Source organism: Leguminivora glycinivorella, chromosome 23, assembly GCF_023078275.1.
Source record: "Leguminivora glycinivorella isolate SPB_JAAS2020 chromosome 23, LegGlyc_1.1, whole genome shotgun sequence".
Lineage (NCBI taxonomy): Eukaryota > Metazoa > Arthropoda > Insecta > Lepidoptera > Tortricidae > Leguminivora > Leguminivora glycinivorella.
The window spans coordinates 2,016,524-2,072,392 of NC_062993.1; the positions used below are offsets into that span (position 1 = coordinate 2,016,524).

At 37.0% G+C, this 55,869-nt stretch overlaps 4 protein-coding genes across 9 annotated transcripts; 2 read left to right on the forward strand and 2 right to left on the reverse strand.

The window, feature by feature from the left end:
* Nucleotides 1-13,062: 13,062 nt before the first annotated feature.
* On the reverse strand, nucleotides 13,063-19,777 carry LOC125238273 (translocator protein-like). 3 transcript variants are annotated; one of them, XM_048145553.1, is made up of 5 exons: nucleotides 19,620-19,777; nucleotides 15,706-15,953; nucleotides 14,921-15,015; nucleotides 14,384-14,586; nucleotides 13,063-13,999 (listed from the first exon to the last, which is right to left on the reverse strand). In XM_048145553.1, the coding sequence occupies exons 2-4, from the start codon at nucleotides 15,941-15,943 to the stop codon at nucleotides 14,386-14,388; spliced, it is 534 nt and encodes a 177-aa protein (XP_048001510.1). In that variant the 5' UTR covers nucleotides 15,944-15,953; nucleotides 19,620-19,777; the 3' UTR covers nucleotides 13,063-13,999; nucleotides 14,384-14,385. The 3 variants fall into 3 exon arrangements, with proteins under 3 accessions (XP_048001510.1, XP_048001511.1, XP_048001509.1); XM_048145554.1 differs by lacking the exon at nucleotides 19,620-19,777 and adding an exon at nucleotides 19,428-19,558; XM_048145552.1 differs by lacking the exon at nucleotides 19,620-19,777 and adding an exon at nucleotides 16,461-16,557.
* Nucleotides 19,458-23,678, forward strand: LOC125238274 (translocator protein-like). 4 transcript variants are annotated; one of them, XM_048145556.1, is made up of 5 exons: nucleotides 19,458-19,507; nucleotides 21,419-21,488; nucleotides 21,930-22,175; nucleotides 22,449-22,543; nucleotides 22,991-23,678. In XM_048145556.1, exons 3-5 carry the CDS (start codon nucleotides 21,941-21,943, stop codon nucleotides 23,165-23,167), a joined length of 507 nt encoding a protein of 168 aa, XP_048001513.1. In that variant the 5' UTR covers nucleotides 19,458-19,507; nucleotides 21,419-21,488; nucleotides 21,930-21,940; the 3' UTR covers nucleotides 23,168-23,678. The 4 variants fall into 4 exon arrangements, with proteins under 4 accessions (XP_048001513.1, XP_048001515.1, XP_048001512.1 ...); XM_048145555.1 differs by lacking the exon at nucleotides 19,458-19,507 and adding an exon at nucleotides 20,142-20,173 and having other exon boundaries at nucleotides 21,403-21,488; XM_048145558.1 differs by lacking the exon at nucleotides 21,419-21,488 and having other exon boundaries at nucleotides 19,477-19,507.
* LOC125238272 (nucleolar protein 14 homolog) lies at nucleotides 23,636-38,677 on the reverse strand. Its single transcript, XM_048145550.1, has 11 exons — nucleotides 38,388-38,677; nucleotides 37,993-38,186; nucleotides 35,561-35,643; nucleotides 32,137-32,347; nucleotides 31,534-31,645; nucleotides 28,439-28,578; nucleotides 27,497-27,612; nucleotides 26,400-27,211; nucleotides 24,991-25,985; nucleotides 24,344-24,499; nucleotides 23,636-23,766 (listed from the first exon to the last, which is right to left on the reverse strand). Exons 1-11 carry the CDS (start codon nucleotides 38,580-38,582, stop codon nucleotides 23,676-23,678), a joined length of 3,105 nt encoding a protein of 1,034 aa, XP_048001507.1. The 5' UTR covers nucleotides 38,583-38,677; the 3' UTR covers nucleotides 23,636-23,675.
* A 792-nt stretch (nucleotides 38,678-39,469) lies between these two features.
* Nucleotides 39,470-46,313, forward strand: LOC125238390 (upstream activation factor subunit spp27). Its single transcript, XM_048145703.1, has 6 exons — nucleotides 39,470-39,613; nucleotides 40,727-40,890; nucleotides 41,281-41,391; nucleotides 41,858-41,953; nucleotides 45,074-45,265; nucleotides 45,891-46,313. The coding sequence occupies exons 1-6, from the start codon at nucleotides 39,571-39,573 to the stop codon at nucleotides 45,960-45,962; spliced, it is 678 nt and encodes a 225-aa protein (XP_048001660.1). The 5' UTR covers nucleotides 39,470-39,570; the 3' UTR covers nucleotides 45,963-46,313.
* The last annotated feature ends 9,556 nt before the right edge of the window (nucleotides 46,314-55,869 follow it).

The following is a 55,869-nucleotide window of genomic DNA, read 5'->3' on the forward strand; positions in this document are numbered from 1 at the left end:
ATATTCCTAGATACAATAAATAAATACAAGCGCTGGTAGCCTAGCGGTAAGTGCGTTCGCGGGTTCGAACCCCGGCTCGCACCAATGAGTTTTCCGGAACTTATGTGCGAAATGTCATTTCATATTTGCCAGTCGCTTTTCGGTGAAGGAAAATATCGTGAGGAAACCGAACTAATTCCAAAGGTCTAGTTACCCTTCGGGTTCAAAGGTCAGATGGCAGTCGCTTTCGTAAAAACTAGTGCATAACCCAAATCTTGGGATTAGTTTTCAAAGCGGACCCCAGGCTCCCATGAGCGGGATAACGCAAGGAGGAGGATGATGACAATAAATAAATACAAATAAAAAGTTTGACCTACGTCCTCGTGGTTAGGCAAGGTGTCCAGAGGGCTGGCCTCATTGCTCCGCTGAATAGCAATGCTGATCCGCTGAGCGAAATATTGGCCAGCCCTCTGGTCACCAGAAGCATCTATTAAGGCTTCATCGCTTTGTCGGCTCCTCAGGCTAAGATAAGAGACGAAGGTACAGGGTATACGTAGCCGAATGACACAAACGCTCACGAAACGAAACGCTCGTAGATATTTATCTCTTTCGCTCTTGTTTATTGGCGCGACAGAGCCCGACTACCTTTCGCGGCATTTCGTTTTCGTTTCGCGTCGCAGAAATGCCATTCGGCTACGGCATCAGATCAGTTCCCTTACATAGGTACACAAATAAGAATCAAGTCGGACTTAAGTGTCGATGCCAGGAGCGCATTGAGCTGTGAGGGGGCGGGGAAGATAGGATCCTAGGGCTAACTAGAAGGATTAAACCTTCTATTTGATCGGGGTCCGGTTTGAACCCGGATTAGTGTCCGTCACGACGACATTTAAATGTTGCTTTAATCTCGATTCGAATGTTAGTTCGATTTGTTCCTGATAATTCAATGTCAAAAGTAATGTTTTTGGTTAAGGAAACACTTGACACTGATAGATTAGCATAATTATTAGAAACCAATGGAAAAACCAAAATTAGAATCGGGCATTTAGAAGCAAGCGCTGGTGGCCCAGCGGTAAGAGTGTGTGACTTTCAATCCGGAGGTCGCGGGTTCGAACCCCGGCTCGCACCAATGAGTTTTCCGGAACTTATGTGCGAAATGTCATTTCATATTTGCCAGTCGCTTTTCGGTGAAGGAAAATATCGTGAGGAAACCGAACTAATTCCAAAGGTCTAGTTACCCTTCGGGTTCAAAGGTCAGAAGCAGTCGCTTTCGTAAAAACTAGTGCATTACCCAAATCTTGGGATTCGTTTTCAAAGCGGACCCCAGGCATGAGCGGGATAACGCAAGGAGGAGGATGATGACAATAAATAAATACAAATAAAAAGTTTGACCTACGTCCTCGTGGTTAGGCAAGGTGTCCAGAGGGCTGGGCCTCATTGCTCCGCTGAATAGCAATGCTGATCCACTGAGCGAAATATTGGCCAGCCCTCTGGTCACCAGAAGCATCTATTAAGGCTTCATCGCTTTGTCGGCTCCTCAGGCTAAGATAAGAGACGAAGGTACAGGGTATACGTAGCCGAATGACACAAACGCTCACGAAACGAAACGCTCGTAGATATTTATCTCTTTAGCTCTTGTTTATTGGCGCGACAGAGCCCGACTACCTTTCGCGGCATTTCGTTTTCGTTTCGCGTCGCAGAAATGCCATTCGGCTACGGCATCAGATCAGTTCCCTTACATAGGTACACAAACAAGAAACAAGTCGGACTTAAGTGTCGATGCCAGGAGCGCATTGAGCTGTGAGGGAGCGGGGAAGATAGGATCCTAGGGCTAACTAGAAGGATTAAACCTTCTATTTGATCGGGGTCCGGTTTGAACCCGGATTAGTGTCCGTCACGACGACATTTAAATGTTGCTTTAATCTCGATTCGAATATTAGTTCGATTTGTTCCTGATAATTCAATGTCAAAAGTAATGTTTTTGGTTAAGGAAACACTTGACACTGATAGATTAGCATAATTATTAGAAACAAATGGAAAAACCAAAATTAGAATCGGGCATTTAGAAGCAAGCGCTGGTGGCCCAGCGGTAAGAGCGTGTGACTTTCAATCCGGAGGTCGCGGGTTCGAACCCCGGCTTGTACCAATGAGTTTTTTGAAACTTATGTGCGAAATGTCATTTGATATTTGCCAGTCGCTTTTCGGTGAAGGAAAACATCGTGAGGAAACCGGACAAATTCCAATAAGGCCTAGTTACCCTTCGGGTTGGAAGGTCAGGTGGCAGTCGCTTTCGTAAAACTAGTGCCTATGCCAAATCTTGGGATTAGTTGTCAAAGCGGACCCCAGGCTCCCATGAGCCGCGGCGAACGCCGGGATAACGCAAGGAGGATGAGAATCGGGCATTTAGAAACGAGGCGATGTCATGAGATCAGTTTTATATACAAAAGCCTATTTTCCTATCTGGATATAATATACGAGTATAATACATACTCGTACATACATACACTCATAATTTTATTGATGAACGTGTAATATTTATAATATTATTAATAAAATGTCTATGTCTATGTCTATGTCTCACGCATGTATCCCATAAAGTGGTAGGCAGAGCACATGAAACTACTAGTTTCAGTGCTACTCTTGGCAATTAAGGGGTTTTTTTAATGAAATAGGCAGCAAGCGAGCAATGCCGCCTGATGGGAAGCAGTCATCGCCGGCCATGGACATAACATAAGCAACATCAGGGGAGCCATTTATGCGTTACCGACCTTTGAGAACCCTAAATACCTAAAGAAAACAAAAGTATCACATTGCAGTAACAGGTTTTGCTATTAGCCTCTCGCCTACGCCATAATTTATCTCATATATCCCACAGCCGACTTCTACGACATCTCGGGAACAACGGGGATGGTGAAATTCTTAACTCGTGACCACACCGGAATAGTTATTTGTTATACAAGGGGGCAAAGTAGTTGTTTAACCGCACGTGCCAATATTGATACCCGAGCAAGCGAAAGATTCCAATATTGAACCGCGAACGTAGCGAGTGGTTCAAAAAATGGAATCTTGAGCGTTGCGAGGGTTTCAAGGCACGAAGGTTAAACAAACTTTGCCACCGAGTGAAACACAAAATTTTTCACCATAACCAACACAAACAAATTTCTGACTATAAAACATCAAACTAAATCAAATCCATCGATTTATTCAATATTTATGATTCAAAATCATCATTTATAGGTAAATTCTATCAGCTAGCTTAAGGCATCAAGTTAAAATTTGTATAAAATTACTTTTCTCAAACATGCAATGAAATATTGTCTTTACGTTCCTTAAATGGGCTGGGAAGTATCGCTTTTTGGGCGCAACAACTCGAGAGGACTGTAAAGGGATTTCATATTATTTTTTAGGCCTAGGCCTGCAAAGTAACTTTTTTTATAAAATATTGTCATTTAGAGCATTTTTTTTTTTCATTTCATTGTATGTTTGAGAAAAGCACTATACATGCCACGGCGTGAAAACGGATTCCCGGCCTCGTATCCCTATCCGGGGACCTAACCTCGTATATACCCACTTGGCCGGAAATCCTCATTTTCCCGGCCTCTGATGTAATGTACTATTGCACTCTGGTGGATAAAATGCAATTTTGCTATCTGTTTTCGAATAGCAAAGTAAGCCTTTACCCGTTGGTGTGGTGAAAAATATATATTTCAAAAATACACTCTTTCAACTTTTTAGATGCCTCTACGAAACCTCTTGGTCCAGTGATGTAATGCATAAAGCGTACACTAAATCTTCGAGCGGAACGCAATAGTAGTGCCCTTGGCCTTCCAAGGTCGATGGTCCTTCGATCCGGGTCAGGAATGGACAGATTGCAGCCTTCCTGAAGACTCATTGCTACTTGAACCTTGACTTCACTTGGGTGCAATGTAGGAAATCAGCCAGCACAGTTTTTTGGAACACCCTTGAGCTCAATTACAATAAAATAGTTATTTGTTATACAAGGGGGCAAAGTTGTATTTTAACGCCGAGTGTGGAATTGAAAAACGAGCAAGTGAAAGGATTCTATAGTTGAATAGTTGTGGTAAATCATCTTTATTATTAGATTCACTACTTTTAGCAATTTTAAAGCAGTTAATTTGACTTTATTCAAGGTCAAATTACTTTACCCGCTAGTGGATAAAATGCATTTTTACCTGCTGGTATTAAAGGACAAAACACCGACCGGTCTGGCGCAGTCGGTAGTGACCCTGCCTGCTACGCCGCGGTCCCGGGTTCGAATCCCGGTAAGGGCATTCATTTGTGTGATGAGCACAGATATATGTTCCTGAGTCATGGATGTCTTCTATGTATATAAGTATTTATATATTATATATATCGTTGTCTGAGTACCCACAACACAAGCCTTCTTGAGCTTACCGTGGGCCTCAGTCAATCTGTGTAAGAATGTCCTTATAATATTTATTTATTTATTTATTTATAAAACACGTGTTTCCGAGCTAGTGAGGGGAAAAAAATTAAAAAGCCTCATATTTTCTAGAAACTTCTGTGGTATCTATGAGACAAATGAAGCTAAGCATAATTAAAAATAACTTTGTTGCTCGCAATGCTGGCGGGTCATACCCAAACGCATGTTCGGACCAAAAAAAAAAAAGAATTGCGCACTGGATCTTGTTATATTTTTTTATGCATTGTACAGTATCTAGTGTACAATATTGATTACTCAGATATAAAACAAAACAAAATTAATACCTGAAAAAAAAAAACAAATTGGTGGTAAAAGTCCCATCTGTGGGCTGTTCAGATTCTTGGATAACAAGTTCAACGTATCACAGTTTTAAAATTTATAGCGTAACAAATTAGTGTGGTTTGTGTAATAATTATGTTCATTAACGAAATTGAATTTTCCGATTCATTTGCTCCAAAATTTGTAATACTCTTGACACGAGAGGCAATAAACGTAGGGTTATACGGTTGAACGACTACTCTGTGGACCTTAAAAATCCAACCAAAATCACTAAAATAATAAAAACTTCCATAAACAACGGAGTATTATACTGGCAACACCTTCAAGCTGTCAGTCGCCATTTTGAATGTCGTGAGTTACAGTGCGAGAATTGTGCTCCCGACCTTTTTGATAAATAGTTAGTCCAAATGTCAGATATCGGTGCATCTTTTCTGTGATTTGTGTATATCGGTAAGTAAATATTTCAATATTTATTAAATATGCCTTAAGAATAGCTCAGAAGGGCTATTTTGCATAACCGAATCGGCTTGGCTTCTAACCTCAAAACACATGCGTCAAATGATATTTTTTGTATTAAAAAAACCCTTCTGTGGAAATCTTTTCTGTGGTATGCTGAATTTGTCACTTCTGTGGACACGGATCTCTCGCGTGGAATTGGTCCACCCCAGAGACCTATGTCCACAGAACGGTTTTTTAATTTAAAATAACGGAAGTTATCTTTCCTGTGGTCAATACTTTACAGGGTGTGTGCATCACAACTGACGTTTTTATCTCACAATGACATAAAAAATAAGGCACCGTTCAATTTAAATATGAGTCCATTCGGAAAAATTAGTACTTAAAACACTTTATGCCCTTTGCTTTAGATATGTCCACAGGAGAGACACAAACCTATATCTGTGTATGACCTAAATATTTATTTCTAATATATTATGGCGTGGAAGTTTAATGAGAATGTTTGTGGATTCGAGTTATTGCTTTCGTTATCATGTTTTCGTTTTCGTGGTGCAAACATAAGTCCATTTTAATAATTAATAATATAAAAAATCACTTTATTATAACTTCTTCGTTCACGCTAATTTTGATAATAATCGTGCAAAATGGTGCTTGTTTGGGGCTTATTGGCATGAAGATATTGTTGTTTTTTCAGTTAGAATGCCAAGAAGCAGAAGAACTGTACAGTTGAGCGAAGAAGAGAAGAAAAAACGTAGGCGTGAACAAAAAAAAATGAGTATGCGCAGAAGCCGTGCGAAATTAGATACAGCCGCTATTGAAGACAGGCGTAGAAAGATAGGGAGAGATACCAAAAAAAAAAGAGGAAGGACTAGTGAAATCAATTAAGGACTTTACCCCAAGAGAACAGAGGAAGATTCGAAAAGTGTGGCGGGAAAAATCTAAGATAAGGCGTGAGAAGGCAAAATTAACAAAACGGACGGAGGAAATATTAAGAGAAGAAACACCTTCATCCAGTCCGAGTACATCGTTTTCACGAATAGCTGTAGGAAGGAAGGTCAGCGCACGAAATAGACGCCTATTAAAAGCTAAAAATATGCGTCTGTCAAAAAGATTGGATGGTCTTGAGAAAAAATTGGCTAAATATAGGATGCGTTTATTAAGACTAAAAAGGAAGAAAGATGATAAGACTGAAAATCGAAGGGAGGCAATACGAAAGCAAATTACAGAATTCTTACTTGACGATGAAAATAGTAGATTAACAGCTGGGAAAAAGGAAACCATTACGCGAAGACAAGTGAAAAAGCAAATACGACTTTTGAATGATTCACTCTTTAACCTTCATAAGACGTTTCTCAACAAAACGGGAGTAATCGTATCATATGAAACTTTTCGACGATGTCGTCCATTTTGGGTTGTTTTACCTAAAGCGGCTTCAAGAAACACTTGTTTGTGTGCTCTTCACGCGAATAATGATTTTATTGCACAAGCTTTACATAAAGCAAAAATATTGCCTTATTCATCAGCCACTGATGTTGCTAAATCACTTTGCTGCAATAAAATTCTTAGTGTATCTTGTTTAGAACGAAAATGCTTACAATGCCGCTCAAAGGATATTGATATTGATAGCACTGATTTAAGTGACACAATTATTTACCAAAGATGGATTACAAAAAATGTTACGGTGACTACTAGGGGTCAAGAAAAACAGTGTAAGAAAACAATAAAAGAAACTGTAAGAACAACCCAACGATTGCTAATACAAGTTTTTCGATCGAATTTACCCAAATTCATGCAACATTTAGCCAATATTATCAACCAGTTTAAAGCTGTTCGCTTCATAAAACATAATATGTCACCCTCAGAAGGATTACTTCATATCGACTTCTCAGAAAACTACGGATGCAAATATGGGGAAGAAGTTCAGTCAGCACATTTTGGCGGATCCAAAGCTCAACTTTCCCTGCACACATCTGTTTATTATTCAAGCGACTCTCACCCTCCGGAGAACCGAGTAAAAGCAACATCATTTTGTACTGTGTCTGAAAATTTGAGACATGACCCAGTCCTTATCTGCGCTCATCTTAAGCCCGTAATAGAGAAAATGAAATCCTTGACGCCAGCCTTATCCTTCCTGCATATATTAAGTGATGGACCATCCACCCAATACAGAAATAAAACTATGTTCTTTATGATCGCCAAATATATAAGTAAAATTTCTCAAGCTGACACTATTATTTGGCACTTTAGTGAGGCAGGCCATGGCAAGGGGGCACCTGATGGCGTTGGTGGGTGCATCAAACGCGTATGTGATAATGCAGTCGCAAATGGCAAGGACATCACAGGAATCGACGGTTTCTTTGAATGCCTGAAACATAATATTAAAAATATAAATATTATTCGGATTGATGACGAGTTTGTTGATGAAATTCAACAATTAGCAGCAGCTTGTAAACTGCGACCTTTCAGAGGAACATTTCAGATACATCAAATTGCGTGGAGCAAAATAAAACCAGATTTACTTCAGGCTAGGAGATTAAGTTGTATAACTTGTCCAGCTTATGTTGAATGTCCGCATTATAAACTAGGACAGATCATTATGCCAAGTGTCACAAGTTTGAGAACTCAATCAACAAGAGCCCATTCTGAGCAACTTAATTATGTACCAGATCTTTCGAATTCAGCTGCATCTAGTCCTGTCCGTTACAGTTTTGACTCTACCGGTCATGTGTCTTCTGGCCATTCATATCCTCCTAGGCCAGCTTCTTCTAATTCAGATCCTCCTAGGCCAGCGTCTTCTAATTCAAATCCTCCTAGCCCAGCTTCTTCTAATTCAGATCCTCCTAGGCCAACTCCTAGTCCCCTAACGCCTGACGCTTCGACTGTCACTGGACCTAGAACGCCCCCAACACCAGAGCCTCCAACACATATACCTGAACCTCTTACACCTAGGAAGAGACCTTATTTTCGTAATACATTCTGCGATGAAAAAAACATTGCAACATTGAACATTGATGACGACAGTGATGAAGATATTTTTTGATTAAATATCAGAATATTAAATCAATAAATATCATCATTCACGTTCACGTTATAAAACTAAACGAATTCAGTTTGACCACAGGAAATCTCCAGTGGTCAAACTGAAATAATTTCTAAAGACAATTGTTTTTCATACAATCATATTATCATTATTGATTTTTTATTCGTTTATTTTGATACACGTCTATTAGATTTCAGAATCTTATTGAAATAAAAATAGATATAAGAGTACTTTTTGTGCTAAAACTGATTTAGCTCAATTCTGTGGAATAGCTGTCGCTCCTGTGGTCAATATTTTGTTATTATTTTTTATATTTTCTTAAATACCAAGAAACTATCTAGTTTTTAATTATGATACTCTTGTTTGAAGAGTAGTTAATAAAAAATCATGTGATTTAAAAGAAAATATAAGGTTTTCAGTACTTAAAATGAACAATGCTAATTTTGTATCCATTCTGTGGAATAGCTGTCACTCCTGTGGTTCACATTTTTTTATTATTTGATATATTTTCCTAAATACCTACAAACCATCTAGTTTTAACTTGTGATTATCATGTTTGAATACATATCTAATAAAAATAATCTGATTTTCAAGAAAATACACAGTTTTTTATTTCTCAAAATTTGCAGTGCTAATTGTGTAACACCCTGGCGCTACGTTGGCTTGTTTCTAATTCACGGGGAACCGATTGTACGAATGTAGTAAGGGGGGAGTTTGACCGTCTAATTATCGATGTCGATATATTTTTGGTTTGTTCCAGGGGGCAGATTTTTGAGTCTCACTGTCACTAAAATACGGGTTGAAAACGGTGAATTGCCTATTATTTTCAGTGACAATTTTCTGAATTCGAACGCCGTGAGACTCAAAAATCGGCCCCCAGGTTCGTCGTATTCCTGTTTCTTCGTATTCCAGTTTCGTCGTAATCCAGTTTTGCCGGATTCCTGATTCGTCATATTGGTGTTTCATCGGAATAATCTATTAAATATATAAATAAACTATAAGTATATATACTTAGATACGGGATTTTAACCATGTATAAAGTGTAATTATAGTATTAAGGATAATTTAATAAAGATAATTGAATGAAGCTAGTCCTATATAAATTATCCTCGGTATAACGTATCGCTATTCGGTACCTACATTTTATCGACAATTATTCCGTCGACATAACCCCATCCCTCATTAATAAGGAAGCAGGAGCCGACAGTTTTTATTCTTATTTTCCAGGATTTATACAACGTTCCTCTCACCTTTGTGGTCGCTGCTTTGTGAAAAAACTCAGGTGCTTCGGGGTTGTTTTCAATTTTGTTACGTTAGTTTGATACCTATAAATCTGTTGATTACACAGGAATTACATGACATTTATTTAGTCACCAAGAATTAACTGAGGAAACTACATAATTATTACAAGCAAATTTACCTGTCCCGTTGTCTGTCTGTAATCAAATTTTGCAAGTTAAATTTGACCCACTTCCCGGTTTTCGGCTAAGCTGAAATTTTGCACACGTAATTATATATGTAGGTAAATCACGTGACAATGCAATATTATGGTATCATGGAGCTGTTCTGACGATGGAGCAGAAACGTGGTCATAGGAACTCTGTAATACAATGTCGTATCCCCATCGAGTAAGCGGTTTTTTAGAAACGTCTATTAGATGACTGTTGAAAGTAAAGTAGAGTCGGCGATAAAAGCTTGTGCTAAAAATGTAATTTTTGCGAAAAAACTTATTTTTAAATTAAAGGGTTAAAACTGAAAAAAACTCGTGGCTCCGTCTAAGTTGGTCAGAGAGGCTGCAACGGCAATGCAGTCACAGGTTCTAGTCTTGCGGGAGATGTGAAATTTTCCCTTTTTCCCGTAGGTACCTAATTTAAATTGTTATTTGTTTTACAAGGGGGCAAAGTAGTTGTTTAACCGCACGTGCCGATATTGATACCCGAGCAAGCGAAAGATTCCAATATTGAACCGCGAGCGTAGCGAGTGGTTCAAAAAGTGGAATCTTGAGCGTTACGAGGGTTTCAGGGCACGAAGGTTAAACAAACTTTGCCACCGAGTGAAACACAAACATTTTCACCACACCAACACGAACAAAATACTGACTATAAAACATCAAAATAAATGAAATCCTCATTCATAGGTAAAATTTAGCAGGCAGAATAGGACATTGAGCTAAAATTTGTATGAAATTACTTTGCCCCCTTGTGGATAAAATGCAATTTTGCTATCTGTTTTCGAATAGCAAAGAAAGCCTTTACCAGTTGGTGTGGTGAAACATATTTTGTTTCGCTCGCAAACGTTTCTGCACGATAAAAAAAAGTTGAGGTAAAGCCAGACTAAGATAAATTTGCAAGGATTAAGTAAACGTCATAATTTCATCAAAGTATAACGGTTAATAATAACATTTCCAGCGGCGAGTTTGTCTTTTATGCTTATAATAGTATTTTATGCAACAGGCGTTTAAAGGAGGTCAAAAAAGACGAGTGGCGTGGGTAACAATTTGAGGCGAAGCGAAGATGCCACGAGTATTTTTTGACTCAGTTAAACACCGTTGCATACAATACTTTTTCTACGACCATGCACTTACTTTTGAATAGTTTTCTAGAATAACTGTCGTGAAATTCGCACTGTTTCCTACAAGTATTTTGACTTGTCCTCTGCAATGTTTCTGCACTCACCCTGTCGCTCGCACTCCCCCGCGCCGCCGCCCGCCCCCGGCCGGCGCCCCGCGGCCCGCTATATCCCTTAACGCCTACCTAACAATGCTGTAAGAGCTATATCGTATGCGTGGGTGCGCGGGGCGCCGGTCGGGGGCGGGCATCTGCCATGTAGGGTTTTAACGATCTATGCATGACACGGTAAATGACGAATAACAACACGGGAGTAGAAAAAAGTTATAAATGTCACCCAACGCTCTAAACGCGCGCGCTTACAAACACACATGTACACATACACACACACTCTCACACTCTCTCTCTCACACACACACACACACAGCCTTTATATGTTGTGTTGTGGATACGAATAAAGTTATTTATCTATCTATCTGCCTTGCCTACTTATACTGGACTGACTCTAAAGAAAACAGTGCGACTAAATAAATAAATAAATATTATAGGACATCCTTACACAGATTTACTGAGTCCCACGGTAAGCTCAAGAAGGCTTGTGTTGCAGGTACTCAGACAACGATATATTTAATATACATAGAAAACATCCATGACTCAGGAACAAATATCTGTGCTCATCAGACAAATAAATGCCCTTACCGGGATTCGAACCCGGGACCGCGGCTTAGCAGGCAGGATCACTACCCGCTAGGCCAGACCGGCCGTCAAACCCCCGCCGACTAAACGTTATGTAAGTGGCAAAGTTAAAAATAAGACTAAAAGTCAAGGTTTAACTAACAATGAATCTCCGGGAAGGCAATCTGTCCATCTATTCTTAACACGGAGCGAAGGACCTTGACCTTGAAAGGCCAAGGGCACTGATATTGACCCTGAAGATTTATTGCACTATTTTAAGGACCACAACAGGTTTCCTAGCGCATATAATAGTAATGTGGAACATGCATTACACAACTTGGTACATATCAAAGAGGATCGAGTATTATAGAGAGTTACTGTCGAAGTAAAATGTGTAATCACAGTGCATAGACTGCCATCTCTTGAGACAGGCTTAAAACTTTTGAACCTCAGTTTTGACAATTTGGCACATATTCTTAGCTTGATATGTGTTAAAATGTCAAATATTAATATTAGCGCCATCTAGCTGAGCGTACCCCAAAGGTGTAATGCCATCTAGGCCACCGTACCGTTTTCTGTATGGTACTGAGGTACGTTTTTTTCTTAGACTTTATCTGTCTATACAAATGCATGACAAATGCGAACGTTTCCGGGACAATACGAAAAGCTTTTTGCACTACATCTGTAGTGTATTTAACTCTCGCGTGTATAACTGAGGCCTTATAAAAGGGTTTATGTGGATATTTAAAGGGTTAAGGGTTAATATAGACGGTCATCAAATGTTGCTAAAAAAGGCGGCAAATTTGTAAAATGTAGGGCCAATTGCCTTCATGAAACGTGTGCCCTTCTAAACCTTGACGTTGGCTGAATCATCGACGGGCCCTAACACTTAAAAAACCGGCCAAGAGCGTGTCGGGCCACGCTCAGTGTAGGGTTCCGTAGTTTTTCGTATTTTTCTCAAAAACTACTGAACCTATCAAGTTCAAAACAATTTTCCTAGAAAGTCTTTATAAAGTTCTACTTTTGTGATTTTTTTCATATTTTTTAAACATATGGTTCAAAAGTTAGAGGGGGGGGACGCACTTTTCTTTCCTTTGGGAGCGATTATTTCCGAAAATATTAATATTATCAAAAAACGATCTTAGTAAACCCTTATTCATTTTTAAATACCTATCCAACAATATATCACACGTTGGGGTTGGAATGAAAAAAAATATCAGCCCCCACTTTACGTGTAGGGGGGGTACCCTAATAAAACATTTTTTTCCATTTTTTATTTTTGCACTTTGTTGGCGTGATTGATATACATATTGGTACCAAATTTCAGCTTTCTAGTGCTAACGCTTACTGAGATTATCCGCGGACGGACGGACGGACGGACGGACGGACGGACGGACGGACGGACAGACAGACATGGCGAAACTATAAGGGTTCCTAGTTGACTACGGAACCCTAAAAATGATTGAAAATGTAGAGGCTAATGTTGATTTTCGCGCCTTTTTTAGTCCCAATGTTTGGTTGACCGTCTATAGTTTCTGCTTGTGGGTAGCAGAAGGTTTAACAAACCTCTGCAAAGTTACATTTAAGGGTTGAAAAAATAAAAATAAATTTAAAGTTGAGGTACTTTTATTACAAGAGCAACAAGAAACAATAAAATATTCAAAAATAAATACTATCAGAAAACATTGTTCGTGATTTCAGCATACTTTAGATTTATGAAAATTCACAGTTTGTCAAAAACTATCGTAGTTTAGATGAAAATATGTGCACGCAGAGTTAGCGCCAAGTTTTTTGATTTTCCACTTTGTACTTATAATAGTTATAATGAAGTTATAATTATTATGACAAACTGTACTACTTTCGTTTTAACTTATTTCTAAATTGATATTTGTTGGAATTTTAAAGACATATTTTCTTTTTAAATGCAATAGGAATGACTAAATGATAACATAGATAACATGTTCATTTTTAAATGTTTAAGGAGACATAATAAATACACATGAATACTCGTATTACTTTTTTGTGTAAAAAGGTCACTTCGGATCTTATAAACTAGGTGATAAAATAAGTCTTAAGACTAATTTCTAATTGTGTTTGACTCCTTTGGTAAAGAAAAATAGGTTTAAATGTATTTTTTTGTGTCCCAGATGTTTTCTTACATTGAGTAATCATAAAAATATTACTCTAACGTGATCTTTTTATTTTTAACGCTTAGTTTGATTAAGAATACTAGTTTTTAGAATTATAAATAATAGATTGTTTATGTGTACAGTTGTATGATATTGCTTATTTTATAAAACTATTCGTTTTAATAAAACTACATAATACCCATCGCCACATCCAATAAACTGTCATGTCCATTAAAAACGCTACAGTTTCCTAGAAACCGCTATTTGAAAGATTTTGACACAAATACAGCTAAAATTGACAAAAATAATAAGTACTAGCTTGAGGTAACAACAAGACATATAGCAGAAATAGGCATCTAAAATAGAACACGTTCGATGGCTGCAAGCGTACTAACTGAAGAATTGTCGATATCTGAAAAGATAAAAAGAAAAATTGCATCAACACAGGACTAGTAGTTTTGGAGAGAAATAACAAAATCTCACCCTAACGTTGTGAGTAAAAATAGGTTAAAAAAAACCTAAAAACTTGAACTTATAATCTTGAGAACAGCCCAGCGTTCGTCTTGTTCACGCTAGCAAAAAAAATGTGGATAATATATGGACATGATATTATATTGAAGATACCTTTACTTAGCTTTCTCATCTTTGATCTCTGTGACCTTGGCAGGCTGAGAGTTTGCTTCCAGATGTAATGAGACATGTGTGTGGCGTAACCTAGCCGCAGGAGATATGGGACCATTAGGAGTCCAGCTTTCTTGTCCACACTGAAATGTTTGTAATATAATATTAAACTTACCTTTACTTAGCCTTCTCATCTTTGATCTCTGTGACCTTGGCAGGCTGAGGGTTGTGCTTCCAGATGTAATGAGACAAGTGTGTGGCATAACCTAGCCACAGCAGATATGGGACCATGAGGAGGCCAGCTTTCTTGTCCACGCTAGCGAAAGAAATGGTGGTGAGGGTTGCCGCGCCTGTGAGGACGCCGATTTCGATCAAAGCCTGGAAAATCCAATGGAAATTTAGAAATTGAAAAAGTCCCAAGTAAAAACTGAAATGGAAGAGAAGTAACTTATTGTATGATACGTATGATCTAGCGACAGCTAAAAAATGTAAACCTAAAAACCACTTAGTTCGGTGAGATCTTTATCTAAGGCGCCAAAAGAAAACTTCCGTATTAAGTATTAAAAAAATATCTAAAATCTTACAATAATTTATTGGTAATTAAGGTCTGTTAAGTCCTTTCGAACATTAATAATCCCAAACTGTAAGTCCTAGGTGAATAAGTTCGGAGTAGGAGTAAAAAAACCTCAGATAATAAGGTACGAATACTGACCAGTTTGAAGTCCTTAAGGCCAAAGAAGATGGGTGTCCAGGCCCAGTTCAGAAGCAGTTGGCTGCCGTACAAAGTCATAGGGAGGACGGCACGGTCTAAAAATAAATAGAAAGATATTTCAAACTAAAGTAGGCGCAAAATTATTTTTTCTACTGGCGTTCTAAAACTTCGCCTCCCGTGATTCTAATTTACCTTTTTTATTGATATACTGCTAGGTCCAGAGTGCTATTAGTAGATATCATTATTTGATAAAATATGGTAGCTAGTTTGTAGGTTTCTTCAGGCAGCTATATTGAATTTTATAAACCTACGGAATTGTCCAGTAGTTTCGAAGAGCAAAAAGAGAATATAATCGAGCTGGATATTTTATGGTGACGATTTATATAAATAAACATTTTTTATTTTTTCAGAGTCGTTTTTGAGTACAGTAGTTCCTTCTTTCCTAGTGAATTTTTCATTACTGACTCAAAACAGAAATAGCGTCTTATGACATCAAAGTGGGGTAAAAATTTTGCCAAAATTTAACATTTACTATACTGGACTGTTTGAAATGTCTAGGTAAATCCATCATTCGCGTGATATATATGCTTATCTGTAGATAAAGAACGTGCATATCAGTTTTATATTTCATTGTGACTTTACATAATGCATTCGGCTACAAAGTAGGTAAACAAAATATGAGTTCTAAATGTTTGAATGACGGATTCGTTTCCGTACCGATTTCGCTTCGATATTCAAACGAGATGTTTTGAATCTAAACGAAAATATTATAATAAATATCTTACGTGTAAACCCATCGCATTCCTCCAACACCAAATACGACGCATAACCCATGCCGCTATAAAGCACAGTCCAAGCTGGCCCAAACACCCACTTCGGAGGATTGCAAGGAGATTTCTTCAGGTCATCGTACCAACTCTTCTCTTTACTGTCCCGTTTGATTTGGCCGGCGAAGTACAGGCCGTTCACCCAGCCACCCACGTTGGGCAGGATTACGGAACCGATTGCTGGCCAGTTTGCCATTATGAGGTCTCTGAAAAAAAAAATCAATCCATTTCTAAGATACATCTTGGAAAGCCGTGGACAATACCACCAAGTAAATTTAAAACTTAAGCTTACGAGGTGAAGCCCATATAAACATTTTATTATATACTCGTATTCTATCCTCAGATTACTAATTTTCGTCCTAGGAAATCCTATATTAGTCCGTTTCTAACAACACATGCAAAATGTGTACACATTTAGGTAGTTGATTTTTGGGATTATAAAATACAAAGACTAATAAAATTATTCGCCGCCGAATATATAGATTTCCGTGCCTTTAAAGTACACCTCAGATCGGGATGGTTTTTTTTTTATAAATTTTATGCATGCAGCATGAATCACTTAAAATGTTTTTTAATACTTAAAATATACTTATTAAATCGGTATTAACTTGGCCATGAGTACCAAGACTCTAGCGTGCGTATTTTTTAATAATGTATACATGAGTTTTTAGTAATGTGTACATGTTATTATAATTATACATAATCGTATATACCTATGCACAAGTGCAACATCTTCAAAATATTCCCAATTCATGTTTTATATAAATAACTATTTCCACTAATCAACCAGTTGATGGACACCAATTACACACTGTATGATAAATCGATTACATGCTTACTAGATAAGATTTTGCACTATTAATAAATCAATCAATCAATCAATCAATATCATTTATTGCAAACCATGGTATTACATTACAGATGTTACATAATGAAGGAGGTCGCATGGCACCCCGGTAGGGCGTGGCAATATTGGCTATTTCTTATACATTAGTTATTTACTAAATTATATCTAGTTTATTCCTAAATTTGCTATAGCTACACTGGCTACACACATTATTATATTATAACATTCTAAGTTTATAAATTGTATTTAATTTCGTTGTAGATCATCCTGCATGAATTCTTCGATTGTATAGTATGCTTTTTCTAATAACACGGATTTGAGTTTATTGGCGAACATATTATTTTTCTGTATACACTAATTATAATCAATACACATATAAAAACGCGCCTGTATTCCCAAAATGGGTATGCAGAGCACATAAGTAAAACTGCTCAAATGGCACATATAAGATAATTAAAGTTTAATAAAAAGACATATCTAAGAAAATCAAAAAAACAAACGCTAAAAGGCCTACCTTCGTTGGCTTACTTGGTTAGTTTACCATGCTGATTAATAAAATAACATTTTTTTTTAATGTTTGCATGTTAATATAGAAATTTAATGTAATTGGTAGGTATGTGTGTACCCAATTTCAAAATTAGACATGTCTAATACAATTTTAGCGTTTGTTTTTTTTTTCTTAGGTATGTCTTTTTATTAAACTTTAACTATCTTATATGTGCAGTTTGAGCTTATGTGCTCTGCTTACCAATTTTGGGAATACATGCGCAGGGTATATTTGTGTATGTGTATTGATTATCATTAGTGTATTTATTAAATAGTGCAAAATCTTATCTAGTAAGCATGTAATCGATCAGCGAAGCATAAGCTCTCTGACAGAATTTGGTACCAACATTGGTACCTTTGTTTACAAACAAATAAATCGTTTAAATCGTTTAACACAAAGGTACCATTTAATTATAAGCTAATTTATTGTAGATTAAACATACCATTAAAACTAAAGGTACCAGGTATAAGTTAAACTTAAATAATCAACTGAGGGTTTCAAAAATTTTTGAGTCTGTCAAAGGATGCCAGTAAAATATAGTCAACACAATTTGATTACAATTTACTTTACCATTAAAAAAATAATTTATTAAGGCCTCTCATATACTCCATTCTGTGTGGTAGGTATCAGAAGCATGACTCTCGTGCCCCTTAGATTTAAATAATAACCACAGCACAAGCCTTCTTGAGCTTACCGTGGGCCTCAGTCAATCTGTGTAAGAATGTCCTATAATAAACTACTACATATTAGTACTACTATATATCTATCTGTCTATCTAATAGCAATCTGTGGTGATGTAACATACCTATTTATGATGTCATATTTCTTGTGTTTATGTCTAGTATGACGTCATGAGCATTTCGGGAGCAGGAATGAAATTGTGTATTCATAACTCTGTTTAATAGTAACTTGATTACTGAATACTGAAATATAAATTAAACTGTGAAACTGGCTACAAAAGTATTTAAAAATGTTAAAATTGAATCAGTCTTTACGGTTTTTACCATTTTTGGGCAAGTGTCAATCATTCCAACACCCAAACCCACAATGACTGTTCACTTGTTCAGGCAGTTGAGGCTGCTCAAATTATGTTTTAATATTTTTGCCTTGGCTTTTGTCGGAAAACTATTAGTAATTTATGAATCAGGGTGTTTAGTTTACATATCCTCATTATTGCCTGTGTGGTGACGGGTTAAGAATTTCACCACCCCCTTTCTTCCCGTGGGTGTCGTAGAAGGCGACTATGGGATATGGGTTAAATTGTGGTGTAGGCGAGAGGCTGGCAACCTGTCACTGCAATGCCACAGTTTCGTTTTCTTTTAACCCCTTATTTGCCAAGAGTGGCCCTGAAGCTTTAGTAGTTTCATGTGCTCTGCCTACCCCTTTATGGGATACAGGCGTGATTGTATGTATGTATGTATCCTCATTATTTTCTTTTTCTTTTTTTTTATAATTTTTGTTTATTGAATAAAGTATAAAATAGGTACAAATTAGCCTACAAATAGAACTAAATTAAATCTAAAAAACCTAAATAACTCTAAAAAAAAACCTACTGGAAGAGGCCTCCCCGCGCAACCCCTGGTGCAAAGGTGCTCATCACACTCGCCACGTTACCGCATTGAATAGCGATGGACAGCCTTTGCAAAAGGAATGATTATTTAATAATTCATTGCATGGTTATTTTATGGTTAGCGATTCAAGTTCTGAGTATATGGAATAACCAACCTATGAAATAAATAGAATATGCGAAGCAATAGGCACTAATGATTTGTTAGTTACGCTTGGTTGGGTATGTGGCAGTGGCAAGTGAATAATAATCATTTTAATATTTCTTATGTTCTGAATCTGAATAAATAAAACCCCAGGTGCTTGAATAAATTTACCATAAAATATCATTGAAGTGATCTTAGGTATACCTAACACCAGGCTAGGGTCACCCAGTAGAGTCCAGCAATACTGTTCTGAATGTGTTTTAGTCAAATAAAGGAAGGAGACTAATACAAATAAAAATTTCATAATATCATTAGCAGGCAACTTATACCTACCTGTCTGTCGATTACATATAGCATAAAAACAAGTAGGTAGGTATGTAAGTAGGCATATTATTTTCCAGTGACACACCCAGGAGTCCCAGAAGTAGTGAAATTGTTTAATATTTGTACATACGTACACCTACATCTAATAAGCTGATAAGCAAGATAATTAAATAGCTATTGACCCCCCAGAACTCCAATTATAGATAACAGTAACAATCTGATTACATTACTATTTCAATTTATATCTTACCAGTAATCGAGAGGCCTCCACACTGTCGAATAGTGTGATATCAGATAAAATTAAATATTTATGACTTAGGTGTGACTTACGTAAGTTATACTTAATAATGAGTAATATTTACATTCTAAAAATAACTTGCCGACGCCAACTTCCGTAACTTTTAACACGCGAAAGTTTAACTAAATTAAATGTGATATGTACCTGTTGATGCTCGGTATAAAAAGCCGGTGAAAACTGTAGTGAATACCGCAAAATTCGCAAGAAATAGAAAACTATGTTGTAGAAATCCCTGTGAATATGGCTATGTGGTAAATTTATAGATTGATATAGAAATTATAGGGGCACAAGACAAAAGGTTACTTCTAAAATTGGTAGGCTATGATGAGGTAATCTCTAAAAGTCAGATGCTAATTTTCCGTCCCAATTTACTCTCAAAATTCATGGTATAAGATTTAATAACAAATTAAATCATCTTAAAACTTCACAATCTTCACACTTTTATAGTGAAACTTATTAACAAGGAGAAAAATGTAGAATATATTCTAAATACGAGTTATCAACAAATTTTTTGTATTAATTAAAAACGATTTAGTCCATGTCCGTAGATACTAGTTGCTTGAAATGGAACGTGTTGTTAATTACTTGTCACTGTCACTTTGATCTTGTGATGATGCACGGGATGCACCTTTTGTTTTGATTTGAAATAATAGTTCGTATTATAATAAGATAGGGTCTACATTCGCAGTATTCGCACTTAACGGCCTAGCCACGACAATGGTCTAAGGCGTTTTGCGGCAGCGGCAAGCGGTAAGTCACAAAAACAAAAACGCAGCGCGCGCGAGGCATGCCACGACTCGCGCCGCTGTTCGAAAACGCGCGCGGGTTTCACGGGCCTACCCGCGGCAGCGGCGCGCGGGGCGGCGCGCGACTCGAACAACTGTAGCGCGCCGCGCGGGCGGTGCCACGACATTACAGCGGCGCGACCGGCCTAGGCGGCTAGATGGGGCTAGCGATTCCGCGCGAAACAAAACATTTTGTTTTTATTATGAGCGTCTTGAACCCGAAACCTTTATTTAATGAAAATTGAATTGTACTTTCGCGTATGTAGTATGTAATAATGTTTTCAAACATATTTTTGTATACTATTTATTCGTATTTACTCTTATTTTTTTTCTAAGTGTTTATTTATATTAAGTATCATTTAACTAGCCATAAAATAAATTCCATGTACTTAGTCATCACACATATTCTCTTGTACAAGACGTAATTGACTAATTAAAGCATTCTATGCACTTTAGAGTCATATTCGACAGTAAAAAAACATGTTTTTAAATATGAAAACGTTCTGGCCGCTCCTAGGCCCTGCCGCCGCTTCTAAAAGTACGTGGCATGGCTAGCGCCCGCGCGCGTTTCCCGCGCAGCCCAGCCGCCCCGCTCGCCGCCTTAGACCATTGTCGTGGCTAGGCCGTGGGCGGTGCCACGACATTACAGCGGCGCGACCGGCCTAGGCGGCTAGATGGGGCTAGCGATTCCGCGCGAAACAAAATATTTTGTTTTTATTATGAGCGTCTTGAACCCGAAACCTTTATTTAATGAAAATTGAATTGTACTTTCGCGTATGTAGTATGTAATAATGTTTTCAAACATATTTTTGTATAGTATTTATTCGTATTTACTGTTAATTTTTTTCTTAGTGTTTATTTATATTAAGTATCATTTAACTAGCCATAAAATAAATTCCATGTACTTAGTCATCACACATATTCTCCTGTACAAGACGTAATCGACTAATTAAAGCATTCTATGCACTTTAAGAGTCATATTCAACAGTAAAAAACATGTTTTTAAATATGAAAACGTTCTGGCCGCTCCTAGGCCCTGCCGCCGCTTCTAAAAGTACGTGGCATGGCTAGCGCCCGCGCGCGTTTCCCGCGCAGCCCAGCCGCCCCGCTCGCCGCCTTAGACCATTGTCGTGGCTAGGCCGTAAAATTTATCTGCAGAAAGCCGAAAGAACCCCAGACTACATCAAAACATTTTCACACCCTCTTGACGGCCGGGTGTAGAAATAGTGTAAGTTGTAAATTATACTTTTTTTGCAATTTACAAATACGATGTTTTAGTACTAAACGTTTATAATAATAGTGTTTTCTTGTGAGTCAAATGTTATTACCGATAAGGATATAATTTGTTTTGTGGAGCAGACACTGTTTATTTAATAATAATATTATCAGCTGTTTGTGTAAACAAATGTGTTTTAACTTTAGTTCTCCCGCAGCAGAGTATGTTTAAAAATAATCACAAAAGTTTTTACCTGAAATCAATGATAGAGAAATTAGAGAATAAAAACTTTAATGACACAAACAAGAAGAAATGCCTATATTTTGTTTTTGTTTTTTTCAGTATTTCATGTTGTAAAGAAAGACGATTGTTCTTTACCCTTTTTGTTAATTTCATTAATCTTCAATTTTCATAAAGAACCTTCAGTAAAAATGTATAATATTTAAATTCCAGAATAAACAACAATGCCAAACTGGTCAGCAATCGGAGCCATGCTCTTCCCCAACTTGGGAGGTTGGGCAGGAGCCCTCACCATGGCGGGACAGACAAAGCAGCCGGACGGCAAGGCCTGGTACCAGATGCTGAAGAAGCCGAGCTGGACTCCGCCCAACTGGGTGTTTGGGCCGGCGTGGACTGCACTGTATACGGGCATGGGGTACGCTAGCTATATGGTGTACAGGGATTGTGGAGGCATGACTGGTGAGTCATTCATCTATGCCGGGATGGGGATTCCCTAAAAATATTCTTTGTAAGTAATTTTAACTCTTTAGCCACTATTGCACAAGCCCCTCACTGTATTACTCCAAAATTGGATAGCCTTAAGAAAAATCAAACATTACATATAAGCACATGTAGTTATTTTCTTTGGAACCATGACAAAATATTTTAAAAGAGTTATAGCTTTATTTTTCCCAGACATAATTAATATAATTATATTGTTAATAAAGTTCTTGATGATATTATCGTTTTCAGATAAGGCCATACTGCCTATTGCATTATACGGCGGTCAGCTTATATTCAACTGGACATGGACTCCAGTTTTCTTCAGAATGCATTTAATAGGATTAGTAAGTTTATTTCAACAAACATTTTTCTCAAATAAATCTTGAAGTCTAAGAAACAGTAAGTAATGTTATCTTGCTGAAAGCAGACCTCAAGATTCTGTATCTGTATTGTAGTAATCATAGAGTATATTGAATAGAATGGTATGGTAGTAATCGTCCCATTATAAGATCTTTTTCTAATATTTTGATTTCTTCTGAAGTAATCAAATGCGATTACAACCGATTGAAAATTGAAGGCAGTATACCATACATAACTTAGTCCAGGATTAAAACACTCATAACGTCAATAAATGATGCTATTCCCCCTATAGTTAACCTTACAAGCCCATATTATGGAAAAACGATTCGCTGGCTATGAATTAAGTAGGTATATCTCGCTAGCTATCACGATCAAGACGTTAAGTTCAAGTAATTTTTCCACTTTTAAAATTCGAATCCATAATTTTCCAGGCGTTCTTCCACATGGCAGCACTCGACGTGGCAGCGACGGCCTGCACCCTCAGTTTCTACGAAGTGAACCCGACTACAGCGTGGTTCATGCTGCCTTATCTAGCGTGGCTCGGCTTCGCCACCTGCCTCAATTATTCCATCTGGCAGTTGAATAAGAAGGATAGTGAGAAAAAGTAATAACTATATTATTTGTTGCCACTTACCACGTTCAAGGTTATTTAAAAAACTTGTAAAAAATAGTACTAAAGAGTCAATCTGGGTCAGACGGTCAGAAACTTTGTATGGACATATGAAACTTACGCAGTTGTTATTTACTTTAACATTTAATTACTAAAGTTTTTTACAAGATTAGACGTAAATTACGTCACTTCATCATAAGAACTTATAGCAATTGAGAGAACATTTTTGGTCTTTTATCAGATTATGGCAAAGCGAATTAATTGTGATATCGACCGGTATTTAATAGTAGTACAAATCTAGATGAAGATATGCTCAATGTATTTATATATTGACATCATTATTTTCGCGAAGTCGAATTTAATAACCAAGCTACTATTTTTTTAAGTTTTTTTGTACGCTATATGTATAGTAAATTTCTTGACAGTATATCTTAGCAACTAAGTCATAAATTAAAATAATATCAAATTGTATGTTAATATTTTTAATATTATATAAGCAAGTGCTGTTATTTCCCTCTTTTCATTTTGTTGAGCTCCCCTTGCTGTATGGACGCATCCTTGTAGATCTGCTTCACCTTTTCCTTTCGCATGTTGTCGCTGGAGAAGAAAAAAAAAACATGAAGACTATAAAAAAAAGTTTTTTGCGATAGGAGACAAACGAGCAGACAGGTCGATGGTTACTGCCACCTATGGACACCTGTAGCAGCAGAAGGGATAGAGGGGCGTTGCTGGCTTTTAGGATGGCCGTACGCTCTTTTCTTGAAGGTTTGGAGATCGTGTCGGTTCGGAAATACCGCAGGCAACAGTTTAGCTGCTGTGCAAAAGTGATAAATTAATGTGAGTCTCAGATTCATTTATCAGTATCACTTTTATTGACAAAATTAGAAAAAAAAAGTCTGATAACTCACAAAAAATGCTATTAGAGAAAATACAAAAAGGGGGCTTAAAATTATGCATCTTTAAAGTTACCCTGCCAATTTTTTTTTAAATTATAAATGGGCTTACTCTTGACCACAGACTAGCCAAAGGCAAAGACGTAATAAGGATGGACATGCTATTTCTGCTGGAAATACTCCGTGCGCGTTACGTCACGAGCATGCAACCTTTTGGTGGGACTTTCTTTTTTAGTGGCGCCCTCTTTATCGAGTCAAACCCTGATAAAAAGAGTATATACCTCTGTATCTTATTTTTGATCTTGACTGAAGCGATGTACGCCTTATCCCTCCTGATTTCTCTGAGCGCCCCCTTCATTTCTCGCTTGATCTTGTGTTCCAATCGCTGCCTTTCTGCTGTCTCTCGTGACAGTTTGGAACTCTTACTGCCGGTGAACCTGTCAAAATAAATAAAAAATTAGGTTGTGCTCATTACACAAGTCTGATATTTTCTTTATTAGTTACAAAAAAATATTGTTTAGTTTTTCTCAATTTTTTAAGTTATTCACTTTTATGTTAATGGGTATTTTAGTGACGCGGAAACGCGTGCAATTCTTTTTTGTGTTGTTTTTGTTACAATATTTTTTGTTTAATTTTTCTCTAATTTTTAAGTCCAGCACATTTATTTTAGTGAACAAAACAAAAGAGGACCAGCGAGTGAAAATTGAAAATCCTTCACACGACATCGATTCTGATTCTTTATTAACTAAGGGGAAGGTAGAATAAAAAATATTTCCTAAGTAAAAAGGCAAACATAAAGTCTGATCAGAAATATATGACTACGCGCCATGTTAATAAACTGAACTGTCACCGCATACATGACAAAAACAGCGCTCTCTTGACAATAGTGATATATTTCTGGTGCTTTAATAACTCTATGTATACTTACACTTCCTGTATATCCGGTTCATACAACCTCAGCACTTTCGGTTTCGCCTTCACACTAGTAAGGGGCGTATATGTCTTCACTTCCAAAGTTCCCTTCATATATTTAATAGTCTCCTCAATCGCACTTGCTACCTTCTTAGGATACAACTCAACGTCCAATCTAGTCATCAACTGAATATGAGGATTAAATATACATTCCTGTGCCTCCATTTCACCACAATGCTCAAAAAACTCCCGTAATATCATTATGGAATTATAAACTATTCGAATTTTAAACCCATTGTCTATGGTATCTGTCAACAAATCGTTCAAACTCATTTTCCATTCGCCTTTCAATTTCGAACAGTCGTCTTCCAAATTCAAAATCTTCGCGTCCTTGTGCAAACGGAATGGCGGAACGACTTTTATTGGATTTAAAACTGTCGTTTTTGCGCTCAAATATAATATTCCTCTAATAAAATTTATCGCTGAAGGTACAAATCTTTTTGATAAAACTGTGTATTCTAATATTAAAGTGACTAAGAATAGTCCTCTAGATATAGAATAAGCATCGTTAAATCTGCATGAATGTAAAATTTGAGACATAAACGTCAAAGATGGCGACGTAAGCGGATGCCGAAAATCAGAAGTGGGATACAGTATTGAAATTAATTTGAAAAATATTAATGTATCCATGTTCGGTATTCTTTTTGGCTTCTTTTTGTATGCCTCGTATTTTTCCTTTAATAATTCAGCAAAGAATTTTCTTGATGATACTTTGTTAATATGTGCGATGTCATAAAAATGTTTGGTTATATCGTTGAATATCAAGAATGATTTCATAAGTTCGCCTTCGTTTGTCAGATTTGAGAATAAATCGTTGACGTATTGGAGCATGTTTGCGAATAATCTTGATAGTTTGTCTTTGTTATTTTCGCCGAGACTTGGGTCGTAGGTTTTTATTAGTTTTTGGATCGCTGTGGATTGTTGCGATGGATTCTTTCCTGATAATAATTCCTGTAAATGAGAAAGTAGAAATTATTGCCTAATAAATCTAAACAACATAAGACAACTGTTATATAACCTAACCACAAAATTAAAATTTTGAAAAAACCCCCGTCATCATTGTGGACCGATTTTCATGAAACATGGCTAAGAACACTCCCGACTAAATAACTCAGCTTTCAAACAATAAAAAAAAGAAATCTAAATCGGTTTATCCGTTCGGGAGCTACGATACCACAGACAAACACAGACAGACAGACAGACAGACAGCCAGACACACAGGTCAAACTTATAACACCCCGTCGTTTTTGCAAAGGCTTGAGAGATTTGTCAATAATACATGTAGCTAATAAACAAAGTTATGGAATATAAAGAAGTTATTTATATTTGAAATGGGTTACTAAAAACAACAATTCTTTTTCTCACCTTGAAGTTCTCGTATTCAGCAGTTTTCCCCAAATATGACTTTAATTGTTCATCAATTTCATCATCACTGTCATCCTTAGTCTGTTTATTGTCATCTTCACTATCTGAATCACCAATAAGTTTTTGGCGTTTATTTGTTTCTTTCTTTTGTACATTATTCTGAGTTTCTTCTGGTTCTGAATCATCTTCTTCGCTTGAATCTTCTCCGCTAACAGAATCAACTTTAGACTTTGTTGATTTTTCATTTTTATTAATTTTATTCTTATCTTCCATTTCTTCATCGTCGTCACTTTCACTAGATTCCTCGTCAGAATCATCTTTACCGTTAAAATCTATTTCGTCACTAACTTTACTTTCATTTGCTTTAGAACAGTCATCATCGGTTTCTATTTTCGATTTTGATTCTGCTTTACTTGTATTTATTTTCTTAGTGTCTTGTGTTTCATTCTCTTCCTCACTTTCAGCAGAACTGCTTTCATCATTACCTGAGTTTTCAACTTTACTAGTTTTTATTTTGGTATCCTTTTCCGGTTCATCATCATCGTCTGATTCACCTGATTCGTCTTCTTCACTATCATCTGAATCTTTAAATAATATACTCTTTTCTTTATCTTCAGATTTTTCTTTACCTGCACTTACAACTTTTTTATCACTATTAGTACCTTTTTTACTTTTGGTAGCTTCTTCTTGTTCACTTTCTTCTTCATCACCACTTTCATCATCATCGTCACTATTTTCTTCATTCTCATCATCATCATCATCGTCCTCTGACTCGGTTAAACCATCGTCATATTGTTTTTGGGCATTAGGAACTGAAAAAAAGAGTAACAAAAGTTTTTTTTTTCAAATATTTATTATTTATTTAAACTTTATTGCATAACCAAAGAAACATGTACAAATGGCGGACTTAATGCCAAAAGGCATTCTCTACCAGTCAACCATTGGGTTAAACAAAGACATAATAATATTATGTTGGTGCAGGAGAAATAATATATAGGATAATATTAATGTATAATGGAAAATATAAAGGTTTGAAGTGGTTTTTCTCTGTAATACATTGCTGGTATTTTAATCTTCCAGCCTAATAATATATTTACCTGAGTAGTCCTTGAGTATATGTTCAGGAACGAGAGGCTTTCCGTCCTTGTCGTACGCCAGCATAAACTCTTTTTCATCTTCTAGCTCGAAATTATCATCAAGATCATCTGCTGACCTGAAAGCATTGACAAAAGAAACTTTAAATTAAGCAATATTTAACTTTGACACTTTAAAGCATAGAGGAATAAGTTAGGGAAGAGTTGTAACTCCATTATTTATTTATTTCAAAAAAACTTATGACTATATTACATTTTTTCTTTTCGCCAAACTGGAACCAGTTTGTTGGCGAATAGTGCGCTCTCAAACATATTTTTCTCAAACATGCAATGAAATATTGTCTTTACGTTCCTTAAAATGGGCTGGGAAGTATCGCTTTTTGGGCGCAACAACTCGAGAGGACTGTAAAGGGATTTCATATTATTTTTCAGGCCTAGGCCTACAAAGTAACTTTTTTTTATAAAATATTGTCCTTTAGAGCATTTTTTTTTATTTCATTGTATGTTTGAGAAAAGCACTATACATGCCTCGGCGTGAAAACGGATTCCCGGCCTCTGATGTAATGTACTATTACCTTAATTAAGTTGTTTACCACAAACCACAATGCAACTTACAACTAACATGCGATGCCATACATCAGTAAATACGGGTTATTTGTATAGGCATACTTAAGTGACATCTAGCGACAATCACGCGTCTAATAACGTGAATTATCAGTTAGTTAAGGGCTGATATGATGTGCTCTGTCTGGGTCCTTTTAGAATGTTGGAAGGTACCTGCTTCATTTCAGTCCCCCCTCTGACTGAGAGGGGACTGAAATGTTTTCGAGGCTGAGGCGTAGGGTTAGAGCCGGCATAGTTTTATTTGACGTTCATATGCGCATTGTCAGGTGCCTACTTGAAAAATAAATATTTAATTTTCTTCCTTTTCATTTTTCACCTTACCTGTGCTTCTTAGCGGGCTCAACTTTAGCGGTTTCCTCGTAGTCTCCCCTCATTCTCTTTTCCCTCTCTTTCTCGAGTTGGGCTATTCTTAGTTTTTCTTCCTGCTCTAATTTCTCGTCGCTCTTGATTGCGTCTGATGGCTGAAATATTTATTAATATATATATATATATATATATATATATATATTATTTACACAGTTATTTACGATACAAGTAAGATAGTGATTAAAATAGACAAGAATTGCAAATTCCCTCTTTGCACATGTATTGTACATTTTTATTAAAAAAAATTGATCATAAAATCTAATGACGAAATTACACGAGAATCGGTTGGGAACTGCGACTAGATGAGATATCCGGATATTAAAAAAAAGAAACCAAATTCCGGATATAACAAGCCTACACTGTATGTCAATCAAATATTGAATGTAATAAAATGTGTTTTTTTTCGCACACTTAAATAAAAATTCCATATAATAAATATCATAAACCAGGCAATTAAAAAGAAAACTAAAAATCTAAGTCTAAAGAGGGCCCCTGAGGCATAGTGCCCAAGATGCTGGCAGCACTTCCTCGCTGAATTGCAATACTTATAATCAAAATTAAATTAATTGTTGTTGTATAATAATACCTAAAGTTTAGTTTTTAGTCCAGTTTTAAGTTTCTGTTGCATGCCCTTCCAGGATGTCATAGCCTTACTTACTTGTATCTTATTATGTAACATCTTCATTTTATTGTACATGACCACAACAAATAAATGAAATGAAATACAAATAGCAGGACCAAAAGCAGGTAGGACTTGGCGTCTTTATAGACTTAAAGAAGGCATTCGATACGGTGAGTCACAATATCCTTTTACGAAAGCTAGGACAGGCTGGTGTCGCTGGTACTGCTCTTAAAATTTTTGACTCCTACCTATCAGGACGAAAACAAATAGTAAAAATTGGTGAACATGAAAGCAAACCTTTACCCGTAACGTTTGGTGTCCCCCAAGGGTCCATTCTGGGCCCTCTCCTTTTCCTTATTTACATAAATAGCATCAGTGAAATTGGCCTAAAAGGGGAGGCAACCTTATATGCAGACGACACTAGTCTTTTTTACTTTGGGAACTCTATACATGATATAATTACTGACGTTCAAATCGATTTAAACATTCTTGACAAGTGGTTTAAAAATAATTTACTGACAATAAATGTCTCTAAAACAAACTACATCATATTCGCATCTAAAAACAAGAAAATTTCTCACCACCAACCCCTAACAATAAATAATCAAGTAATAAGTAAAATTGATAATGAGAAGTACTTAGGCCTTATACTAGACAAACAAGTTACCTGGAAATCACACATTGATAAAGTAAAAAGAAAAATTACTTCCCTTACTGGTGCACTACGTACTATAGCGAAATGTCTTCCAACTAACGTGCGCTACATGATTTATAACTCTATTGCAAAGCCACATATAGATTATCTAATTGAGGTATGGGTAACAGCTACAGCTCTACCCAAATAAATACAATACAAAGAGCACAAAATAAATTAGTAAAAGTATTATTCCAATTCGATCCTCTAACTCCGACAGAATATATTTATAAAAAAACTAGTGTTATGAATATACGCCAAACATACACGTATTATACATGCATATTAGTACGCAAAATTTTACAAAAAGATTTACATATAAAAATATCTTTCACGAAAAAACAAAAATTTCAAAGAATAAAACTTAGAAATGCTAACGATCTGATCCTTCGTGCACCGCGTACAAACTACGGAAAAAAAACCATTCTGTATGAAGGTGCAGATATATATAATAAATTTCCAAAAGATATAAAAGACGCCAAGTCCTTCGTTGCATTTAAAAGGTTGCTAAAGCATTATATTATTACCAATAAATAGCCCTCTCATTTTTTTTTTCTCTCATATTTCTGTATAAATATTTTTATTACTATTTTTTTTTCTCTTGATTCAGTAATTAAAAACTGTAATTATTGTAATAAATAAAATTTAATTGATAAAATAAACAAATATTTGCATAACAAAACATCTTACAATTTACAAATCGAAATAAGTTAAATGAAGCGCTGTGTCGCCTCCATGCTCTTTATATCCATGTTAGTAGTTCTTATCTCTGTTACTAAGACGAGCCGGTTCGGGCCGTAGCAACTACGCTCGCATTCCATTGTGCATTTATCTTGTTTTGTTGTCGATTTACCCATCATAGAAAAAAGTGAATTTAGATTTTTCTTGTGTAATATTCGTTTAAGTAAAAAGAATAATAATATTATATTATTACCCCTTAAGTAATAATATTATGTGTACCAAAAGTGTTAAGTTATTGTTAATGTTGTAAGTTATTAGTACTTAATTGAGTGTGCGCTCACCGCTTAAAAGATAAGTATTGCATGAAAAATAAGAAATTCTCATGTAAGTGAATATTATGTATTCTTATGGGAAATAAAGATCTTTAAACCTAAATATGTAAAGTGCAACAGACATCTCATTCAAGCACGGTTCCATGATATAGAATTACGTCCTTTTTACACGTTCTGTAAGTGCGATAAGAAGGCTCCAACATGATAGACATCACATTAGTGTCACAGTATTATAAAGAGTACTACCGTACAGTATGGCCACTCCGCACCCCGCTGAAAGTGCCGCACACCCCCTCTCGGTTACCTCACAGTTACCGCCTGTCAAAAACGCGAACAGTCGACCTGTCATATCTCACTCATACAGGCATGGTACGCGTTCACCTACACGAGCTTAGACTGTGTGCTAGGAACGCGCCTCTTTCATACATTTGATCGCCAGTGTCCGAGATGTGCTAGTGTCCTAAACCCACTGTAGTGTTTAAAATAAAATTAAAATTTTGAAAAACCCCCGACCGCGACATAGTACACCAATTTTCATGAAACATGGCTAAAAACACTCCCGACTAACTCAGCTTTTAGACAAAAAAAAATAAATCTAAATCGGTTCTTCCGTTCGGGAGCTACGATGCCACAGACAGACACACACACAGACAGACACGTCAAACTTATAACACCCCATCGTTTTTGCGTCGGGGGCTAAAAATGAAAGTAAAATACTCACCGTGCCCCGTTTCTCAAAACGCAGCTCCCTCATCATCTTATCATAGTCCTGGCTGTTTTTCTCTGCCTTGTTCAGCACTTTGTCTATGGCTGATTCCTCTTCTACTCGCATCCTGTAACCATGAACAACGTGTTTTATTTTTACAAGCTTTTATTTAACTTGCAAGGTATGTAATTATGTATGTTCGGGTAAAGTCTTGCGACTCATTTTTGAAACAGATATCTTTAACCAAATGAGCTGGAATTTTGCACATAGGTGGCCATAGGATCTCTGCAATGAATTTTTTTTTTTTTGAGAAATGTCGTATTCCCATCGAGTAAGGGGTGTTTAGAACCATCTTGGAGAGCAGTAGATGACTGTTGAAAGAAAAGTACAGTCGGCAATAAAAGTTTGTGCCAAAAACGATTTTTTGCGAAAAATCTTTTTATTTCGAAGTTTTTTTGGCTAAGCCCTGTTAGTTTATAACATTTATGGGCATTTTCAGAATTTGGGACCCCCCAATTAGCGTAAGTCGTTAACAAAAATTAATTCACTGTCAATTTTGTGACGAATTACTTTGACAGTAACTCTCTACAATACTTGATCCTCTTTTTCAGAACTTACTTCTTAAACACAACTGGCTGCAAATCCTTCCATTCACTGTCCAGCTTCTCCGTCAAGTCCAAAGTCTGTTCTTTCTCCTTCTGCTTCTCTGCTTTTCTCTTCTTGGACTCTGCTATCAGCTGCTCGATCAGATCCTTGTGGGACTTGGCTCCGTCTTTGTCGGACTTGGAGAGTACACCGCCACCAAAGTGGCCTTCGGAGACAAAGTCATCTGAAATGGTGGGTAGTTGGGTAAGTACAAAAAAAAAGCTAGAAGTATAGAAGATAATTGGTGTAATCAAAATTATGTTATATAGTTTGACAAATCACGGGGAGAGGCCTTTGCCCAGCAGTGGGACACATAAACGGGCTAAAAAAAATGAAAAGAAAAAACCGGCCAAGAGCGTGTCGGGCCACGCTCAGTGTAGGGTTCCGTAGTTTTCCGTATTTTTCTCAAAAACTACTGAACCTATCAAGTTCAAAACAATTTTCCTAGAAAGTCTTTATAAAGTTCTACTTTTGTGATTTTTTTCATATTTTTTAAACATATGGTTCGGAAGTTAGAGGGGGGGGGGGACGCACTTTTTTTTCCTTTAGGAGCGATTATTTCCGAAAATATAGGACTGTCGGATAGGACTCAGAGAGTAGTTATTAATGGAACTCATTCGGCGGGGTCCCCGCGGTAGCCCTCGGAGTGCCTCAAGGTTCAATTCTTGGTCCCTTCCTCTTTTTAGTATATATTAATGACCTACCCACTCTTGTTAAAGGCAGACATGATATAGTGTTATTTGCGGATGACACTTCTCTTATATTCAAAGTGGACAGGAAGGAAAATAGCTTCGACAGTATTAATGATGCCCTATCAACTATAGTTAACTGGTTTACGGCAAACAATCTACTTTTGAACGCCAAGAAAACCAAATGCATCAAGTTTGCGTTACCTAACGTCAAGCAGATAAATAACAGCAAAATCCAAATAAAAGGTGATACGCTGGAGTTTGAAGACCAAACTGTTTTCCTGGGAGTCACTTTAGACTCAAAACTGCAATGGCACGCACATATTGCTACTTTAGCTAACAAACTTAGTTCAGCTGCCTACGCAGTAAGGAGAATCAGACAGCTAACAAACGTAGAGACGGCCAGGCTGGTATACTTTGGTTACTTCCATAGTGTTATGTCGTATGGAATTCTGTTATGGGGTAAAGCCGCAGATATTCAGACGATATTTGTGCTGCAAAAGCGAGCTGTACGTTCCATATATGGACTGGGCGCTCGAGCTTCCCTAAGAGAGAAATTCAAAGAGGTGAACATTCTTACCGTTGCCTCTCAGTACATACTTGAGAATATTATGTATGCTAGGAAAAACATCCATGAATACAAGCTTAACAGTGATATCCATAACTATAACACTAGAAACAAACATAAACTTGCCGTGCCCTTCCACCGTCTCCGTAAGGTTAGTACGTCTTTCGTTGGGAACTGTACACGTTTTTATAACAAAATCCCCATTGATGTAGTGAACTTGCCACTCGGCAAATTTAAGTCACATGTTAAGCGCTGTTTGCTAGGTAAAGCTTACTATACGGTAAATGATTTTATAAATGATAAAAATGCCTTTAAGCCAGTAGCTTGATTATGGTAGCAGAAGTTTGTAATACAACCGTACTAGTATCCAGTAAAAATGACACAGCGTAATTTTTCTCATGTGATTGTATTGTATCATTAGTTATGTTAGTAGGACGCTTAGAGACCTTATACACCTCTAAGATTTTTGTTTTCATTATATAGCGTAGTTATATAAAATTTATTTAAAGTATGATAGTACACTGACCCTTAGAGACCTTTACATCTCTAAGTCACGTTGAGCATGTAATTAGTTATGTATAGCTATACTAGGCATTGTTGCCCTCTTTAATGTCACCTACAAGCTTAATGTCGTGTTTCACTGTGTCGATTTTTCTTTTGTCAATTTGCTGTTAGCTTGAACATGTCATGCTCGCTTAAAAGTCTTTGCTTACGGTGGCGTGTTGATCGGGTCGCCACCTTCCCGAATGGAGGTTGAGGGAGGCGATGGCTGAGATACGCGTCATACTCGTGAACGGGTGCTGTTTGTGGAGACTGGTCTGTTCAAGCTTACCTGGGCCACATGTTTTGTTAGATTATTTAACTTTACTTTTGAGCGGATTGCGAGACACTACATTCGGTTCTTGTAAGAATTAAACTTAAGTAAGTAATGTCTTAAGGATGACACTAGAGACCATCACGTTGTCGTTTAATTTAGTTAATTTTAGCTTTTGGACACTTAGAGACTTTATACATCTCTGAGATTTTGATTATATTTTATTTTAAAATAGACTCCTTACTTTAATGACCTTGTTGTCGTTTGATTAAGTTAATGTTAGTTTTTTGGACACTTAGAGACCTTATACATCTCTGAGATTTTGATTATATTTTTAAACTTAATTTGTAACCTTGATTGGCCCTTATTTGTAAACTTGATTTGTTCTTTAATGATTGACAACTAGAGACTTGTACATCTCTTGAAATGTGTAATTTAGCTGTTCATTTTCTGTATTTTTTATTTTTTTTTGTATTATTTGACAAAGGTTTTTACTTTTAAATATTTTAATTTTATAAAATTTGACTCTTGGAGACGCTATACATCTCCATGGATTATTTGATTAAGTATAATATTTTTACTTGTAATATTCAGTATTTTACAACTATTGAAGTATTATAGATTTCTTTTATCTTTGTATCTGTTTGCACTTTCTTTATGTATTGATTATAGTTAGTAATAATATGACATTTAGAGACTTTATACATCTCTAATTCTATATCAGTGTATAGCTACTTTGCTTATGATTAATATTTTTAGTTAATATTTCTATTAATTTCATTTGTTTAACTTTAATGAATACTCTGTAATGTTGACATGTAAAAGTGCCCCCGTGGCCTATTTGCTGAATAAATGATTTTGTATTTTGTATAATATTATTATTATCAAAAATCGATCTTAGTAAACCCTTATTCATTTTTAAATACCTATCCAACAATATATCACATGATGGGGTTGGCACGAAAAAAAAATCAGCCCCCACTTTACATGTAGGGGGGGTACCCCAATAAAACATTTTTTTCCATTTTTTATTTTTGCACTTTGTTGGCGTGATTGATATACATATTGATACCAAATTTCAGCTTTCTAGTGCTAACGGTTACTGAGATTAGCCGCGGACGGACGGACGGACGGACGGACGGACGGACGGACGGACGGACGGACAGACAGACATGGCGAAACTATAAGGGTTCCTACGTTGACTACGGAACCCTAAAAAAGTTTGACAAATTAGAGGTATTTTGCGCTCATACAAATTGTTATCAAGTAATTGTACTAAACTTATCGGTTTAAGAGATATCTTTGAGTTGCTGATTAAGGTCTTACCATCCAAGCCCTTGAACCCTGATTCGTCTTCCTCATCCGAGCGAGGGTCATCAAACTTCTCTATCTGTTCCAAAGTTTGACCTCTGAAACGGGAATAAAATTCAGTATTTATAAAATGCATGGTCTTCATCAGCAGTCCTACTTATAAATATTGCTTAAAATAAAGGTTCATATTTTGTTTAAATTGCCTTTCTAGTTAAATACCAGGTTGGCAAGCATGGTTGTGCGATAAAATATCAGGCCGTCCCCATCACACTATTTGTAAGTTTGATAGGGACGACCTGATGTCTTATCATTTATCACCAGGGAGCGTACTTTTCGTGCCGATGACATCAATTTGACGTCACGCTCCATATAGGGTGATCACAAATTGTTTTATTGTAAATTATTAATTATTAGTCATCAATCATTTTAAGTTATGAATTTCTTTGCATGGTAATGAATGCAAGAAGGATGTTGTGCTTTACGTTAGAGATAAATTCTCTTTTCTACGTATTTATTGTAATGTGTGGTTAATAAATACTGTAACAAGACAAATTATAACCGCGCGCGACCTTGAGCGCGTCACAGCAACGAGCCGCCGAGCGCGCCCGAAGATCTGCGCGAGCCGAAGGAATCAAATAAAAGGCCGCGTCCGCGCCGCATCAAATGAGTTAGCGAGCGGCCGCCTTAGCGATAGGTTCACAGACTGTCCTTTGGCGAGTCACATTGGGCTGGGAGTTCGATAGCCCACATGCAGTCTTCTCCCAGGCTCGTTAGGTCCCTTGGCGACAGGTTCAGAGACTGTCCCTTGGTTTTCTACATCATGAGTTGACAAGCTCAATTTTGTCAACTACCCACTCTTGTAAAGAAGAAGTTGCATCTACCCTACATTATTTTTCTAAAGTACTCTACACATAAAATGGGACTACGCGAAATAAATAAGGAGGCAAACGACGTATCAACTACAAAGAGGGTAGTAACAAAATACTGTGAAGACGTCAGCAAAGGATTTCACAGTGACATTGCAGTTGTTCTCAATGTACTACTGAACCACCTTCACTCCAGGGGAGGGTTGATGAACACCCTCTCATATCGACGAAATTGGTGAAGATCTCAGACATCGTGACACAGATCCTAATATCCTGGTATACTCACGGGACGTCATCGAGCACCAGAGGGAGAGAATGTAACACTATGGATCCTGGTACTCTCACGGGACGTCATCGAGCACCAGAGGGGAGAATGTAACACTATGGATTCTGGTACTCTTACGGGACGTTACCGAGTACCAGAGGGGGAGAATGTAACAAGACAAATTATAACCGCGCGCGACCTTGAGCGCGTCACAGCAACGAGCCGCCGAGCGCGCCCGAAGATCTGCGCGAGCCGAAGGAATCAAATAAAAGGCCGCGTCCGCGCCGCATCAAATGAGTTAGCTAGCGACTGCCATAGCGATAGGTTCTCCGACTGTCCTTTGGCGAGTCTCGTTGGCTCGGGAGTTCGATAGCCCACCTGCAGTCTTCTCCCGATCCACCCTAGGGTTTAGCTAGTGCCTTGGCGATAGGTTCACAGACTGTCCCTTGGCTCTTTGCACCTATAGTGGATGAGCTCAACCTTGCCCGCCGCTATAAGGTTTTCCGTAGCTAGGAAGTACCTACCAGTTTGAATGACCTGCTATGTATGCAATGTACCTATACCTAAGTACCTATCTTTAATAAATATACACGTTGACATTGGCGTTTGTCTTACCTCCTGGTCGCCTACCCTACAATACTATTTAATTAAATTTATTTATAAAAACAAATCAAATAATTTTATTCACGTTTCACATTTCAAGTAGGTATTATTTATGCCACATGTAAATGGACTACTGTATTTGAAGTTATTTGTACACGATTAAAGTGATTGACGACTAATGATTAATAATTTACAATAAAACTATTTGGGATCACCCTATACGGAGCGTGACGTCAGATTAATGTCATCGGCATGAAATGTACGCTCCCTGTTTATCACACAACTATGCTTGCCTGCCAGACCTAATATTTTGATCTAAAGACTAATGACAGACCAGGGGTCACCATTTAAGTTTTTAGGGACTGGAATGTAAGTATAAAACCCATAACCACCACAATAATATTCAACTGTTCAAATTCTTCACTTCTTCAAGAAACTTCTTCAAAAGAGATATCAGATTTCTGACCTGATGGAAGAGACTACCTGGAAAGTGTGTTTTCTTTTTAAAGTGAAACTAGTGTGACTTCCAACTGACAGTGTTAAACGATTAACACTCATTGACAGCGTTAAATGTTTAATGCTCAGTGTTGCCAACTCGAATTTTGAAATACCCCTTCCTATTTTCATTTCCGCATTACGAAGTTCCACTTCTTTCGCGAGGAGGGACTCCACACACTATTTTTTTACCCTTTCGCCTGCAAATAAAATCTCACCTGTGTGTCAACACTTCATCATCGGCCAAATTGTAAATATTCTTCCTGCTATGTTGCTTGGCCCGCTCCGCAGCAAACCGGGCGACCATCCTGTCCTCCGCTGACAACTCACTGTTCTTCTCGCCTATACGCTTGTCTATGAACGTGTTCGTTTTGTGCATCAGCTTCATTTCTGTACCGAGGGTTTCTTTTCTCTATGGCAAAAAAAAACATAGTTACAATCTTTCCACTTTTGAAATGATTTATTACAAGAGAATTATTTAGTTCTAGATATATAAAAGTTCAAAGTAAGAAGATATAATTAGTTAAAGTATAACAGTAAAAAACCTATAAATTTATAAGACAATGAAGTAGTTAGATATTCTTTACAAATATTTTTATTCGTTTAGGATTACCTTTTGTACAGCTTTAGCACGTGAAACACCAGGCAATCCCCTGTCATGTTTGGTTTTCTTTCCCAAAACCTTATGTTTTTCTCTGTTTATGTGAACTTCAAATGGATTTAACTTTTTCTTGTTCGCCTCCGCTTTCCTCTTTTGCTGGGCTCTATCTGCTGCTCCGGCATTTCTCTTGTTCTTTACTTTAGCCATTGGTAAATAATATAGGTGCAATTTTATTAAAATAACATAAGTTAATTTAAATTTCTCTAGAGTGTAGGTTAGGAATTGTGATTATGACAACTGTCCACGCGTGGTTTTGACATTTTAAAGAAGTATTTCAGTTATCACTTACATCATTAATTTATTTTAACATTTATATTTTTGAACAAAAAAAATCACAAAAACAGCTACAAAAGAGAGTAAATAATAATATTACCGTAAATATAAGACATGTTACAAAAATCGTTCCTCATTATCGTTCACGTTCAGAAAAGAAAGAACATTCGTATTTAAGGAATTTAAAATGCCTCAATCAATACAATCATTTGAGCTCATATTAAAAACGCTAATCTTCCAGCAACATACACTATTTTTGCTATATTTTTAGGCCCCCCACAGACGGGAGACAAAACTGTTTTGTCTCCGTCGCTCGGTCTATGGGCTAGTATGAAGGTGCGCACACGAGGCGACGCAACTTTTCATACAAATATGAAAGTCGCCGAGCAACTTTGTCGCCCGTGTGCGCGGAGCCTTACCAGCTTACCACCGAATAGCTTTGACATCTGTCATGGACGCACGTCATGTGCACGTCATAATAGGATAGTGTTCAAGTGAAAGTTTTTATGATAGAACATACGGATTTTTAACGAATAGGAATTTAATTCTGTTTAATGAAGTACATTAGTACTGTTTTAAGCAATGTTTTGTGTATTCAAATGTACGAAATAAACATTTTTACGATGTGAACGTAACAGAGTTTCAAATATGGCGCTATTCAAATGTCAACAAATTCTAGCTGCTGATTGGTACAATGAGTTGCCACCCCTCTTATTAATTGGTCGATATTATAACCCGAAGGACCCCGATACAATCTTCGGCTAAATTCGTTTCGACGCCGTGTAGCACCTAGCCGTAGGTATATTATTGTGTGGCTTGCTTTCCTCTGCGTCGCGGGAGAAAATCTACTGACTTCAAGAAAATGGCAGATATCAGCAAGGAAGAACTTGAAAAAGAGATTGCAAGTAAGTTGAACACCTAAAGTAACATATTTTTCACATTTTCCTTTCAAAATCTAGACTTTGGGAGTATTTTGAGCTGAAAAAGTGCTAGGTTACGGACTTGCCCGGGCACCGCGTAATGGCTTCCTACATTGTTCAAGGGAACTTATTATTCACTTCCTTCTTATTGAAATATCTCTGATAGTAAAAGGATTGAACGAAAATGTTTCAAGTGAAAGTTGTTAGATATTAATGTGCGGAGTTTTCCAGCAGATTCCCTTTATTTTAGGCTTCCTAAATAAGCTTGCCCACTGGTGGTTTATTTTTGTACAACGCATAACTTGCATCACGATGCTCCACGTATGTAGCGCTGCAATGGCGGCCTATTTGCATTAACTTGCTTTACAAAATGGTGCGCACTACCATATGGAGTAGTTCTTACATGAAACATTTTATTTGAAATGCTTTATTTTATGGATTATTGGTTATTTTTGTGAATAAAGTTGATGTTTTGTCATTTCTAAAGGCGGCCATTGTTACGTTCCGAATCGCTCATCGATCGTTTATCCGACGCGTAGCCTTCTTATGATAAGTAGGCATTCTTAAAATTTAATGCTTATTTTATGAGCATTTCGGAATTCGGAACGAATTTGATAGTTTGAAACAAAGTTGTATTGCTTGTATGATTATTTTTATCTTGCTTACTTCTAGCTTTGTTATCGGAGAATTTTAATAGCATTTCCTTCCATTGTTGTAGTTGAGAGTAAAAGGCACTAAGGATAAACTTGATACCTACTTAGTATAACATCTCAGAACTTTAATGTTAAGCTAAACTGTTTAATTTTTCTTAGAATACATTTACATGACAAAAAAATCTCTGTTCTGTAGTGGTACAATTGATGTTTTACCTACCTTACTCAAATCAAACCAAGACTGGTAAAATAACTAAGCTGACAAAAATGAAACATAACTGTATATATAATTTATTTTTAAAAACCCTTTTGTTCCTCTTGAAACCGTTTCTTAACAAAGGTAGAGTAAATGCCTTTTAGCATTAAGTTTGATATTTACACAATTTTTTAAATAAAATTCACATGTTCAAGTAAAAAAGTTCTAACTTATTTCCATCACCCACAGAGATCCTCGAAAATGCCAACCTGGCGAACACATCGTCCAAGAAGGTGCGTCAAAAGCTGGAGAAGAGCTTCGACTGTGACCTGAGCGATAAGAGGAAGCTGATCGACCAGCTAGTCATGGACTATGTAAATAGCAAGGAGGATGAAGGCTCCGCTGAGGAGGAGGTAAGTTATTTGTACATAGTGTAACATGAAAACACTGAAAGGTTTTAACAATGTATTCCGAATCACATTTATAAGGGTGTTAAAGATCATATAAACTTTTGTGGAAGTAGGATCCTCAACAATGCAACCTGTTGGCTATTTTTAAAGACACACACGGGTTGACTGCGATAAAATAACATTATTATCTTTTACTCAACGTTTCGGCCAGGTTGCACTAGCCATGGTCGCGTAAGACCGTCCCAGCGAAATGTCAATGGAGATGTAAACAACACCAAACCCACCAGACCCGTGTGTGTCTTTAAAAATATATACAAAACGCGAGAACTTTGTGTTATATTGCAAACCTGTTGACTATCAAGATTTTAATCCATTTTGGTATTTTTTTAACAGGAAGAGGAGGAAGAGGTAGAAGAAGTAAAGAAGCCCGCAAAGCGAGCGCCGCCCAAGGCCAAGAAACGCAAGGAGAGCTCAGATGATGGCTCCGGCAGCGACTCAGATGAGGTAAAGCTGGCATGCATGTGTGGCTCTTATAGTCTGTATCTTTAGGTATTTAAATAAATGTAAAAAATCTACCCTCAAAAAGCTTCTCCCAGTTGGGGGTAAATAAAATCATTACACGACCAAAATACGAAAGTTACAAGTTACAGGTCCGCTTGGGTTTTGTACGGTTGAGTACACAAACATCTTTGCAGGCCAACATGCCAGAAAAGATATTAAGAATGTTGGTTTGTAAAGGTGTTTGTGAACTCGACTGTACTTGGGTGGTTAACCGACAAATGTTGTAAATTATTTGTTTAAATTTGTTCTTTTAAATTGTACCTAAAAGTACAGAGTATAGGTTACCTAAAACATTTAATTATTGGTGTGTAGTTTCAGTTCAGTCCTATATCTCCTAGTTATTAAATTTTCATGACTTAACTAAAATTTGTGCCTGATGTACTCATACTTATTTTTGTTAATTTTGCAGAAACCAGCGCCCAAAAAGAAGGGCCGTAAGAAGAAGGGATCCGATGATGACGACGACTGGGGCAAGAAGAAGGAGAAGACTCCTAAGGCTAAGAAGGTATGTACAAAAAGCATAGATATAAGAGCATGCACACAAAGCACAAAATGTTGTGTGTCCAAATTAGTATCTAATTAGGTATTTTTAGGGTTCCGTAGTCAACTAGGAACCCTTATAGTTTCGCCATGTCTGTCTGTCCGTCCGTCCGTCCGTCCGTCCGTCCGTCCGCGGATAATCTCAGTAACCGTTAGCACTAGACAGCTGAAATTTGGTACCAATATGTATATCAATCACGCCAACAAAGTGCAAAAATAAAAAATGGAAAAAAATGTTTCATTAGGGTACCCCCCCCTACATGTAAAGTGGGGGCTGAATTTTTTTTTATTCCAACCCCAACGTGTGATATATTGTTGGATAGGTATTTAAAAATGAATAAGGGTTTACTAAGATCGTTTTTTGATAATATTAATATTTTCGGAAATAATCGCTCCTAAAGGAAAAAAAGTGCGTCCCCCCCCCTCTAACTTTTGAACCATATGTTTAAAAAATATGAAAAAAATTACAAAAGTAGAACTTTATACAGACTTTCTAGGAAAATTGTTTTGAACTTGATAGGTTCAGTAGTTTTTGAGAAAAATACGGAAAACTACGGAACCCTACACTGAGCGTGGCCCGACACGCTCTTGGCCGGTTTTTTATGTTTTCGTGGGCTTCCACCTACTAAAATTGACGCGCAAAAGCTGTAAGGACGGACTACTTAGTCGTTTTGACCATAGCTGGGCACCGTTAATCAAATAGTTAACTTCGTTAATCGCTAATCCGTTACTAAAAAAGTTAACTTCGTTAATCGTTAAAGCGATACATTTCGACAAATTTAACGTAAGTTAAAGTTAATCGTTAATCCGTTAACACGTGAAAAAAAATGAACTTTTTAAATATTTAGTTGCATCAGTATCCACTATAACGTATTATATTTCTGTAAAAGGCCGAAGTACAGCTAGCCTATTGAACTCTAGGCTGCACGTGGAAGGCAGCGATCGCCTGAGCTACTGCCAAGAGCTGTGTCAGGAGAGATGCTGGTGGTGACGGGACTGTTGTGGCACTTTGGGCGGTAGAGGCTAGGGAAGCGAATGTGGTCGTAAATAGGGCTCGAATTTGCTGCCCTATCACTACAACAGTCGCCATGGTAAAGCTTAGGATTCACCGAATCAAAGTTAGTAAAATCCAATCCATGTGAAGAATACTTTTTTAGGTAATATTTTGGACTTTTAGCAATCGACATCGGTAAAACCTAGGATTTAAACCGGCATTTCGCAGCGCAGATGGCGCCTGTGCCCTACTAGATTAACGATTAACGGACTCTGAGAAATTTAACGGAAGTTATTAACGAGTCCGTTAACATTTTTTCAAGTTAACTTAAAAGTTAATCCGTTAATCGAAATGTTAACTTCGTTAATTAACGATTAACGGATTAACGAGTTAATGCCCAGCTATGGTTTTGACGGAAGTTCGGAGACGTTATGGAGAGTAAATAGGGATCTTTCCACGCAAGCATTGCTTTTGGCTGGAATCCGCAAAACGCAAGCCTTGGCTCCGGGCGCCCGGTTCACTCATCGTCGAAAATGAGCTATGAGCGGCTGGTTTGAGCTGAGGGAGCGAGGCCACAAGGGTCGCTGAAAATAAGAAGGAGAGGCCCTTTACACCTCTAGGGTGCCTTAGGACTACAACAACATGTAGAGTAAACGGCGATAAATAATGCATATGCGTCTATGGAAAGAGACAACGCTCTACAAAGATGAAAAACCGATTATCGCCGGGTACTGTAGATGCTTTCTTTTGGTCGGTCTATGGTATATATGAAATCTTTGTGTAAGATCAAAGATGGTATAAGAAACTTTTTCGGACTTCCGATAATAGCAAAAAGTGTTCTTTTCTTTTACAATGGTCTCAAAAAAGTGTACCCACATCTCGCTCGACTAATAATCACACTAGGCACTAGGCAGCCTTCAGAATAGTCGTTAAATATACTTAAAATTGCAAACGGGACTTAATCACTATGTTTTTGAAACCAACCTCCGAGGTTTCAAAGACTGCATTAAAACGTCGGAGGTTGGTTTTAGAAACATAGTTTTACGCTATTAAGTCCCGTTTGTAATTTTAAATATGTGTAAAAACCGTGAAAGTCTGAAAGATTAAATCAGTTTTTACAAAATAAAATTAACATACATACATACAATCACGCCTGTTTCCCAGAGGGGTAGGCAGAGATCACGTATTTCCATTTACTACGATCCTGACAAACCACTTTCGCTTCACACACTTTCATAACGTTTCTCATACACGCTCGTCGGTTTCGAGTACTTCTGACCTGGCCTTTTTGCAATATTTCCCCGATTTGATCAAGAAAAGTTCGTCTAGGTCTTCTACTTCCGACTGACCCACCCTTTTTCATAAACTTTCTTCGTTAAGTTCTTTGTTCATAATTACTTTTAAAATCGGAACTTAATCGCGTATGACTACATATTAAACTGACCTCCAACGTTTCAGGGACGGCGTTGTCCCTGTGGTCTCGGAGAAGGTCTTCTTATAGTCATACGCGATTAAGTCCCGATTTTAAAAGTAATTATGTGTAATTATCGTGAAAGTTCTTTGTTTTTTTATTTTAATTTGTTACTACAATATCGCATCGGTCCATCCTGTAATGTTTTTTTTTTTTTTCAATTTTTTTTTAAAGGACCTTTATAAAAATTACATATCGGCCGTAATGATATTTGTGTGTGTGAATAAAAAAAATTAATCTCTCATCTACATGCCCGAACCACGGAAAAAAATTGTAATAATGTTATTTTCTGAAACATGCAATGAAATATTGTCTTTACGTTCCTTAAAATGGGCTGGGAAGTATCGCTTTTTGGGCGCAACAACTCGAGGACTGTAAAGGGATTTCATATTATTTTTTAGGCCTAGGCCTGCAAAGTAACTTTTTTTTTATAAAATATTGTCCTTTAGAGCATTTTTATTTTATTTCATTGTATGTTTGAGAAAAGCACTATACATGCCTCGGCGTGAAAATGGATTCTCGGCCTCGTATCCCTATCCGTATATACCCACTATACGGGCTATACCCACTTGGCCGGAAATCCTCATTTTCCCGGCCTCTGATGTAATGTATTATTGCAGGCCGGAGGCCGCGGCAAGGGCGGCGGCTACACGCGCGCCTACAAGCTGTCCCCCGCGCTGGCCGGCCTCATGGGCGAGGACGAGATGGCGCGCCACGAGGTGGTGAAGCGCGTGTGGGCCATGATCAAGGAGAAGAACCTCTACGACCCCAACAACAAGCAGTTCGCCATCTGTGACGACGCGCTCTACAAGGTATGTGCTTATTTATTACTGAAGCAATTCAACATTATTGATAAATTGGTGAGTACTTTTTCTTGCCTGTTATTGCCATGGTTACCGTCTCCTGAGTCACGCTGGTTTTATGCAAAATTATGCTATTTAAACTATGCAAACATGCATTTTGCTGGTGTTACTGTTAACAAGCCCTTTTTTTAATTTGCCACCTACAAACATGGACTACACGCGTGCTTGCATAATTTCCGTAGCATAATTTTGCATAAAACTAGCGTAACTCAAGGGACCGTAACCATGGCAATAACAGTCAAAAGTAGTAAGATCTTTGGTTCACTGAGCCAGTGAAGTAACACAAATAAGTACCTACGTTTTCGCATTATCCGATCCGATATCGGATGTAGGAAGGATTTAAAGGGCATAAATCAAATATTGCGCCTTTTATATATGGGATATTGGTCCTACATCCGACATCGGATCGGATAATGTGAAAACGCACTAACTTTAAACACGTTAATGATCCAGTTTTTGCAGTTTCATTCTCATGGTTAAAATGGTTTAAATTTGAGACATTTGAGCGCATCTTTTCAACTTCGCAAAAGAAAATTTCAAATTCTATAATAAGCCCCCTTTTCTATTTTTTCAGGTAATCGGAACGAAACGCTTCAGAACCTTTGGTATGATGAAATACTTGAAGACGCACTTCTTGGACGAGTAATGCAAGTTTTATACTGTATCAAGAAATCACACTCATCCACCCGTTTACAGAGGGACTATTCAAAACCGTTTGGAAAAACTTTTAAAAAGATGTAAATAAAGGCCAGTCGTCAGTTGTGCAGATATTTTTGATTAGTAATTATACTAATGTTTTTTTTTAATGGATGAGTGTGTTCAATGCTGCAAATTTTAAGATTCCTAGAAATGCGACCGCTTTTCATCAGGCGGGCTGTATACCTGTTTGCCACAGACGTGGTATAAAAAAAATGCCATTAAGTCATTATAATGCATTTATCATTTAAGCTAGCTGCATAAAATGGTCTAAAATCAACTTATAAATGTTTACGGATCAATGTAAACGTGTGCTACTCTGCGGCGGCGCCACCATAATGAAATTCAACTAATTATATGTTAAAATGATGTTCGTAAGACGTACAGTATGTACGTATAATGTTATGACTGTACCTATAGCGGGAAACGAAATAATGGGCTTTTATTGTGGCGCCGCTGCAGAGGATGCTCTGCAGCGGCGCCACTCAGTTCTCATAGATAGATATGACATCATCTACTTTTTTCTCATGGAAATTGATGTACCAATGCTGTTTATTATGTACGTATTGAAAAAATCACTATAACTTAGTAAATTTATGTACTTTCAGTAATTCCGCATTCCGCCTGAACGGTATGAGCTAGTATGTAAGGAGGTGTACTTACGGGTAAGCGAGAGGGAGATATGTTCCTTCCCGCTCGCTCCCGCGCTCGGCGCGTTTCGTTCTAGGTTTCAATAATTATTATTAAATTTATGCCCCTGTTGTACACTTTGCTTTTTACTTCGATTGCGAGGAATTAATTATATTTTTCTCGGCAATTTACACCACGAAATTGTCGTAAAGCGAAAGAACATAATAGGTACATAAGATAACCAATTCCCGCCAACTTTTTTTTCAACATGTGATCAGAGTTTCAGACGCTTGGTTTTTTGCCAAGTCAAAAATTTTTTAAACGATAAGTAATCGAATCCTATTTTATTTAATTTACTTAATTTAATGACAGAAAATACGGAATTCTAATAAATTATAGCAAAAATAAAATAACCTATCAAAGTTTTGTCACCTACACAATTTTATTGCTCAAAAAAATTGTGCAATATGTTTTAACTGTTTGTCTCTTGAGACCGATTACCTTAGTCTTAGGCCGGCACGGCAACAGACAGTCTTAAAATTCATAATCTTAAAAAACAAGAGTGTGTGTGGACTAGGGCTTCCAAATACCGGACCTTATCCAATACCGGTATTCATTCCGGTATTGGCGATTTCAATTCCGGGATCCCGGTATTGAAATCGGGAAAATATAAAAACCAAGTAATTTGCTTAAAATAACAAATTTTATTCAAAATCTCGTTACTTTTCATGCGTGTTATATACTACAGCGGAATCTTGCCAATCCGACTTAGTGAGGTGTCAAATCGATTACATTTCCAACTTCATAAGTTTCGATTTCAACCCAAACGGTTCGCAAACTTATGTGGCCAAGTCCGTTCAACTTCTATTGTTTTTAAGTATACATAGTTCAAAGGGCTACGCCCTGTGCTCTTTATTTTTGTTATGAGTCCTCAGTCCCAAGTACGCAGTATAAAAGCAAACGGGAAAGAGCGCCAGATCTCTACTCAGGTGATTCTGTAAGTTAGATATCGCCGCCATATCGGACATTTCACAAGAAGACGCGGCTATAGCAAACCATGTTTTCTGCCAAATCGATCTCTTTAAGCTCGTGCGGAATAGAACCTTTTATATTTTAATAATAACAAGCCTTTGCATATATAACCAGATGGTTCAAACGGCATCCTTGCGACACTTACGTTTGTGGCTGTACAGCCCAATTCGATAGAGGATCCCTCGTCCGCACACACGGCAGGTGTATGCTCCCCCAGATGAACGGGGTTTAGAGGCTTGCTCGTGACGCCTCATGCGTTTATCATTCAAGGAGGAGAACCAGGCATTGTCGTGCTTGGATTGAACGTCATGGACAACACGGCGCCACGTGGTTCGGTCTTCGGCCAGTCGTTGCCACGGGTCGCATGGAATATCAAATGTGACCATGTCACGCTTCACGCAATCTTTAAAGCGCAGCGTTGGCCGTCCGACCGGTCTTTTTGCATCTACAACATCTCCCAGCGTGGCAAACGAGTCCGCTCCATTTGATACACATGCCCGAGCCACCTCAATCGCCTCTTCTTTAGTATGGCTGTGATACTAGGAAGCTGCTGTGGCTCATTCATGCTGTGTTACATTTTATAGTCAGTGTTAATGGTGTAGTTGTGCTGTAGGTTTAACTATAATATCACTTTATTAAATAACAAGCATTAAGATGCATTTCTCGATTATAGTTTCATCATTGACTTTTGAAATTAGAACATGAGATGATTTTTTTTTAGAAACACATTGTAATCAATATCTGTGGTACAATTTAGTGGTATTTTTGTATTTCGTGGCGCTAGAGGCGCTAATGCACTAATAAAATAAATCCGCCAAATCATTGAACAATTAGCCAAAAAAGCTGAATTGTCCGACATAGATTATCAAAAATCACATTAAGAAATAATCTATGGAATCACACATTACTTTGCGGAAATCCATGATAATCAAAATCAAAAAGATTATCCGCGGAATAGGAACACTTAATTTACGGATTAGAAAAGTATTTTTCTTGATTTTGATAGTTAAGGAGTGATTTCCCAATTTCGGTACTAAGTATAGGGAATGTTATGTACGGCAAAGTTTTGAGCTAGATAGAGTTCAACACACTAACGCACACGCATAGTAAAAATAGAGTAGCTACGGTATACGTTAGTTCGTATGCATTAACCAATTTTTTGAAAAGTTATATCTATGATATAGATGCATCAAGGCGATTTGTTTACAGAGGATTTGTGTCCTGTTGCAACTACGTTTGATGTGTTGCTCCTCTGTCACACTTACGTGCGAATTCACAAGTGCGACAAATGTGTCAAAAAATGTTCGCGGCCGACCCTCCTCAATGAATGCTTTTGACACGTATCTTTAATTCTTTATCTAGCTAATCATCGAAAAAACAATCATTTTCATACAAATATTGCAAAAACACCAAACAGAGAATGTGTCAAATCGAAAAACGAGAGCAAGAAGAAGATTTACGCGTGTAGTAACCATCGTGATGCAGAAATTTAACGTTTTTGATGAGTGATTTACGTTCATTTGGTAGTTACTAAAAATACCGGGATCCCGGTATTACTAAATTAAATACAGGTATTGAAATGTGCCCAAAAAAAGGCGGGATCCCGGGATCCCGTGATACCGGGATCCCGGTATTGGAAGCCCTAGTGTGGACGGTCGCGAAATTGTATGGAACTCCGTGCACTCGATCTGATTTTTGTACTGATTATGGCTTCCCACAGACAGTCTTAAAAATTCATAATCTTAAAAAAAAATTGTATGCAAATTGACACTGACAGATCTGGCAAGATTCCGCTGTAGTATATAACACGCATGAAAAGTAACGGGATTTTGAATAAAATTTGTTATTTTAAGCAAATTACTTGGTTTTTATATTTTCCCGATTTCAATACCGGGATCCCGGAATTGAAATCGCCAATACCGGAATGAATACCGGTATTGGATAAGGTCCGGTATTTGGAAGCCCTAGTCCACACACACTCTTGTTTTTTAAGACTGTCTGTTGCCGTGCCGGCCTAAGACTAAGGTAATCGGTCTCAAGAGACAAACAGTTAAAACATATTGCACAATTTTATTGAGCAATAAAATTGTGTAGGTGACAAAACTTTGATAGGTTATTTTATTTTTGCTATAATTTATTAGAATTCCGTATTTTCTGTCATTAAATTAAGTAAATTAAATAAAATAGGATTCGATTACTTATCGTTTAAAAAAATTTTGACTTGGCAAAAAACCAAGCGTCTGAAACTCTGATCACATGTTGAAAAAAAAGTTGGCGGGAATTGGTTATCTTATGTACCTATTATGTTCTTTCGCTTTACGACAATTTCGTGGTGTAAATTGCCGAGAAAAATATAATTAATTCCTCGCAATCGAAGTAAAAAGCAAAGTGTACAACAGGGGCATAAATTTAATATTAATTATTGAAACCTAGAACGAAACGCGCCGAGCGCGGGAGCGAGCGGGAAGGAACATATCTCCCTCTCGCTTACCCGTAAGTACACCTCCTTACATACTAGCTCATACCGTTCAGGCGGAATGCGGAATTACTGAAAGTACATAAATTTACTAAGTTATAGTGATTTTTTCAATACGTACATAATAAACAGCATTGGTACATCAATTTCCATGAGAAAAAGTAGATGATGTCATATCTATCTATGAGAACTGAGTGGCGCCGCTGCAGAGCATCCTCTGCAGCGGCGCCACAATAAAAGCCCATTATTTCGTTTCCCGCTATAGGTACAGTCATAACATTACACGTACATACTGTACGTCTTACGAACATCATTTTAACATATAATTAGTTGAATTTCATTATGGTGGCGCCGCCGCAGAGTAGCACACATGTAAACGGCCCTTAGATTTATATGACATTTGTCATTGTTGCTTTTGTTTAACTTCTTGACAGCTAAGTTTAATTTTAATAATAAGTTAATCCATTAAAGATTAAAAGAAATTACAGGCGTTAAATCGTTGTGAATTTGTTTAAAATAAACATATCGTCACTACTTTAAAAAAAACTTGTATCTTCGTCTGTCAATGAAAAGAAAACTGTAGTACTTACTGCGTTTTAACTTTGAGGAGCAGCGTGAGATACGAGATTTTTTCAAAGTAGTGACGATATATTGTTTGTGCCATCCATAAAGACACAGGGGTCAGGAAAATAACCCAACCACAAAATTAAAAATATAGTTTTCAGTGTGGACCCGGCTGTTAGTGTTTTTTTTTTTTAAATTATATCTATGTATAACGAAAAATACAGTACCTATCTTCAGGGTTGGCACAAGCTATTCTTTTACTGGTTTATTTTAGATAATCATTTTTTCACTCTTCAGATCTAATAAATGTGTAATAAAAATCAATTCTAAAATTTAGATTCGGCTAAGAAATTGCTGTGATATCTTTTAATGGATTTTATTGTAAAATAGTTTTAAGACAGCAATTTTAAGTTAAAAAAATGCATTTAATTCTATTGACATACAAATAACACACATTTTCAATTGTAAATAATAATTAATTTGGAAAATAAAAAATGAACTTGATAAAGACGGTCAACCAAGTCTTGGCACTAAAAAAGGCGCGAAATTCAAATTTTCTATGTGAATGGTAGTTTTTTATGGTTCATCGATGATTCCGCCAACGTCAAGGTTTAAGAAGGCACTGTGTTTTATGAAGACTATTGGTTGGTGAGCCCTAAATTTTTCAAATTTGCCGCCTTTTTAGTGCCACAATTTACTTGACCGTCTATACCAACATCTGAACATGATCTGGTGCCGTATCCGAATGGCATTTCTGCGCGAAACGAAAACGAAACGCGGCGAAAGGTAGTCTGGCTCTGATGCGCCAATACGCAAAAGCGATATAGATAGATATCTACGAGCGTTTCGTTTCGTGAGCGTTTGTGCCATTCCGCTACTTACCCTGAGATCTTATTCTATAAATGAAGTGTGAACATGGTTCAAAATTGTATGGCAGAAAATATTAGATTAAGAGTATTTTCCTTGCGTTCTTGTAAGTTTTTATTTGCCTATATGACCCCACATTTTACAGTACATAGTAATTATGTATGTAATGGTATTGGGGGACCTAAAATACCATGCTGAAGGCTTTAGAGAATTAAATAAATTAGATTGATTAAGGTGTAGATGAATCTAAGGAGTCTGAGCTACTATATGGGGTAGTTGTAAGGAAAGGCACATGGCGATTTATAAAATTGAAATATATTATCGCAAATTTATTAAGGTATAGGGCGTTCCTATCAAAGAAATCTATAAGGCATTCGTTATATAAAATGAAATCAAAAATCTATGAATGCGAACTTGAATACACTACAGAAATACGTACTTGAGGAAAACAGTTTAGGCCTTTATCACTTGAAATATTTATATAAATTATAAGACAAAAGTGTATACAATACAAGTCAAGCCCATACCTTTGCGGGGACAATATATTAAATCAATGGCTCATGAAGTAAGGGAAAACCCGCTAAAACCCTTACTTCGCCTTATTAATGTAACGTCTACATACAATGTCTACATAACGTCTATAATTATGCTCTATTTAATACAACAATACAATAATTCATTAGGAATTGTAATAACAGAATTTCCAAGACAGTTTACTCTAAACACAGTTTGAGTTATAATAAATGCACATGTTGTTTAATCTGTAGGATATAACAATATAATATCGGTCGTCTCGTTTCAATCCTTTACGAAATGTATTTAGGTACATTAGATAATTATCTCAGGAACTCGAATCCTGGTTTCAACAAATATATATGGAATATATTTAACATAGTGGCGAGGCTCGAACTCGCACTAATATTCATCAATAAAATGTCATACAATATACATTGTCATACAACATAACACAAAGCTGAAAGGAACTGAAGAAACATTATACAGTTACTTTAAAATACTAATTAACCACTACGAGGTTATAGAATTTGTCCCAACAATAAATCCAGATTATAACGCAAGAATTGAACTTGCCTTGCACTTGAACAAAGATAATTAAAATATGTTGTGTTACTTAAAATACAATTTGAGACGCTGTTTTGATAAAAGAGGTACTTAGCTCGTTTATCGCCGGATCCGGAACCACTGGCTTTATTTTCTACTATAAAGAACTACTAAATTAATCTTTAACAATTATTACAATTATATATGATCAGGGAACAAATTTTAACAAAGCTGGAAAGACTTGGGTCTCCCTTCGAGTCTAAAATCAGAGTGTCCTGCTACTCTCATCCCTCGTGTTGACTGAAATCCCTACTAAACCAACTTACTTCTAGTTACGATAATGTCAACCTTATTAACAATAATATAAGGTTTTCGTCGCTACAATTATCCGATTGCGTACACGTTTCTTCTAATGGGACCTTTATCCCTTCCAAGGCTCTGATTAGTGCGCTGTCTCGCTCTCTCTTACTGCAGCGGTGCACGTTGTCTCGCTCGGCGTGGTCGGGTCTTCAAAGGGACCCCCCGCTGTCACTTTTGCAACGAAGGGTACGGTCATGGTCAAATGCCTCGACACATGGGCTCCAGATGTCCTGGAAACAGTTTACCAAGGAGAGTAGACTTTGTATGGAATAATATACCATATTAGAGTATAATTACGTTATAGGTTTGGCGTACTGTGCATTGTGCGATAGCGGTTTTTCTGTTGTTCCAGTAAACTCATAAATAAATCTTATAATGGGTTTTGTTTTTAAAATTCTAAAGAATATCTTTTAACAAAAATATTGGGTAATCCGAGAATCGGAAACTGCCTGCTTTCTATTTTTATTGTCGCCGGTTTTTGTTCGGCTAGCCATTTTAAATTTATTACTTATACCGATGGCAATTTTAATCAACTATTTATACCTAGCACGTATACACGTATGTGGAATACGGGTTGCCATCTCACGCCCCTCTCTGGTTAGTCGAACAAAATTACCCTGTCTTCCACGTAACCTATATAACATGAATACGAGAACTTGGAAAAAATGTAAACTCCTTTTATTTATATCTTAATAATTATCGATGGAATCTGGCGTTACTTTGTGCACGTCCACGATGCTCAAATCTAGAAAACTACTTTATTAATCCGCGAAAAGGTAGCGCGCTTGTCAATCAATGCTATCCTGCTACTCATGTCTTTGTCCCAATGGTTACAAAACGGAAGGTAGCTTTAAACAAGTTAATTATGCTTCTTTCTTCTCTAACAAAACCACACTATGAGACTTGTAATGGGCAATAAACCAATAACAATAATATCTTAGCGCCGGCGCCTATACTTCTGAAGGAACTACCTGACGTTTGGGCACGGATAATAAAATAATAATGAATTTAATATTTTAAAATATAACAATTTTTATAGTATCTTATTGTTTGCACTTAGACCGTTACAATTACTGCCTCTAACGATTAACCATATGTCTCTTTGCACAAACGACATCCTATCTTAGAGCGTTATTTGGTAGTGCTAATGAAATTTAATTAATTTTGTATCTTGTATTTCAAGCTTTATGCGTTTTCAAATAATTATCTATAGTTCACGTTAACCAAGTACACTACAGTTTGTGTTAACAAGATCTCTTGACTCATACATCACCATACTATCTTCGAAATTCACACATCGTCACCTTCCCAAGATACTAAGTTGCAATCACACATCTCCTTTCACAACCACGCATTACCCTGGCCAGGGATTTTCCACACGAAGTTCACACATAAGACCTCTAGTTTATTGATTATAATTTACAATCAACTTTCAATAATACTTGATAGCTTGTAGTAGATTATTACATATGTAAATAACACCTATGTTGTCGTCAAGAGATCTCGCATCTCAAATTACACTGATCAAAATAATTTTGTGTCATATAATTTATATTGTGGCATAATAAATGTCTATTTTCTATTTAGGGACATTTATTTAAATCATTAAATTTGTTGAGTATAGCTGTCATAAAATAAAACCCTTTGTCATCTCTGTTCTTTAGGGTATTTAGATAGTATTATGATAGTGATGCCAGCTAAATGAAAATTCACTTTAACTTTTGTTAATAAGTGATGCAATTGAACTTTTGTTATGAAATAATGATTTGAACAGACAATGGCCTGACCATACGTCGTGTAATGGTATTATGGCCCTATTTAGTAAAGTTTGGACAGACAAATACCTCAGCCACACACCTCAGAGTCACTTCCTCATGGACAGAGCCTGATCTACTATAAAACGCGTTCGTCTGAGACGAGAGAATTAATTCTCGGGTCACACTGCGTCCAGCGTGAGCGGAGGCGTAGAAACAGTCCTTCCTAAGCGTAAGTGAGATGTACTACTCAGGGCAGCCCTGAGGTGCCAAAGCTTCTAAAACTGATCCCGTCTGCTACCCACGTAGAGTCTGAGTTACTCGAAACGTGAGGCTACGTATCAAAGTATCGTAGGGGTTAGCGAATGCGCAAGCGCATGGTAGGACATTCATTTGTAATGATTTGGTGTCAGATGTTAAACGGTATACCTTTGACACTACTTGTGAGTGATCACTGCGGCTAACCCCGGCGCCTCAGTTCAAGTGAAGTCAGGTTATTCTACGCAAGTCATATAACAGAGGTGTGACCTGGCAATCAATCTCGTCCCTAGGCCCTCGATTGCAGTATCTAGTTGACTCATGAGCCCCGTCACAAATGCCTTGACCGATAAAATTTCATAGATAGGCTTGATGAAAGAAATTAATAATATTAGAACTTGTGGTACATTTATTTAAAATGTTTTTATACCTGATTAAGTTTTGGGGTAATTGATTTCATACAATCTTTGATTATACACGTTAAACTTTCGTGAGACATATTCAAATAATTAATGAATCCACGGTTGTCATAAATTGCTATTAGTTCCCAATATTTAGGTGCATTCCAGGTTTGATTTTTCTCTGTGAATACTCCGAGTACCATTAACAAGATAGTATTATAATAAACATTGCATATAGCAATATTGTACATTTAATTCACACAAATTGTACACCTTTAATTTAAATATGAAGACCCAACATTTGTGTTATGTATCATTGAGACGTATAAACCAAACAAAAAAAATAAAGGAATTTAAACCATGCGGAACAGGTTGTGTGTTTATTTCTTTTCGCCTTTCCGAATGTTATAATTATAGAATCATTACAAACTACGACAGCAAAGAACTTTAATTTAC

Coding starts and splice junctions, on each gene's coding strand:
- LOC125238272 (XM_048145550.1), bottom strand. CDS start 38,582: ATGGCTAAAGTAAAGAACAAGAGAAATGCCGGAGCAGCAGATAGAGCC. Junction 28,579..31,533: donor GTTTTGAGAAACGGGGCACG/GTGAGTATTTTA, acceptor TAAATATTTCAG/CCATCAGACGCAATCAAGAG. Junction 23,767..24,343: donor ATCAAAAATAAGATACAGAG/GTATATACTCTT, acceptor TTTCTTCTCCAG/CGACAACATGCGAAAGGAAA.
- LOC125238273 (XM_048145552.1), bottom strand. CDS start 16,501: ATGAATTGGGAATATTTTGAAGATGTTGCACTTGTGCATAG. Junction 15,954..16,460: donor GATGTTGCACTTGTGCATAG/GTATATACGATT, acceptor TTTTTTTTTCAG/AGACCTCATAATGGCAAACT. Junction 14,587..14,920: donor GCCTTAAGGACTTCAAACTG/GTCAGTATTCGT, acceptor TGGATTTTCCAG/GCTTTGATCGAAATCGGCGT.
- LOC125238274 (XM_048145556.1), top strand. CDS start 21,941: ATGCCAAACTGGTCAGCAATCGGAGCCATGCTCTTCCCCAACTTGGGA. Junction 22,176..22,448: donor GGATTGTGGAGGCATGACTG/GTGAGTCATTCA, acceptor TATCGTTTTCAG/ATAAGGCCATACTGCCTATT. Junction 22,544..22,990: donor GAATGCATTTAATAGGATTA/GTAAGTTTATTT, acceptor ATAATTTTCCAG/GCGTTCTTCCACATGGCAGC.
- LOC125238390 (XM_048145703.1), top strand. CDS start 39,571: ATGGCAGATATCAGCAAGGAAGAACTTGAAAAAGAGATTGCAA. Junction 39,614..40,726: donor ACTTGAAAAAGAGATTGCAA/GTAAGTTGAACA, acceptor CATCACCCACAG/AGATCCTCGAAAATGCCAAC. Junction 41,954..45,073: donor AGACTCCTAAGGCTAAGAAG/GTATGTACAAAA, acceptor GTATTATTGCAG/GCCGGAGGCCGCGGCAAGGG.